Consider the following 60,899-nt stretch of genomic DNA (forward strand, 5'->3'; position numbering starts at 1 on the left):
AGCTGTGTGTTAGAGGCAGGAGGCAGGTTCATCGATGCCCTGTGCTGTGGGGAGATGCTGATGTGCCAGTTCCATGCTAAGGGAGAAGCCATCCTTGATGTCCTGCAGAAACTGCCTTCCTTGAGTCCCTTCAGTGTCTCTGAAGTTTCCCTCTCATGAGGGAATGCTAGGTGATGGTCCCACATCCCTGCAAGGAACTGGCTCACAGCATCTGTGCTGCTCATGGAAAGCTGCACCAGAAGGGACTGTGGAAATCTTCTCAGTCACATGGATTCATCCAGAATTTCAGGCCCATTAGGGGACACACTCATAGTTACAAACTTATATTTGCTTCCCTGCTGGTGCTCCCTTGGTCAGAGCAGGGGCTGGAAAGTGCATGTACTGACTGTCTACCTTTGGGTCTGTGGAGATGACATCTGAGATGCTCTAAGGGCTTTTTGGTCTGTTTCCAAGGGATGAACACTTCTTCCACTTGTGTGCCACGCTGTAGCCAGCTACTTCTCTCCTGCAGGCTGGCCAGCGAGTCACTGCCAGGAGCTTGGGGCATGCCAGGCAGTTCCTAGAAATGCCACTGGAATTTTGAATGTTCCTTTTGGCCCCTTATCACCTTCTAATTCATTGCATCCCTTGAAGAGGAGAAGCCAGACCAGGTTGATACAATCTTTCATTCAGGAAAATCACTTTAAGTTAAACCATGCCTTCACTGTGAGGACCCTCAGTGACCATGGGCCCTTTGCTTGCTGCTGACAGCTCCTTGGTGGCTCTGTCCTACAGCAGGACCAGCACTTTGGGTCTAAGCTGCTGTGGTGGCAGCAGGACTGGATTTGCCACAGCAAGTATCTGGCCATGTTCAGTGTTTCATCCTGGGGTGCCTGAGTCGATCTGTGCCTGAGAATTTGTTTTGTTTATATACCAGCAGTGGAGGAATGAAATTGAAGCATTGGTGGGAGCATTAAGATCATGCCTATCAGTGGTGCTAATCTTCTTTTAAAATGTTGTATGTTTGTGTTGTTCATCAGTAGGGACATCACTGAGCTACATCCTTTGTTATTTCCTGCCTCTGTAGGTTTTCCCAAGAAATCTGTTTCTGTCTGTGCCTATAAAACACAGCATAAAGCCATGGTTTTAAACACAGTGATGAGGGTTGCACAATATTTTTAACCAGGAGAAGCCAATATTTTGGAGTAGTTGCTCCTCAGCAGCATCTACTGCTACACATATTCTACACCAGGACACTTTTTGCCAAAATAAACTCATTTATATGCTAAATGTCCTTAAACTAAGTGCCCTACAGGAATTCTAGCCTTCTGTCCTCCAATTTGCCCCTCTTCTATTTTATTCAATGTCCAAAGCCATTCTTCACAGATGTCATTTTGCTCCCAAGCAATTGCCCTTGTGCTCCAGTTTCTAAGAATAAAAGTGAATTCTGGCAGTGCAACATTTCTGAGAAATCCCCAGTAGTGGAAAAATAGCTGGGGGGGACAACAAAGAGGAAGGAAAACTCAGTCATGAGGAACAACTATAAACAGCAAGAGGGACTGTAGATAGGGAAAAAAATATGTCAGAGATGGTGAAACAGGACTTCTCTACTGTAAGTACATTTATGTTATATTTGGTGGTTTTTTTAAAAAAAAAAAAAAATTGTAAAGGTCTGCTTCAGGTTATTTCCTAGCATCAGACAAGTGGCAGTAAGTAGCACCTGCCCTCAAGGTCAGCTAAAACATTGAAATAACCCAAAGTAAATATGTGTCCAGTCTCTCTGGCACCTGGATGAAACACCCCCTGCCCTGTGGTCTGGTTATCCTGGGAGCTTTCCATCCATTTGTCTTTTTAAGTTCTGCCAGTGGCACAAGGCTGGGAATAGCACAGGGGTGTTTTGGCATTGCAGCCAGGAGACAGGAATCTGTGCCTGCAGGAGGGGGTGGTCACTGCTGTCATCCCCAAAAGGGACCCACACCAATGACCCACCCCTGTCAGTGGGCTGTGGCACCACGTGGTGATGTTAGCTGTCCTTTTGGATGTGTTTGGTGTGAAAAACGGGTGAATGAGGGGCCTTAGATTTCCTGCACTGCCCCATTCAGAGCCCTCGCAGAGCTCTTGGACTCCAGAGCTGCTGCCACGTCTTGAACTGCACCTTTCTGGAGCAGAAGTTCATGGCAGGTCCCTGACCCACTCCTCCAGGTGGGACAAAACCATGACACCGTCAGGGAATGGTGCACAGCAAGGTTTAGAAGTGTTTAGAGTGACAACATTTCCCTGAGTAGCTCCAGCTGAAGTGGTGGGGGCTCTGCCAGTGCTGCTGCTGTGGGCAGGGAGGATGCAGACCCCCAGAGTCCTTCCCTGCTTGCCTCCCACCCTGCCATCCTCAGCCTGACTTTTCCTGTCTTCTGAGCCATCCCTGCTGCCCCACCCCAGTAATCTGCTAAGGCGGTTGGGTAATTAATCATTTCCTAATGAGGGTCAGTACCTGCATCACTGTCCTGCTGCATTCATCCCTCTCCACACTGCTCCTGTCAACTACAGAATACTTTGGGTTTACATGGCAGAAAATCAGGAACCTTCAAAGGCTGCTGGAAATGTCTGTCATGTCCTGGAAGGCACCGATAGTCCACAACAGCCCTGCCATGGCCCACTGCCCCCCAGGGCTGTGGGTCCCTGCCCCAGTGATGCTGTGGGATGCCAGTCACCCCTGCCTGGCCCCACAGATGAGCCCCAGGGAAGGAGCTGGGCTGTGACCATGAAGGTGTGAGTGGAAAAGCAGGCCCCTGCTGCACTGCAGAGCTCAGCTCCTCAGATGGTCGCTGGGTCACAGAACAAAGGACAGAATTTCAGCTTTACCTCCCTTGTTCAGGTAATAGATGTGACCGAGAGCAGGGCAGAGAGCCAAGTAAATAACAAGGCCTCAGTAACAAGAGAAATCCAGCCTGCCTTTCTCTGATTGAAGAAGCCCTGCTGAGATAAATGCTCCAATCCATCTCTTCTCTGTAACAGGAGCTGGAAAGTGGGTCAGATCCTGCTGCTGGCAGTGCCGTATTTGGGGAGGTCTCTGCTAGGAGCTGACAAACGCCTGGAGTGATCAGAAAAAAATTCAACTTTGCTTCTCACAACAGAGCTGACTGAAATCATGGCTTCTGCAGGGAGGAAGATCGTGATGGACAAGCAGGAGAGGTGGGAGGCAGCAGGAGGCAGCACATGTAGAGCCCCACAGCCAGCCCTGGTCTTGCTGGACTCCACTCCAAAGTCACCCTTGTTGGCATTTGTGTCCTCGTGTCACCTTTCACTCCAGTGCATTGCTTGTACCTGCTTGTCTCTTTTTCCCTGAGGTGGTGAACTTTCTCCCTCTTCCCTCCCTAACAAGCAAGACAACGTACAGAAGGGAGAGGTGAGCAAAGTTTAACTGAAATGCCAAATGGGAAAGCTTAGAGGTTTTTAAAACTGTTTGGTTTATATAAGAATTTATTGGAAACTGGCACAAACAAGTGCCTGTCTGCTCTGAGATAGCAGAGCAGATGTGACAGAGTGGAAAACCCTCTTCCCTGCCAAAGTATTTGCTGGAGATTTGATAACAAGGTGCCATTGTACAACAGTGGGGAAAGGTCCAGAGTAGAAAGGAGAAAGAGAAGCAGCCTCCAGGAGGTGCAGGGCTCTGCCTTTGTGGGCTGCAGCTCCTCCAGCAGACACCCTGCCTGCAGACAGCAGGTAGAGCTGGTTAGATTCGGTGGGAAGGCAGCAGTCAGCTCTCCCATGCTGTTTCCTTCTCTGCAAACAGTGACAGACTGTCTCATCCCTTCATTTCTGTTAGAGGCTGAAATCTCCTTCTAGCTTTTCTCTGTACTGCTGGGGAGAACATTAAATTCAGCACTCCAAACGCACATTTATAATCTCTACCAAGATGTGAAACTTAAGTACAAGATCTTCAATTTTTAATATTGGTACTGACAAGCTTTCAGTATTTCCTGTGAATTTCATTCATCCCACTCATAATTCCCACTAGATACTAATACTGTGTGGTTTACAAACATTAATACTTAATGTTTTGCAAACACACTTGGTTTGGAATGCTGGCTATTGAATACAATTTCAAATTGCATCATTTCACTATAAATCTTTAACACATAAAGCAGCCTGTGACCCACCCTTAAAAGTAATGGTCTTATTTGTTTTGGCTCTGAAATGAGAAGCAGCTGGTTTTCTGTAGGAGGATGGAAATGTTTGGGCTGCATTCTCTTGTTCTCAAAACTCACCTGCTGGGTTTTTTTTTTTTTCTACTAAAGAAAATTCAACAAAAATTATTCAGACACAGAAAACACATCAAAGCAATAACTGCCTCTTTACCCTGACGTGGAAATAAGTCTCCCACAATCCCCCCAAAGCAGAGTTCAAATTCAAAATTCATAATCAGTCAAAATGAATCCCTAATTGCATGAAGGATGTATCTGAAGTCACACTTCCTTAAAAAGAAAACAAACTTAAATGGCAATTTATCCTAACACCCTTTACAAAGCTCATATGAGCAGACAGGTTTGATAAAATAAGAGCAATCCTTTAACCATGCCAATGGCATCTCAATTCCTTTCTCCACTCCAAGTTGCTATCAATTGTTATTTCTCATCAGGTTTAAAGAGATACTGGCACCTTGAAGTTCCCTTTAGCTGCCCATATGCTTTTATTCTGCAGTGCTTCCCACAGTGCCGGCCACAGGCTGTGGGTGCTTTCATTCATTGCAGCCAGCCTGAAACCCAGCGCCTGAGGCAGCACAGCCAGGAGCCGCTCTCCTCCTCTCCCCTTTCTCCAACAGAGTTGCTTTTAGCTCATTTATCTGCCTATTGGGGTGATATGTAATCAGAGCAGGAGTCCTGATGGGAAATACAAAGTGATTCTTTCGAGGGGTTGGCTTTGAAAGCCGCTGTGGGCGCTGATGAAGCGAGTATCACAGCTGCCCTTTCATTTGCTTTGCCTTCTGCCCTGAGCCTGGCAGCACCAAACAGGAAAAGCCTCTGGGATGTTCCCTGGCCCATCTTGCTTTAGTGAAATCTGGTAGTATTTGTGTCAGTACAGGCTGACTCCTCCACCCCACTGGCCAGGGGACCTTATATACTTCTATAGCACCACAGAGATCCAAGTCCCCATCCACTGAGTGTGAAAAGGTGGCACCTTTGCTGGAGTCAGAAGCCCCACTCTCAACCAAAATAATGAATGCTTTCATTCATCCATCTCTAATGCCAGCACTGCACAAAGAATGAAAAACAAATTCAAATCTTCATTGGGAAAAGTAGAGCCAGACTCAAAGTCCTAATTAATGATTGAAATTTGGTTTACCCCAGGCCTGCACTCCCCAAAGGACTTAAACTGCCGAGATCGAGAGATGGCTCTTGGAACCACCAAGACAAGGGAAAAAGTCTTGCCACACATCTTCCCACAAAATTCTTTTTAGTTATATTTAGTTTTCCACATCTGCTTGTATGCCCTCCCACATCATCTAATCTAATCATCTAAACCTTTATTATAAAGAGAACAAAAATAATTTATTCCTGAGTTTGGATCCTGAAAATACTTTTTTTCCAAAAAAAGGAGTCCAAGTAAGTGGGTAAGATGGAGATCTCCTGCCATGAAGGTGGATGAAATGCTGCAGAATTCGTCTACACACAAAAACCAGCTAGTGAAAGTGCAAATACAAACTAGAAAGTGGGAGGAATGAAAGCACCTCGTGGGCCAATGCAGGAACACCTACAGCAGAGCAGGGAACTGGAAAAAGACTCCAGCACTAAAGCCCTCATGCTTTGCTGACTGAAATGAACCCATGACCATCTGCTCCACATCAGGACAGGACTAATTGGATGATGCCAATGCCACTGTCTTCCAAGATACACCATTTCTGGGGTTAGTCTCAGAAATCAGTTTGCTTTTCAAAGAAGAAAGGCCCAACCCTTCATTCTGGGTAACAGGCTAGAAACTGATAGCAGGAGGTAAAGAGTCACAGAGAGGCAACAGCTGCTTCACACTCATAAGGCTACACTGAAAATTGAATTATTTGGGTTCTGAGTTAGCACTGGCACAGACTGAGGGAACTGCAAAACCAGGAACAGCATCAGCCCAGAGGGAGCCCCCCCCACACACACCCACTCAGTCTCTGTAGGAAAAGTCATTCTTGAAAATGCAACTATGGAAGCAAAATGTCTGAATTGTGACTAACTCTGGAGCTTGAATTTGACTCTGGAGTGCTTATACCAGCCTCTCATACTCCATGCAAAAATTAGTCAGGAAAAAGATCCTGAGAGCCAAAAATACCCAGTGTAATTCCTTAACTATTTAACTGGTAAAAACAATTGCCTGCCAAATAGAATCCCCAAATTTGCTCTGATTTGTACAAGGCATTAATTCAGGTTTGGCATAAAAGATACTTCTTCATACACCTCCAAAAAGGAGTGGAATCCTAGGAATGAGCACTCCAGTCCAAGACAGTTAGCAGTTCTTGTGACAGCCAGCTAGCACTATGTATGATGTAAAACAAAAACTTCAAATTCCTTTAACTGCTTCATTTAAATAGAAGCATTTGACAATGCCATATGTCAGCGAAATGCTCATTCACAATTCTTTTAGTACAAAATCTTTTTGCCATCAGTTTCCCATTTATTTTTCTCACAAGACAGAAATTAAACAAGTGACTTCACATTATAGAGCTCGTCACTCAGACAAGGATCTGTTTATACTTACATTGATCATTTAAAAAAAAAAAAAAAAGTTTTTACAACATGACATAGCATTGAAGATTCCAGATAAGCTACTCTTAGAGGGGCTGGGTAATGATTCTTTACATGTGATTCCATCCTGGAAGTTTGGAGCAATTTTTATTTTAGTGATTAAAATTTTACTAGTGTGCCTGCATGTACCCACATACTTCAGTACATAAACACCAGGCAGACACAGAAATATCAGCACTGGATAATCTGGTAGAAATCAGGGAAAAAAATGCAAAGTGAAATTTACCTTTCTGCTGCCACTACTAGTATTTGCCTGTCATGTTTTTCCAGAATTCAGGTGACAAACCTGTATATAAACAACCCTGCAAACTCCAGTGGAGGTTACATGGTGAGGAACCACTTCTGTGCTTTGAACACCTGATGAGAACTGGCACTACAGAGGACATGAGAGCAACTTTAGACAAGCAACATACACAGCACATTCACCAAAGATAGTGCAGACAGGTTGTTCAGGTTAGCAACTCTGGCACTGAAAGGAAATGCATTTTGCTCAGAAAGAACAAAAAGGCATAAGCTGTATTTTTTATTTTAAAAAAGATCACAAAAAAAACTCCAGAAAATCTTGAGCAGAATATAGAAATGTCTTTTGTAAACAATTGTCTAAAGTACATATGCTGCAGGAGCCCAACTCAATATTCTCTCACAAGGTAAGTTTTTGGTTTTTTTGACAAGATTTAAGTCACAACAGTCAGTTCTGCCGCATGAAATGAGCTTCTCTGAAGCCTGAGTTGACAGCATGTGACAAAAGCTTGGTATTGTCTCATTTATTACAATAACTTATTTTCAGAAATTACCCTGGAGACTGTTTAATCCCCAGCATTACACATCTGAGCATCTCCACAACCTGAGGAAAATTAAGAAGAGGAGAAAAGGAGTAAGATAAAAATAACCTAAAATAAGAACATTTGCAAATATGGTAAGTTACGGGGGGAAAAAAGAAGTAGTAGAAACACAAGGAATAGAAACACTAGAAAGCAAGGTGCCTTTTTTCTTTCCCCAAATTTATCTTTCTTCAAAGAATGGCAGTTTAGCCCTCCCTAAAGAAAGCTTCATGGAAAAGGGAAATAAATAAAAGTTATAGGAACTCAATTCCCATTCTAGCCTACTTCCTTTGAAATATACATTCTTCCTTATATTTATTTATGCCTATTGCCCTCAGTCATCCAGTCTCTGAAATGCATTTCCATCAAGCTTCTGTCTCTCCAGTCACCAACATTTACAGTGGGGATGATTTTCTGTGGCTTCAACCACTGAACAAAACGCTTCATTTCCAGGTAACTGCTGTGCTCACTGTAAGGAATCCCTGAAATGAAAACAAATCACAGCCATCTGTCAGTCTGCTTAGCTTCCTCCAAGCCTTACAGCTAAGAAAAACTTTAGATAAAAGGGTTTTTTCAATTCCTATTTGGGATCTAAAGTTTATAGCTAAGATGAAACTTAGCCTACACCCCTTTCTCCCGTCCAGTTTTCCCTTCTAGGAAAATTACTTTGCATTAAGTCACGAAGTCATTCATCAGTGCAAACTAAGAAACATCAATGCCCTGGTTAAAGGAATGGTAAGGGATTTAGCTCCACCCACCAATAAGAACTGAGAGGAAGACATACTCTCTCAGAGACAAGTAAAAGACAGAATAAAATCTTAGCTCTGGAACTACACTGCCACCAGCATCTGTCAGGCCAAGATTCCATCCCTGAAGTCTCTACCTGTATCATATGAAAATCTTTATTTGCATGTCAAGGACAGGTGCAAAATATATGCAAAAATCTGCATTTATGGTGTTCTTGTTTACTTATTTCACAGATCTCTCCTGAAAAGATCTGTTCAGTTTTTCAATGAGTTACCAGAAAAAGCAGCAGTTACAAAAATCAGTAGGAGTTTCCAGAATAAAAATACGGAAAGCATCCACACAAAGCTAAATGCACTGAATCTTTGCCACTCATACCATATATAGTGATTTTCCCTCTTGTCTGAGGCTTGATATCCTCCAGAGAAAGGCATGAATCAGAGTAGGTCCACCCCGTAGGTTTGAAAGCCAGAATTTGATCAAAATTCTCAGAAAACCTATTCAAGTGATCTTGCAAGCCCTGTGGGAAAAAAACATAACATATAATTAATCCCATTAAATAGCTAATTAGACTAAAAGGTTGACCATTTCATGATGGAGAGGCTTCAGACTACATTTTATTTTCATGTGCTGGTATTTTTTAATTTTAATGATCATCTACCTTGAAATTATTAATGATAAATATTGACATTTGCAAAACAACTTGTTCCTTAGGATCTCAATTTCTTCATCTGAATTAGGCACATATGAACAGCTATGCATTACAGATTAGAACACATAAGGAATAATCACACCTTCTTATAAGACACAAATCATTCATTTCTGCTTCTAAACTAGAGGTCAGCAGCTGAGTGGAGATAGAAGATGGTGAAATTCTGCTTCAGTGCAAAATTATCTGGTTAATTTGCAGTGCCACAGTGGTCCTGACACCTGCTTATGCCCAGAAGTAACCAAAGTCAATTAACCTACCCCAAAAAACTTACAGCAAGCCAGCATGAGCTGAGTATTGCTCTGAGCACTAAACTATCTTTTACCACCTCTCCAGGACAGGAAGGAAACTACCTCTCATCTTCTCAAAAAAGAAAATTACCTTGAAAAAGTTTCCAAGTATGTACAATCCTATTCCTGGATACACCAAAGTCAGTATTACTTCAAGTTAAAAATAGAAAATCAATTTCATGCGTCCTGTATAAAATCTTACCGGCAAATTCCTAATTTGAAAGCCCTACAAGGTTACAGAACTCAAAATCATAAACTTTATATTAGCAGGAGAGAGAGGAATACAAAATAAGAACAGATTAAAAAGGAGGGTAGAGGGGGATAGATGAGCTGTGATAGAACATTACCCAGCCTGTCAGACACTCGACAACTATAAAACAAGGCAGCAGAAAAGTGCCCTTTAAGAAAAAGTGTTTAACAACATCTTCAGTACACTGTCCAGTAGCAACATACAGAATCCATCAAACCAGGTACATAAAAGAATTTTTAAAAACCCTACCACAGCAGACATTTCATTTAGCAACAGGAATTATGGCTCACTGCTATGACTTTTGATACACTGTGAACGTTCAGTCCTCACTTGATTAAAGCTATAACTGTAGCAGTCTAATTCTCCTTCACACTTCATTTTGGGAGGATTAACATAGATTAAGGTAATTATTCATATATTTGCTCCCCTTGCTCTAATGAAATCTAAATATAGGAATTCAAATGCAATGATCATTATATTAACAATGCTAATCTGCTTTTAAATTTTGTTATCAATCAAGGGTGTAACATTCACACTAAGGATGCAATTTCAATCTTATAAAAAAATTATTTGTGCATTTCAATCACAAGCACTTCTGAAAGTCTCACCTCAATGCCAGTACAAGACCTTGCTGAGTTAAACAACGTGGAAGAGATTCACAGACCCACAGAACTCAGTTCCCTGGAAATCTTCCACTGCATAGTGAAATTAGCCAAAAGCCTCAATTTTTGAGTAACAAAAAACTGTTTGTTGCAAAAGAACCATACATACATTTTTGGAAAAGATGGCCTCCTTCCCCAAAACAAGTGACTACAGCATTTGCTCATAGCAAGTCCATTTTAAATACACATTCCAATTTCTTCGTTTATTGCTTTAGCCAACACTGTTCTAAACCTTCTTCCTTTTGAATGGAAAGTATATTTCACTGCTACACCAACCTCCTTCAATCACCATGACAGCCTGATACTCAGAGTGTCGCTAAAGTCAGCAGCGTACACAAACAGATTCCGTAAGGTAGAAAAAGACTCAAATATCAAATATTTAATTTACCACCAGCCCTAACACCATTTAAACTCATCTGGCTTTTTCAAGAACAGCCATTTGTCAGCACATACAGCAATCCCTGTATTTTACTGAGGTAAAACCAAATACTGCAGTGAAGTACCACATCTCTGGGGTGTTTTTTTTATATTTTCTTAATATAGATCAAATCCAAAAGTAAGATAAATAATCATATGAGCTCATCTTTAAGCATTTAAAATTCTCCACATTTTACTGACAGTACATTCCACCCAGGCACTACTCTAGGAGCAGCCTCATTGGCAGTTTGGCACTCTGGGAGTGTCCCCAGCTTACACGGGCACAACATCACTAATGATGGCACGAGAGCACACTCAACTCCACACCTGAGGGCACAGCCCCAGCACAGAGGGTCCTGCTGTCAGACCAGGACTCTGACCCACTAGATCTTGTGCCTTTCATCTTTCCTGGCCCTTTTCAGGGTCCAGGCATGGCTTTTGTCACACTGTAGATTTGTCCAGAGCCTCCTGATCTCAGAGGTGAGACCCTGCATGACACAACTGCCTCCCTCTGGGAAGCAAAGCTGCCTTTGAGGGTTGAACCACCCCCTGAAAGTCCAGCTGTGTCAGTATCCATGCATGCTGGGACAGGTGACTTAGCAACCCAGAAATCTGCAGAAGGAACTAAAATAAGTTACTGTTTAAGACAACACACCACACTAAAAATAAATCCATACATATTTCCATTACTCATTTTCTGCTCCACCACAGAAAACATCATGGAAAAAAGTTAAAGCATTAAGATACTAAGTTCCATCTCCTGCAGCTCCATCCAAACCATATAGCCTTTTTTACTCCTTTTTAGGTCAACTCTGACCTTGACTAGCCCTGCAGCTAAATACCATCTTGCTCTGAAGGATTTGCTTGAGATGGCACAGCAGGCCTGAAGCAAAACAGGAAAACGAATCCAAGCCTGTAAGGCATAAACAACCACTGATCTTTTACTTTCTTCCAGGTTACCTTTAATCTAGAGCCTGCTGCTTTACCTTACTGCCCTTAAGTATTTTGTAATCTATTTAGAATAACCTAGGAATTAGTCATCTTTCCAAACTACGAAATTCCCCAGAAAAAATGCTCAACAACAAAAACTCAAGTCTCAACCAAATGTACATTTGAAATCAACTCAGATGAAATAATGTTTTAAAATTCACTGGTTTACTTGCTTTTGTGACAAATATTAGAGAACTGGTAGTTAGCCATGCCCATAGGCTGCCTCCAAACAGAGGTTCACAGGCATAAAATCCTTTTAGACTTTTCCTACACTGGACCAGGTAAAAGGCTGAAACAGGAACTCCACGTCACAATATATTAATTGCTAAGAGGACAGATCAGGCAGTCATTACATAAATCTACTTCAAAAAGGCCTGCAAAGAGCAGGTCTTTGAACAAGCCTCACCTTATCTTGTACAAGCACCACATGATGTTTGGAGAAGTTATTAATGTTTAATTGCATTTCATTTTCAATGTATTGCTACACGTCAAAGCTCCAATAAATAAATATGATCTGACAAGAGGTTAAAAAGCACCAAACACAGCACTGGTTGGGAGGAGCCAAGAGAATTCTACTAGCAGGTTCATCAACAGAGTCCATTTTCTGAACTTACCTTAAAATTAATTTGCATCATGGGAAGAACATGAAGCAAAGTACCCTTCCAGTCCACGCTGATGAGGGAATTAACAGCTTCTGACTCCAAGCACTGCAGGGTTTTGTACTTGTCACGGGACATACTTGCTTTTGAGCCCAGAACTTCAGCAATTGCTTTAGGATTCATTAGGAAGAAATCAGATAAAGAAAATTGTAAGAGTTCTTTTTTGGCTTGTTTTGGAGATAGTCCTGATTATTGTACAAGATAATTTTGACTATTAGAAAAGAAATCCATATTCAACAGGATATAGTGTTTTGTATTCTGACATTAAGAGAATCCTAATGGGTACTAAAAACATTTGTCCCCCACATTTTAGCAGCAGAATTTTGTATGACAAATTGAAAACAAAGGAAAGGTATCTTGATAAATTCTAAGTCACATTTCTTTGGTAGAATGTTACTGAGGTGAGCTGGTATTTATTCCAAAGATATCAGAAACATTCCAGTTTTGGAATATGTGATATACAGCCCACACTGAAGACAGACTAGATTTCAGTGAGAGTAGGTCTTGTATTGATGATTTTGAATATACACAAAAGCACAAATGGTACACATCTGCCAGCTCTGAAGCAGACATTTGGGCAATCATGTTGGTTCCTGGTGCTGTAACTGAGTGAAGTGTAGCACACAAGATCTTCATTTAGTCAGAAAAGATAACTAATATAAACTGGAAGGAAAAATTCAAAATAGAAGTCTAAGAATAACATCCCTTTGCTGTTTCTTCACAGCATGAAATTATTAACAACAAAAACGTCATAAAGACCTCATTTATTTAGTTTTTTTAATCACCCTTAGCAATTTTCTCACCACAATCAATTAAAGAGGTTCATACAGTTAGTATCTAAATGGGCCACATGTATATTCAGTGTGGGGGGAAGGCTGTAAACACGGTGGAACACTATTTCTTCCAGACAGTTAAAACTTACTGATTAGAAAACTAAAAAAATAGCAGGAGGATTATTAAATACATTTAATTTCTTTACACAACATCTGAACATTCAGACTAAACCTTTTATATCTTCAATAAAGCCATCTTGTGGCTTCATTATTATATAATTATATATTAAATTAGTTATTTGATCTAATATACTTCTTTTACATACCTAAGAAGACTTTCTCTTTTCCAATGGAGTAAGTGCCACAGACAACTAGAGTTCGTGGGTTTAAAGTCACCGTCTCAAAGGCAATGTTAACAGCAAACTGGATAACCTCTTGTTGTGAAGGAAAAGTGTACTCAGGGCTACAGTATCTGGGGCATGGAAACAAAATATATCACTTTGTTATAAAAGATAAAAGACATCTGAAATTACCATGAAGGCCCTCAAAACTCCATGTACACAGTCAGTGAAAAAGACATTATTCTTCTATATAATTGCAGTCTATTAGAAACACTGAGGTGACCAAATTGTTGCAACAAAAATTTCACTGAGAATACCATTTTCTCTACAACTATTCACTCTGACACTGAATTCTACATTTTCTTCTTCATAAATACCAAATGCTCTTGCAAGCTAGATATCTGTATCACGTCCTGATTATATCCTTACATCTATTTTTTGTCACACACGCAAACCATAATATAAATCATTACTCATTCACAGAAACACATGGAACAGAAATAAAAGTCTGCAGCTGGGCATTAGTCATAATTCACACAAAAACAATTTTAAATACATGAATCAGAGAAAGGTCTAATGAAAATCCCCAAAACTGATTCAGCCTTTTGGCATTCTTTCACCTTTGAATTCCTTCACACCTCTTTTCATAACAGAGTTGAATCCACTGAACATTACTGTTCCATAGACCTCTTGTTTCAGAGCAGAATATTGAATGTATGAGTTTTGACACCCAGAATTTAATACCACTTATAAATAATAATAAAAAAATCTAAACAGTGATCTGAGCAAATATTTCAGCATCTTTTCCACCACCCACTTTCATTCTCTAATGTAACAGCATAACCAATGAACAAATGACACATACATGGATCTTAATAAATATCTGCTTTTATTCAACACTAAATAGAACTAACAAGTGTTACCACAGCAATGTCATTTACACTTTCATTTATTCGGTTTATATAAAGCCTTACTAAACAGAAAAGACTAAGATTAACAGCAAAAAAAAATCCACTTCTAGACAACTTACGTGGTATCAAGGTAAAGAGTGTGAACTTTCTGGCCCATCAGAGCAGGGTAGCGCTCCATGGAAGGGTCTGCTCTGAAGTCCCCTGTGTGCAGAATAACAGCTCCACTTGGCAGGTAGAAAAGGATCATTGTTGCACCTGGACAACTGAAACAAACAAAAAAACCCACAAAAGAACCAATTATGTCAGCTCTCTATATTGATAAACTACTTTAGGAGATAGACTACCCTTCAGTAGTAGAAACATGTGCAGAGTAGCATTTTAAATCATAGCTACGATGCAGACTAATTTAGCTAGAAATTCCTGATTTCTAAAGGAATTCTGCAGGTAAGCCTATGGCCACACACAAGCTTGACTTGTGTTCTCACCTAAGATGGGAAGAAGAAAAAAAACACAAATCAACAGTAAAGCAATCAAACATTAACTGCCTTTTTGGGACACCCCACCTTCTAGGCACAACAAAGATCCTGCCTCAGTTGCAATCTTCCTATTATTTGATTCAAAGGGGAAACAGCATACCAAAGAGAAGCAGCATTCTTGTCCAAGAGAAACAGAATTGTATTGCTGCAGACTCATCTTCCTTCCTGAGGGACTTACTGGAGCATTTTCTTTTAAATTCAGTTTGCAGATTTTAAATGCTGTCCTAAATCCAGAACTCCCTGTTAATAAATACAACTCCCTTACTGGGGACAGTGAACCCATCATGCCGTCTGCAGTTGCTTGCCAAAGTGCTCTGAAGGGCAAGAGCTCAGACTGGAAAACCTGAGTGGGACTATTTAGATATCAGTCATCTGCAAAGGGTAAATGAAATCTCAAAAAAAAAAAGAAAAACTGGCATGAAACACAGTTAACATAACAGAATTAGTGAACTCTTCAAGAAGCTGAACTTGTAGCTGAGTAAGGCTTTTAAATTGAAGCAGAGAATCGGAGGGACAAACAGGAAAAATAAGAAGTATACAAATTACACAAGCAACAAGGCTTCCTTCATTCCTAGAGAGAGCTCTCAGAGGACTTCATGCAGTTTTATCGCTCCAAGCATAAACACATCCTACACTAAGCAATGTTCAAAGCAGTTGTGACACAGTCCTGCATTTCAATATATGTACTGTAGGGAAGGGAGTCTTCCTCTAGACCACAGCCAAAAAAGTACCAAGAGACAGAACAACAAGAGCACAGGACTGAAAGTCAACTGCTACTGAACTTTAAATCCAGCATTACCACATAGTGCCAGTCTAACAGACAAAATCTCACCCTGTAACACAAAATTCAGTATTCAGTCCAGATTTCAACAGCCTTTTCTTCAAAGTTCAATTTTCAGAATGTTACCTAGGTTCTGTCTCTCACATGATCCAAAGTACCACATTTTTCTTTAGCTCAGGATTTCCCCTATCATCAGTTCCAGCTACAGAAACCTAATGTATCTGATAATCAAATCTACTAGGTTCCCAACTAGACACCAAAAACCAGGAAGCATCCAGACCACTACAAAATCATTCAACCTCTCAATAAACATAAAAATTATGGAACTACATGTGGTTAACACAATGTACACAAAACCAACTTAATTAAATTCAAAAAAGCCCGTTTCATTTTTGAAGATAACTCACCTATTTCAAAAGCTAACTACCTGTAAGAAGTTTTCCACAAGAAATGCAGGGATACCTACTGATTGGCATCGAGCAACAACACTTTGATCCCATCGACCACACATTGCGTGTCCATCGGCAGCACATGGACATACTGCTCCTGGACTCGGAGTTTGCTCTTCACCAGATTTCCAGTTACCTGGAACACAGAAAGGATTTAAAACAGGAACAAAATCTAAAAGAAGCAGTGTTTGTTTTAGAAACAAAAGCTCTCAAAGCCAGTCTGGCTTAGAGAGAAACTGTAAGGCCCTGGGTATAATCAAGCCTTTCATCAGGATTTATTTCCCAAAAAGCAAACTGAGAAAAGCTGTCTTTGGATAGCAAACTTTTAAAAGCCTGTCAACAGGCTATGGATTAGAATCAGAAAGGAGGCAAGCAAGGGGGAAGAAGATCTGTTGCAGACTATCAAATCATAAGGAAGAGGTGGGTAAAACCTTCTTTAAACAAGTGAAGAAGCTTCCAGGTAACAGGCCCCCAGATCTTATCATGGAGGACTAAAGTCACTCCAACTGCATGGGCAACACAGGACACAAGCACTCCAGGAAACTTCCAGAATGAATCATAAATAGTTTTTTTTGATGCAAACTCTGGATGTGCTGATTAGGCAAGGTGCCCTACCATGTTACAAGCAAAGAAGAGCTGGTTGGAAATACAACAGCTAATGGCAGTCGTGGCCGTTCAGCAGCCACATTGTACAGGACACAAAGCATCAATCTAAAATAATTCCATTTGCTTGACATGGAAAAGAGATGATTCATGCAGAATCTATTTCAGATGTCCATCACTGGAATGCTTACAGAAAAAACTGAGCCAGATTCCCCATGATGCACACAAAAAAACCCAAAAACCCAGCTACAATGTCAAATTGCAAAACCAGAAATTTCAAATGTATTATTAGGGGAAAAACCACCAGAAAAGGCAAGGACTGCAACAGGTTGCAAGACGACAGTAAAATCTGGCCTATGTTCAGAATTTGACTGACAAAAGACTCCCTGCAGCCTGATCTAACTTTGAAGGTAGACCCACATTGTGCAGGAGACTCTATGTGACCTCTAGAGAGCCTTTCTAAACTTGATTTTTTTTTTTCATGGTAGCTAGTCAGGGAAGTTTTACTAATTCTCTTGATCAGTCAAATAAGGGAAGGTTTTCTCAGAAACAAAATGCACTTTCCCATGTATATATCCACTGACCCAAATAAAGGAACCACTGATCTTCTATTTACTCCCACCAGTACAAAAGTGATTACAGCTGCACATGATGGTATCTAGCAATCTTGAAAAACCTTACCTTATTACAGTAGATGGGAAACCTGAAGTTTTTTGTAAGTCCACAATAGTGGTCAGAGTGAAAATGAGTAAGGAAATAAGCTGTGCAGCCTTCAATTTCTCCATACCGGAAGGCATCAACTGTAAAACCAGTTCCTGCAGCAAAGAGGGAAGAGAAGCCAGTCAGTAAACATGAATAGTTCAGAACCAATTTTTAATCAGATGTTGCTTCTGTTTTCTTTCTTTCTTTCTTCCCAACTAAAAGGTAATAGTTACTCTGCATACAATTGAAGGAGCCATTCACAGATTAACCTGTTTTGTGTACCAGTCAACAGTTGCAAGAAGAGATTTTTCACTTACTAAAATAAAAATTTCACAAAGTGTTCACAAATACTTTCAAAGAACTCCCAAATATGTTGTTCAGCTTCCCTCTTATACAGATGGCAGCTGGTTAAGAAAATAAGACACGTTTATTTGCATTCAACTGGTATTTTTGAAATTTCACATAGATTGAATTCTAATACCAATATCTTAACGCAGAACAGGTAACTGCAACTAAACAGAATAGCGTTTTGCAATCAAACTGCAATTCTTCAATTATTCTAAATTTAATCTTTCTCTTAAAGCATGCCATAACAATTATTAAGCAAGCAACCTGGGGTCTTCAAACCTATCTGCTGAGATGAAACATGGCTGACTTGGCATCATATGCTTTCAGTGTTTGCATAAAGATGTTACATAAAGAGAGATGTATAGAAGACAACCCTTCTCTCTGCAAATGCCTCTTTTTAAATGCAAACAAACTGATTAACAGTCCTTTTCCATTGGGTTATACTTAAAACCACCAAACTGTACACAGAACTAATTCAGCTGGTGGCACTCAAATGTTTTTCATTTTATGTTACACAAATTTCCCAGATCTTCTAGGAGAATTAAAAATAGTTACCCTTAATTGAGGCTAGAAGTTAAAGTCAAAAAAACCATAGCAGTCCGATCTAAGCAAAAAATCCCTAACCAAAAACCCCTCAAGTGTTTCAGAGGTACCAGACTCAAAACTGACTTTAGTGGTGTGAGCATCTGAGGTTTTTTAACATGCTGAACCATTATCCTTTAATTTACCTAATTGCGTGAGGAGACCCTGAGAAATTCTTGGCTGTTTTCTTAACTAAACTCTTCTACTCAGTTTCCTTCATTTTCATAGTTGAAATAATTCATATTTCTAATACTATTCAATTTCCAATGCAAAATTAAATTCAATTGTTTTAACTTAGTGTTAAGGAAATGATTGGTATTGACAGCACTATTTTCAGACACAACTGAAGCAATGCAAAAAAATTAATGTCAGGAATTAGGAGCATGTATTAACCAGATACATCTTCAAAATAATTTAAGCAAGTAGTTATCAAGAGTAAAAACACCAAAGTCCAAAATCAGGACAAGCCACAACACCTTAGCCAAAATAAATTAACTTCTACAAAAAACCAAGTTACCTCTCACCTGGTATTTTCTTGTAGAAGGGGCAGTGTTTTTTACTTGGTTCTTCACCTGTAGCAGGTAATTCTTTAAATTTTTTTCTCCACCTTCTTTGGCCACCAGAAGGTACATCTGCAATGGCTTCATTTTTAGTTGAACTTTCTGTAACTGCTTCTACATCTTCCACAGACCCTTCAGCCTTCCTTTTTTGCTGTCTGGGCCTCCTCCCATTAGGAGATATTGAGGTTGGCATCTGCTTTTTCTCATTCAAACATGGCTCTCCTTTGTGTTCCTCCTTTGCTTTGGGTTTTAACCCAAAGAAAACACCAATGTCCATTTGTTTAAGTTCTTTGGCAGGACTGGATTTAGTGTTCATAGATGCTAATGAAAGAGATGACACTGATTTAGAAGAGATGGGACTGGGAAAGCACACAGCAGCTGTACGAAGATTTCCTTTTTTCTCCACTGCTGTCTGCAAACTCTCCTGGCGAACTGTTTTTTCAATTGTACTGGCAGTCATTTTATCAGCATGAGTTAAAAAGTTACTTGGCGCCCTCAAAACATTACTCTTCTGTGTCAGAAGAGAACCAGCACCTTCTCTGTCTAGCAGTGACGATGTCTCAGTAAAACTCACATATGCAGAATCCAGAGCACGAGCACCAGCATCTTCTGACTCTGTGGTTCCTGCTTTGCCAGCAGAGGAAATAAATTCTGGCTGTTCAGCCTCCTTGTAACTAGAAGCCAAAGAGGACCCACTGGCTACCACCCCTCGCTGATCTAGATGGTTCAGTGTATTTTCTTCCTCACAGAGGGTTTTTTTAGCTATGAAATTTTCTATTTTTGTATGCTCATACTGAGGCTTCCTCTGTAAGAGAGGTCCATCAAATGTTTTAAATGCCACGGAGCTAGAGTCTCCTTCTGAGTTCAGCACTTGGAATAATTTATTCTGTGATACTTTCACTTTCTCCTCCTCTTCCTCTTCACTTTCCTCAAATGTACTTAGTGGAGAGTAAGAAATTTCACAGTCATTGAAGTCCACTCCTGACTGTAGCAGACTTAGCTGACTTGTATTTTTCTCAATACACAGATCTTTTCCTGTTTCACTTTTTTGAGAGGATGCAAAATCAAAAAATTCAAATTTACAATAATTATCTTCCATCTGTTGATGTTTTTCAACACCTGCAAAAAAGGAAGTACTCCCACTAGTTATATTTAGAGACTTCATTTGCGTTGAATTCTGTACCATTGATGCACAGTCATCACTTGGGACATGCTTTATTTCAGTAGAGGGTTTCTCATTCCATGAGGTTTCCTCTGCATAACCTGGGGAATAGCTGGGCTTTGCAGCAGTAGAACATGTCATCTTCATCTCTACAGTGGTTTCTGAAGAGTTCACAAGATACTCCCCTGCCCTGCTTGCTGCAAGTAGAAAATGGCTGTAACGCTTGTAGTGCGATGGAATGGTGGAGGTACACAGTAAACCATCAGGACACTCTATGGAGAGTTAAACAAAGGTTTAATGTTAATACCTTCGCAAGTATTGTTGGCACAGGTAAAATAAAAATCACATGTGACATAACATTTAGGAGCTTTTTCTTATAAGTACAGCTGCTGGAGGACAAAAGGCACAAGGAGAAAGTAATTTTCAAGCTACCAAGGCCTCTTGCTCTGCACTGAGAAATGAGAATGCTTCCAGCCTAAAATCAAACTGCTGCTGCTCAAACAGCACTATGAGCTATGCAGCACACTAACCACAAGAATACTTGACCCTGTTTCAATAATGTACTCTTGTAACCACAGCTTCCTGTTTAGAACTGTCTCATATTCAAGTAACAAGCTCAAGAGAAGTAGCACCAAAAGCAGCCAGTACATTCTGAATTAACCTGAAATTCTATTTCAGATTGTCTGATATTACACACTAAGAATATAATAAAAAAAAAAAGTTGTGTATTCGCCTATATGAAGAAAACATTCAGCATTAAGATACTAGGAAAAAAAATCTATAGCTCTTTCCTAAGCTCTTCCCACTAACAACTTGCCGGCCTAACTTTTCAGGCTTTTAAAGTGAATCCATAAACCCATTAGAAGGATTTTTCACCTGTTAATTATGGGAGTAAGATGGAAATGAGGTGTGAAAACACCTGCCTTAAATTAAAAGCACTGCCAAAATCAGCGTGAAAGGACAAAGGATATTTCACTGTTCTGAAAAAGAAACTCTAGGAAAGTTATCAAAATATAAAAAGGAGAGTGGTTGCATTACCTAAAATAGCTTTTACTCACGTTTCCTGACTGTATGCGTTCTGTTTTACTAAAGTTATTAGGTAAGGACATAAACTGGATACCTGAATCTTTTCAGATATGGTATTTCCCCATGAAACTAGAATTTGGAATGTGTCAATTTTTCCCTCTTGCACAGAGCTCAAATGAAAACAGCTGTCTTATGAAACAGGAATGTTAATCTCTGTTTCTCTATAAAATTTCTAAACCATACTGGCACACAAGCTAACATTTCAAGTAAATTGGCATATTTCAGCTTCCAAATGTCCATACACAACTGAAAAAAATCACATATCAACATGGATACACGCTAATAAAATCTGTATCTACAGAGAAAGAAACTTGATCTCAAAAGTAGCACCCTTGTGCCTGAAGGTTCTTTTCTGACATGGAGTAATTGTAATAGGTTTCATTATCTTAAACATGCACATTCAGTTTGTTCAATGAAATACTAAAACTTGATCAATAGTCGTGAAACTTTCTCAGAGTTTTGAGATTAGATTCTGAAAGGAGATTTTCATGTTAGATTTCCATGTTCTTCACAAAGAAGCAAAAATTTCATACAAAAATAGGACTGATTGACAACATAATAAAGCATGACAGAAGTCATACCAACTACCATTTCAGATTTTGAGCAGAATTTTAAAAAGCCAACTTTGCAGCAACTTTTCTTTTCATGAGAAGTCTGCAAAGTTTCTTTGAGGGCTTTTTTCTTACTCTATTCATACCTTTTTCAATGGGTCCTGGAGTTTCCAAACATTCATAGACATGCCACTGAGGTGTCTGGATCAGTAGCAAAGAGAAAGGCATCTGGCAGCTGGGGCAGAATCCATCATGAACGGGCTTTGCATTTTGTGAGCTCTGTTCTGCCAGGCTACTCGTGCTTCCCTGGGAGTGCACACTACTGTCTTCTTTACATTGATCCACATCCTGACCTGGCCGTGAGCTCTGCTTGGTTTTCTGTGATGTATCAGTTTTTTCTGTGGATTTTTTTTTCCTATTTCTCTTTCTTTTTGGCCTGCCCTTGCCATCACTTATTTCCTGCACAGGAGTAGAGGTGCTCTGTGAATTACCCTGATGCTTTCGCCTCCTAATGGATTTGTACTCCCAAATGTCCTCTTCCAATAAAGCATCATCAGACATGACAACACATTAAATACTCCGCTCTCTTTTAAGCAACAGTTCCCAGACCTGCCTTTCCTCCAGCTAATATATCTTCTCTTCCCTCCACTCTTCACTATCTGAGGAAAATCTCCAGAAGCCCATGTCAAAAAAGCAACACTGGGCCACAAACCAAGCAGCAGTCCCTGATGGGACAGGAGCATGGTGGATCCTATCCCAAAAATAATTTAATGAGCGTCTCTTTGCAGATTTGCAATTTCTCCTGTCACACGGGGTCCGAGTCTGCAAAGCCTTCCAGGGTGAGCCATTTCCTTCAGCTTCCCCCCGGCATCGCAAGCGCCACTCGGCCTCGGCGGGGACAGGAAGATTTTAAAGATTCCTGCCCGAGCAGGAAGATTTTCAAACAAAACGATGAAGAATTCAGCTACGGGATCGTTGTCGAGGTGTCCCGGGATGCTCCTCCGGAGCGTCCCCCAGGAGTGAGGGGGGATGTGATGCTCCTCCAGAGGGTCCCGGTGCTGCTCCACGGTGTGTTCCAGTACCTCCGAGTGTCCGGGATGCTCCCTGGGATGTCCCGGTGCCCCGGAGTGTCCGGGATGTTCACTGGGATGCCCCCGAGTGTCCGGGATGCTCCCTAGGATGTCCCAGTGCTGCCGAATGTCCCGGGATGTTCCCCGGGATGTCCGGATCCCGCCGATTCCGCGGGTGCCGCCTCCTCGCCCGTTTCCCGCAGCGGCCGCGCATTCGCTTCCGCAGATTCGTCACCGCGGCTGTCCCTCAACTTCTCCCCTTCTCCCATTATATGCCCCGCAAAAAGCCCAAATGCCACCGTTTAAATTACCGGAGCTTGTTTTCGACTTTTTCCGGTGCTACTCAATTTTTATATCTTAAAAACGCTAAAGCAGCCGGGCGGGAAGCACGGGCGGTGCTGAATCTGCCGCGCGGGAATCGCCACCGTGGGCTCTCTCTGGGAATGTGCTGCTGTGGATACCAAGGATACGTAAAAACAGCGAATAAGTGAGGAGGTCCAGCTTTAAGACAGACGAGTTATTGCGTGTCTGTGCTTTGTGGGTTTTTTTTCTTTTTCAGTCGCGGTTTTCCGCCCTGGCGGCGCGGGCGGTGCCGAATGTGCGGCGGTGAAGCGCCAGGCCGGTAAACAGCGCCCGGGTGAGGCGATGGCGGCGGGCGGGCTGGCGGGGCTCCTGCCCGCCCAGACACAGCTCGAGTACGCGCTGCTCGACGCTGACACTGCCCAGGAGAAGGAGAACCTGGTCTACCAGTACCTGAAGAAAATGGACAGCCGTGAGCGGGACCTGACGGTGCCCGAGCTCGGCGGAGGTGGGTGGCGCGGCCCGGGCGGGGCCGGGGCTGTCACCGGGAGAGGCGGCGGAGCCCCGGCTCTCCCCATGTGGGCTTTGCCTGGAGGTGCCGCTGCCTGCGGGGACCGGGCAGGGCCGGCCCCGTGAGCTGCTGTTTAAATGGCACTTGTACCTACAGGAAATGCCGCACCTGGAAGCACTAGGAGCGAAGGGCAAGGCAAAAGAGCCCCTTTAAACATTCTCTCCCTGGCTGCCAAAACACGTTGTGTAAAGCCTGTGTTCTAAATCTGCTCCAGTCTGTACTGTATATTCATATCTGTCGCCTCTGGTCATAGTGAGAACCTTGCTAACTCTCCCTGCGGTCTCCTGAGCTCTCTTGGTTTCCCGGAGCATCCTTTAGGATGTTCCCCAGCTCTCTGTCCCCATGACAAGCCGCGCTTGGCAATTTTCATGCCCCTGGTAATACAAATTCTGCTGGAGAGGTCATTTGTCCTCCTGCGGTGGTTTCCCACATTTCCACGTCTCTTCTTGTGCCAAGGGGAAATAACAGGTTAAACCTTGCAAGTCCTGCTCAGGGTCTTTTTAACATTTGAGAGGCTCCCTGCAGCGGGAGCTCACATCATACTGCAAGACAGAGACCTCGGGAGGTGAGCTTCAGGGTTAAAATCACACTTCTCTTAGGAATAAATAATGTTTTTTAACCAGTGGAGCAAAAGGAATGCTCTCTCTGTCTAGATTTGGGGCCCTGAGTTGAATTTTAGCTTTTGCCATTAGTATTGTTTCAGTGTTCTGTCAAGCCTTATTTTCTCCTCTAAAAAGAGCTCAACATCTATGAAAGGTATTTTAGTTCTAGTGAAAGGGGAGAAATGCTGTGAAATATATAAACTACCCTTTTCTTTTGAAAAAGCTGGGAGAATAATGCATATGCTTGAATTATTCTTATTATTCTCATCAAAGCTAAATGAGTATGCATCCATTTATGTTTATAAATATATGGAGATACAGAACAGTCCTCTTCTTAGTGAAACACAAAACAAGCCTCCTGCTGACTTGAGTTGGAATAACTTCTGGAGCCTTAAGAACTTATTTTCTGAAACTGTCAAAGTGAAAGTTCAAAAACTAGTTAGCTTTGCATTTTATCATAACTATCTTTTCCCTCTACAGTTTTCAGAAATGTTCAGAGATAGTACTGGCACACCACATTCTGGGATATTTATTCCTTATCTTGATACCTTTGATGGGATCAGAGGAGGAAAGAATGTTTTCCTGTCTTATGTCAAGTGGTTAAAATAAATGACCATGAGTACTGTTGTGCATATCTGAAAAAGTTGTATTTCTTCCCATGTGACAGAATTGATACCCGTCATTTCAAACTTTGAAAATCACAATCAAAGCTATAAGCACAAGAATATTCTAATGATCTTTGAAATCAGTTCTTTCCAAAACTGTTGGAAAAAATCATTAAAACACTTTTAAACTTTTAGTAGCCTTTATATTTTAAATAATTGATTGTTACCCAAATGGTGGGTCATAATGTAGGTCATATTTTAAAATGTATGATATTTGTTCTAAGGCTTACATGTTCTTTCAATTAAAAAGTGCTTGTGTAAAGATATAAACTGCAATTTCATTTTACAGTGAATCTTATTAATAATGTTTTAATTTACTAATTATGAAGAGTTGCAGAACATACGGATGAGTTGGACAAATAAAAAACTTTTTGTTTGCTTTTCTACTTGCATAAAAAGGGATGTCAAACTCTTTTTTCTTTTTTTAAAGTTAAAAGTACCAGGAGCATTGTGTGGTGTTGGTGCCTTTCCCTACCCTTCCCCTAATTGGCTATCACTGTTCTTTGAATTCCAGATTTGCAATGGTTAAACACTGAAGGTCCTATTTCTCTTCACAAAGACCTTTGTGGAAAAGTTGTGGTGTTGGATTTCTTCACTTACTGCTGCATCAATTGCTTGCACCTGCTGCCTGACCTCCACGCCTTAGAGCACCAGTACTCTGATAAAGGTAAAAGTGCTTTGGCTGGCTTGGAATAGAATTTCCTGGCACTGTTGCAGGCTGAGGAGCTGAGTCACTTTGTTGCTGGTTACTAAACTGCTGGCAGTATTTCAAAGGTGTCTAAAAGTGTCTTCTAATCTTTTAAGTAGCCTAAAAAAGGTGGCTGTGTGTACTTCCATCACATTTTTAAATGGGGTTAAATAAAGTTGTGTCTGTGTAATTACACAAACAGGATATGTGCTTGAAGCCCAAACCTGATGCCTCTATAAATAAGGCAACTTTTTGAAAGTTCAAGATTCAAGAATGTGAGACACAGGCTCAAAATAAATATAAGTAGGTAACTTTCTACCTTTGACTGAAGAACCAGCTCTGAGAAAAATATAGTAAAGGTGGTCAAATGGATATAGACAGGTGGTAGAATAGGATATAGATTTTTTTTTTTTTCATTGGAACTGGAATAACAAAATATGTAAGCTTGATGCAGATTTTTTTTGGTATTGGTATCATGTTGTGTGCCATTAATATCCCTGTATTCTAGAGAGGGAATTATGGTCTTTAAAGTCACATATAAAATGAAATCTGTCTCACTCTGACTGAATACAAATGCATGAAATAAAAATAATTTCTATTTAGAATGAAGTGTCTTTTCATGATGGTCTTTCAGAGATAAGCTGTAGTCTTACACAGAGTCTGTCAGCTACTCATTTATCTGGGATATTTTAATAGACTGAACAGGAAGATGAAGAACAGTGTTAGTTTCAGTCATAAAATATTGTATTAAATGCAATATATATGTAGTAAATAACATTATAATGTTTGATTCTCCATTGCTGTTTCTGATTGGTTTTAATTTTGGTAGTGTTTATTTTCATGTGTTACCTTTTTCACTGGAGAAAGAAATTGCAAAATCTTTGAAATTTGCATAGTGCTTTAGATAGCTTACTTAGTACTTCACTGAAGATTCAAACTAATTTTTCTACCTCAGAAAGCCTAGATGTTTGCTTTGGAGAAATTAGAGATGCAGTGTAATGTTTCAAATAATAGGAACTTTGTCTTATAAGGATAAAAACTTAGTGGCAGTTTTTGTGAGTGGGTCAGTTTTACGTGGAAGGTGAATGGCAAGTGATAAGGGGATTGTTCTGAATCAAGCATGTTGGGAAGAAGGTCTAGATACAGATTTTGGAAGATTATATTGGCATAAAATGAATAATACCTTTAAATGTTAACTATTTTATAGTATACTTGAGTGTAATAAGATAGCTGTCATATCCTTAATCTGTTTTTTAATGCTAAGTTGTTAAATCAGCTGATAACAAAATACTCATTTTAACAACCTCATCCCACAAGCTTTCTCCTAAAAGTGCTTTAATATCTCTATACTGGTGTAGAAGAAGCTGCACCACTCTGAACTAAAGGTCTGCTTGGAGACATATTTTTTCCTTTGACTTGTATTAAACTTTTGTGACAGGAGTAACTACTTTGCTGATGGGTGATAAATTATTTTTGTTTTTTAATTACCTCTGTAAGTTTTCTTTTTTTATTTCAGCTATCCTGTTGAAACTGGAGTGAGAAAAGAGATGTTTGGGGTGAGAGTAGAGGTAAAAAGAAAGAAGAACAGGTGTGTGTAGCATTAATCTTAAACCATTAGGAGGCAGAGGATAGCAGTTGGATTTAGGAAGAGATTAAGGTGCTTGATAGTTCAAACAAAAAGAAAAATACATTGGGTTTTTTCACTGTAGATCTTCCTTTTGGTTCTTTTCTGCTGTTTTAATGTCTTGATTGTCAGCCCTTTCAGGATTATTTAATGTCTTTTCGCTGTGCTACATGTCTAAATCTTAACATTATTGTAATGTATATAAATATATGAGGCAGGAAGGGTAGCGGGTTTTTAAGCCATAGAAAATTCTTCAATACATGGTCTTATATCAGTGTGCATCTTCTTCACCCAAGGTAAACAAGATTTACTAATTACTAGCAGAAAGGGGAGGGGAGAGTTGTCTGCTTGAGAAGGTTGAGAAAGATAAAAGTTTGAAAATAAAACATCTTGCTTGGGTAAAGCATCTGTCTCATAATGCATTTGGATCTCCAGTCTCATTTGAATACTTGAAGGTATATTGCCTACTTTTCCTCAGTTACAAGAATAAACCTTGATCTAGCTGACTGCACATTGTGTACATACATATTCTGTTCATACATGCTTTGATGACTTTTTTTCAATGTGGTTCAAATGCCCTTACATGGAGCATGTTGAAACTTCAGCTGTGTGATCAGCAGACAGTAGAAGTTTACAGCTAACATTATAAGAAGCTAATGATCCTAAATCATTATAAATATTATAGTACATGTCCCATAGTTCTATTGTCTGGAACTTCAGGAGATCTGTTTCAGAATGAAGACTGCTTTCCATAGGATTGAATGTCGCCCAGCATCTTTATCTGATGCACTCTCACTGCTATCTTCAGTGATGCTATTTCTGTGTTTCAAGTGGCATTCAGAAAGTTATTTTAAAGCCCAGTGCATATTCAGTTCATGTTATCAGCAGTCCAGAAATTACTTCTATAAGAGGAAGTACTTTTTAATATTCAGAAATAGCTTGGCATAAATCCAGTGTTGTGCTCTGCTGTAATTCTTCAAACAAAGTGTTTTAAATGGAATGCATATTGTTATTTCTGAGCATAGCATCCATCATTTCCACAGGAGTTTTCCTCATGAGGGAATGTTGTACCTTACTTGTGATGTTTAGGTGTTCACTATAGAATTGTCTTTCTAGCTTTAATGATGTTTTTGAAAGACAGATACAAGCTCTGGCACTGATCCCTTTACAGTTAAAATATTTGACCTGCTGTTTGGTTTTCAGCAGTTAATGGTTGTACAACTTCATCTGTCTGGTACTGCAGTGTTCTGCTCCAACAGGCTGTATCAGTTATCAGACGTTTTAATTGTGAAATTGTTATATTCAAACCTGCCTTGTTTGAAATGACTGTTTGTCATTTTGTCCTAGTTGTCAGTGCTGCCATTTTCATTTGAAATACAGAATACTGTATTGATTTCAGAGGCCTATTCGTAATATCTTTTACTGTTTATCTAGGAGTAGATATGTCTGGAATTTCACAATTGCTGTTAGTTTTGGCTTCTAGTTAACTGTGAAAAAGAATTTTCTAAAACATCATGGTTGTATATAGGAATCAGAAAACAAAGAGGTGTCCTTAGTATCTTAAAAAAACTCCAAACTGTCAGTTGAACAGCAACAACTTACCCACATTTATTTTTAAAGTATTTTCTAGCTTAGTATGTAGAGGTTCAGGAACTGAGAACAATTCATGTCAGCCAGCTGGGGAAGTAAGGGTCCTAAAATTTGGTAATTTTACCTAAGTGTTATTTCTGAGTTTCAGGATTTTCTATACATAACTATTTATATTCTTACTGAGATGTAATTGCTTTCTGTTTGTTCAAGTCCTCTCTCATTCTGGGAAGCAGTCAGTCAGATTATGAGATGACTGGATTTTTCCATTTTTTTAAAAAACTAAATTTATTCATTAATTTATTTGTTTATTATTCACATATATTTCAGTGCACAACTTCCTTTTTTCTTTGCAGATGGTCTGGTTATTGTTGGTGTCCATTCAGCAAAATTCCCAAATGAAAAAGTTCTGGATAACATTAAAAGTGCCATTCTAAGATACAATATCGTCCACCCTGTAGTAAATGATGCGGATGCAACACTGTGGCATGACCTAGAAGTGTCCTGCTGGCCAACTCTGGTCATTCTTGGGCCTCGTGGAAATATGCTGTTTTCTCTTGTCGGAGAGGGACACAGAGAGAAATTGTTTTTATTTACTTCTATAACACTGAAATTCTACAAGGAAAGAGGACAAATCAAAGATAACAGCATCGGAATAAAGCTTTACAGAGACTCCCTTCCACCTTCTCCTCTGCTGTTTCCCGGCAAAGTGACTGTAGACAATTCAGGAGAAAGGTTGGTCATAGCAGACACTGGACATCACAGGATTTTGGTTACTCATAAAAATGGACAAATTTTACACACTATTGGAGGTAAGGATGTATATGTAAGTTTTTTATAGCAATTTCATTTTAGGAGTAGAGTATGTTTGCTGTGCCTCCTGGGCTGATTCTTTTCCTGCAGGACCTGGCAGTTTGTAAGCATTGCCAGAATATTGTTTTGCACTAAAACCACTTTTACTCGATTTGAGGGGATATGGTGTAAGACCATCAGTGGGAGACTGTTAATGCAATGGTTGGAGATGCCTAATTGTTTTTCATTACTTCATTGACTAAAGTTCATGTTTTTATGTGATGTCCAATATGAATTACAAAAATGCATTTTGTATTCCTCTGAAGGAGTTGCAAATGGGTTTAGGTGTAAAGGATGTACATCCACATTAAGCATCAAGGTAGGGAAAAGACCAGACTGTAATGCCTCCCTTTCCAATAGAAGTGAACCTTGAATTGTTTTGGTGGTGTTGTGAGGAGAGGTTTTTCATGCGTGCTTTTTGTTTGGTTATTGAGTTTTTTTAATGGAAGAGCATTCCTGTTCAGGATCTCTGGTTTCAAAACCAGAGAGGAGAATTACTAAGAGCAGTGGCATTCCAGTAAGTACACAGGAACCTGAAAATGCAGTTGCCTTAGTACGTATAAAAAGACCTGTGTTCTTGTCAAAATAGAGATGATAACGTAGAAACAAGCTATGAAAATAGTGAAAATGTTTTAAATTTTGTTACATTTATTGCAAAGTTTATAAAAGTAACATTTCAACTTTAGAAAACTAACATCCATAGTTGCTTTTGTGAAATAAAAATGTACTTTATAATGCAAACAAAGACAGTTTGCACACTCTTTGTATGCTTTACTGTTTCACAAGTGAAATTGTTCTTTTTTTAAACCTATTAAAATGGTCAGTTACATCTTTGTGCAGCAGGTATGTAACTGTTATGACAACCATAACAGACAGATTTAGGAAATGGTTGAATCCTCAAATTATTGAAAACAATGGTTTGTTTATGTCTCAGAATCAGGACCTCTGTGCTGATGTGTCCTGTATTAGTTAGTCTGGAATCAACTAATGCTTGGCCCAGGACAGGGTCCTAAAAATCTCATAAAAATACTCTTCTGTTTAAAAAAAGGAGGAAAAATTCTCTTGCTATTTGAAGTGACACTGCATTGGTTAGACAGGCTATTTATTCAAGTAAATCTGATTTATCGGTAAGGCATTAATGTAAATACCTTTCTCCTATATGGATATACAAACAGAATTTCTTATGACAAATATGAGAGAATTTGGTTTCTGCTTGATATGTGAGAGGAAGTCTCTGCCTACTAGCTGCCCTTTAGTGTTCTGGGACAGTCGTTAAACAGGAATTCAGGAGTGTCCTATGTCCCAGTGGCACCCTCCTTCCTGTGGCATTGTGTGCTATTCCCTTCCCTGGGTATGTGCACCCTCTCACTTATGAGGTGAGCTGCTGGAATCTGACACACCAGTACTTCAATCTGTTGTGTCTGATGAGGTCTAAATTGATTCCTGACAGGAGGTTGTAAAAGTTTTTGTATTTCAGTGACTCAGTTAAATGATTCAGTGGGCAGAAAATAATGTAATGAAGTTGATAATGCGGTAATAAATGTGGGCATGCACAAAGGTTGAAATTGTTATTTGCATCATAAATCATGGTACACACATAACTCATACCTAAAGATCTTCTGCTGCCATACCCTGCTGATGCACTTTAAATGCTACCTCCTTTGAAGTACAGTGCTTACCTTCAAACTGTTATGTTCCTATTTCCTGACTGTTGTATGCAGAAGACTGTCACTCCATCATTCTTAGTGTTTTGTGTAATGAGTTCCATATCATCTTTTTCCTAATTAGTTTTCTTAATGAGAAAATGTTTATAATCAAGTCTTAGTTTCATCTGTGATTACAGCAAAATCTAAATCAATGCAGTGGAGTTGAGCTTTTGAATTTTTTTTCCTGCTGCCTTGCTTTGATGTAGTCAAGAATAAAAAAAACTAATTTTTTGTCTTGCATTGTTGCCGTTGTCTTTTAGTGCAATTTAGAACCCTATTAGGACTCCTCTAGAGCAATTTAGAACCCTAGTGTAAGACCTATCCTTAAAATATGAGCTTAAAAAAGCAGAGAACTTGATGCAGAATGAGTTCAGAATTTAATAGCACCAGGCTATTTTGATTACATAGCACAGTGACTAAAATGAGACTACACCAAATAGTAATAATGTAAAATGTACAAGGTGCTGTGAAAGCAGCTCTTGGAATATGTAATTCTTCTAGAGATTTAAATGTATGCACTTTATTTTTAAGGTGACTTTTTTCAAAAATTTTGACTTTGATATGATTTACTTGTAGGTCCAAACAGTGGAAGGAGAGATGGAAGATTTTCAGAGGCGGCTTTCAACTCACCACAAGGGATCGCTATAAAAAATAATGTTATTTATGTAGCCGATACAGAAAATCACCTAATTAGAAAGGTAAATTTTCCATAATGAAATTCAAAGTTTAATTCTTCAACTGTATTTTACTTATACAGGTGAAAATGTACACCACATGAATTACTTTCCAAATAATGTCAGAAAGGAAATTTGGTCCACAATCTTGTAAAGAAATGCACTTGTGCAGGGTTTTTTTAAGGGCTGCATATGCTTTTGTGCTTCCTTTCATATGCAGATGAGGTGGGCTACTCCTTATAGCATAACAGGGTTTTGGTTTTTTTTTTTTTTCCTAGTCACTCTTACTTTCCTGTTTTGAGAAATATCTATTCTTAGTACTGGAAGCAAAAACTGGTTTTGTTTCACTTCCAGTAGTATCAGATTCTTATCTAAAGTTATTGTAGTGCTGTGGTGCAGTGAATATCCAAACTTCCATTGGCTGTCTGGGCCTCTCAAATTCAGGTAACTGCCCTGATACCAGAATTTGCTGCATGTGTATTCTTTTTGATTAAACACTTGTAAAGTTTTAGCATGTAGGAATTGGATCTTACATTAGGTTAGGTCAAATTTAGGATAATCAGAAGTTTAGTTTGGTGATGCAATGTAATATTGCCTTATTATTCAAAGTGTTGTGTGTATCTCAGAAGATCTTGGACTCGGGTCCTCACCAATATCCCATTTGTGATCAGAGGAGGTGCACCCTTAATGCATCTGAGGTTCCTTTGTACAGATTGTTTTATATGGAGGTGGGAAATGCTTTGACAGTATGTGAGTTTTTAGAGCATATTCTTATATGAGTTTAAAATAAACAAATACATCTATTATTTATCTAGGTATTTATCCAGAAAATTGTGCTGCTTTCTTCTACAGCTGTTGAGCAAATGCTGACAGAGCAGTGTTAATTTTTGTTGTACATGAAATAGAGTTCCACATACATGGTTTTCATGCTGTCTGCTGCTTCCCTACCCCCATACTCCCTGTCCCTCAACAAGCATTGTGGTAAAATTGATTATTCCCCTAAAAACCAAATGCCTGACATTTGTTAGGATTTCTCTGGTTTGGACATCTATCTCAAGTTACCTGCAGTTTTGGTCAAGTTAATTTCGTATGTTCATTTAACGTGTCATTTTGCTTCACTTAGATTGACCTGGAGTTGCAGATGGTGACCACTGTAGCAGGCATTGGGGTACAAGGTGTTGATAAGGAAGGTGGAGCAAAGGGAGAAGAACAGCCCATCAGCTCTCCATGGGATGTGGTCTTTGGAAGTTCAAGTACTGTATCAGTTGAGCTTTAACATCTCATATTTACTTGTATGACTGTTTGCTAAATATTTTCCTGTTTTGGTATTAATCTGAGATAGAAGAAGGAAGGATTTACTGTAAAACTGAGTCTAAACCACAATAGTTTCTATTGCAAATGGTAACTGCAGTTCTGCTTTGGATCCTGAAATGTTACTCGATGGAAGAAAAATTATTTTGTATCAAGTTATGTAGTTACTGGATCCAAACATGGAAGGAAATTACGATTGCTTTTTGTTAGGCCAGTGCTTTACGCCAGGATGACTTAAGAATCAGGTACATTTTACAGGAAGCAAGCATTGCCTGAAAGTTCCTTTCCTTGACTATACAGACATGTCCAACAACTTGTAAATATTTGAGTTTAGGAAATAAAAATAATTTTAGTTGGGGACCTGTTTCTTCTTGTTTAGGCCACACAAAATCATTAGGCTCAAGATCACTATTGAGTCAGTCAGGTAGGAGAGAAATATCTCAGCACAAATCTAGCAAGCATCAGGAGGTAAAATAAATCTTTGTATAATAGGATGCAAGAATCACCTGACGACTTAAGTAGCTTTCTTTCCCAATTCACCTAGCACACACCTGAGCCTGGCAGCCCATAGCTGCCTTGTTTTCAGCTGTTACTGACTGTGAGTTGAAACACAATTTTCTTATGTTTCCATTTCAATCTAATTTAGAAGTTGCAGATGCTAGTTTATTAACAATGACAGAACAATGCTTTGATGTATCATAAACCCCTTAGGTTGGTATCTCAGACATGAAAAATTGACTTCCACTATTGGGATTTCTTTAATCTGCACATGAGCAGGGTGGGGAAGAAGCATGATTTACTTCTAGTATCTTGAAATCAGAGGCACTTTGTGAGTTTAGTAACATTTTACTGGTGTGAAAGCATTAGTTAAAATATTGTGTCAGTTTTGTGGGAGGAAAATACACTGAAATATAAGGAGACATAGAATTACAGAATGGTTTGGGTTGGAGGAGACTTCAAAGACCATTTTTCTTACTCTCCTTCCATGGGCAGGGACATCTTCCACTAGACCAGGTTGCTCAAAGTCTCATACAGCTTGGTCTTGAACAATTCTAGGGATGGGGCATCCACAGCTTTCCTGGGAAACCTGTGCCAATTCCTCACCATCATCACAGTCAAGAATTTCTTACTAATTTCTAATGTAAATCTGCCCTCTGTCAGTTTGAAGCCATTTCCTCTTGTCCTAACACTGCATGCCCTTATGAAAAGTCCCTCTCCAGTTCTCTTTTAGCCCCTTTATGTACTGGAAGATGCTGTGAGGTCTACCCAGAGTTTTCACTTCTCCAGGCTGAACAACTCCAGCTGTCCCAGCCTGTCTCCATAGCAGAGGTGCTGCTCCAGCTCTTGAATTGTCCTTGTGGCCTCCTCTGGCCTTGGTCCAACAGGTTCGTGAAGCTGATTCAGAAATGCTGATAGTGTAGAATCTTCTGGTACAAATACATTGTCAGTATAGACAGAGTACAACCAGCAGCCTTGAGTACTTGAGTGAGCAACTGGGATATGTTTTCAGATTTAACACTTCTATTAACATGTCTTGCACAAAAAAAAGTGCCTTTTTTCAAAGGTCTGCTCAGCAACCCTTACAAGCTGTGTAAACACGGAATCCTACGTGGAAGAGCAAGAAGGAGCACCTGAAAGAGAATCTCACTGGATATGGGCTGCTGCTAATGCAGACATGAGTTTTAGTGAATTCGGTACAATCTGATTTTCCTTTCGTGAACCAGGACTCTTGTGTGACTAGATGGTGTAGTTTTCAAGAGATCTTGAACCAGAAAGCTGATCCCTGTGGGATGTTATTGCAGAGCTGTTTCACAGATCAACAAAGAGGAGACTAATAACTGATCACTGCTTCAGAAACTTGAGCTGTTAACAGAACTATTAAAAGTATCCTATAATTTTAATTTTTCATTCTGCTTTCTTCTGCTTCTGTCAGTAGTTAAATATATGATGATTTTTTTTAGTTTTGAGAGCTCTGCTTGTTAAATGTTAATTGATATAATTGTTATCAACATGAACATAGTATTTACTGAGTTAGTCACCTGTAGAGGATTAGTCATCCGTACTGTTCAACACTGACTGCTGAATTTTAATAAGCATTTGCATAGAAATCAGATCTTCTGAATGCACTTTGTTCAGACTGCTGCAGCCTTTTTTCATATTCAATTAGAACCTATTAGTCAGTTGTCTGCTTAGATTGCCACAAAATATGAAATAAACTGTCAGTTAAGCAGAGATTACATCAATTTAAATTCTTTTTTTTTGAGAGGGTAATAAACCTATTAGATAAACCAAGGGAAAATATACATTACTGCAATAGCAGTAAGTTCTAAAATTCTTCAGAAAACTATAACCAGAGAGAGTTGTAAAAATGTTAACAGGAATCTGTTAACAATCCTGGAGCATGAGGAACCAGGGCTGCAGTGCATGTTTAGCAAGCATTTTGTACTGTCATAAGCTTCAGTGACTTCTTTAAGTTTGTTGCCAGACATCAAATAGGTTCTCATATACATCATCATAGTTTGTCAGCAATGCAGCAGAGTTTGCCAAGGTTGCATTGTTGAGTTGCAAATTGCTGAGTTACAACTTGCTTGAGCTTAATGGGATCTTCTGTTACTCTGCAGTATAGGATAGAGTGCACTTGTGCCTGTCAGAGTGCTTATACCCTGTTGTTAAATGTTCAAACTGTTCTGCCAGTGTCTGTTCAGGCACATGGATGGATGAAGTAATTTATGAGAGTTTCAAAAATTTTTGTTTGCACCCACACAGCAGCATCCCTTTTTTTACATATCCCTATATCTCTCTGTGCAAGTTGCAGGAATTAACATGCACTTCAACAAACATAGGTTCATTATTACAAATTTTAGAAGTTTGACTTTCGTGTTAGCTGGTGTGGCATGTGGGAAATAACACCATACCTTCCCATTTTTCTTAGATCTATGTAGCTTAAACTCTGTGCAGTTTCAGAAGATAGATTTATAGTTGTTTTTTTAAAATATGGATTTTATAATTTTTAAACAAGTGATGCTTCCAGGAGTTTCCTTTCAGTGTTCAAAGCCCTGCTATCCAAAGCATGAAAGGGAGAAAAAGGAAGTTGAAATGTTTAAGCAGGTTATGTACTACACTGGATAGTATTAAACAGCTTATGCTGACCTTTTTCAAAGTCTCAAAGGGCAAAGGTTGCCTCTTAAGAGAAAGATTTTTCCACCATCATTGACATTTCAAGTTTACTCCTATATATGGTTTAGAGTATGTATTGACCAACTGAAAATAAGAAAATCTTTAAAACCTTAATATGTAGGTGGTTGAGAAATGGAAAATACTGAGAAAAACTTTGAGGAGGTGGATATTCTGAGTTAATATTCAGAACTGATTCCATATAGCATTATTTTAAGTGTCCACGTAGTATTTTCCTAAGTAGGCTTTGTTGCTCTGTTCTATACCGATGCTGAAATCTGAGACAGAGAATGAGTGAGTGTGAAACACCATTTAAACAAAATTTGGCACAAATGTCTCCCTTTGAGGTGGGGGAGTTAATGGAGACAAAACAGATGGTAGGATTCAGACAGAGTATTCTTCCTTGTAATCTTTTTTATTTTATGTAGTTGTGGCCACTGAGCTTGTATTTTACCTTCCTGTTAAAATTCTTGAATGAACTCCATGGATTAAATTCTGGCTTTGCTGAGGTTATGCTGAAATTTGCATTGACATAGATTGTGTGGGAAATAGAAGGGGAGGGACAGCAGCTTAAAAATACATTACAAAATTACTGTGTGCTTTTTTAGCTTTCTCTGTTGTGCCCTTCTATTTTTATTTAGTGGGTGTTGAAAGCAAGTGATACTTTAATGCACAGTTGATTTGAGCATGAAATGTTCTTGATAGCTGCATTCTTGCTGGAAGGAGCAAGACAATGACCTGTGCTTGGTGACATAACCGTGTGTTTCACATTCCAAAATCTGGCCTTAAACTGCATGATTGTAATCTATTTATAGAAGCTCCCAAGTACAGTATTGACCATGCTTTCAGTAAACTTGTTGTGAATTTTTACGTCAATTTAAGTATTATGTAGATATGATTTAAATGAAAGTACAGTACCATATCATACTGGTGCAACTTTTATAGCCCTTAAAAGGCAAAAGTATGTAAGATATTTTTCATCCTTCTCTGTGTTTTTGCTAGAGGGTTATTTGGTACCACTGCATTCCAGAGCAAACACTTTTTTTTTTTCCTGTATTACTCATGGTGATTCTTTCATAATGTAAAAAAAAATTAAAAATCGCTTAAGCAGTAGGCTATTAGCACTTCCTGCTTGAGCTCAGGATCATACATGAAGTGTTTATATCTGAACTCTGTATCTTGAAGGGATGCTTTCTTCTACATGTCATTCCTTTTCCTTCTAATCTGGTCTCATTCTGTCATTGAGGCTCTGGCCGTCACTGTCCTGTGGAAGGAATTTTCCTGGGTAATAGCTGAAAATAAAGGAGCTGCTTTTGCTATCATCAGGATTTAATTTGGAACCTTTTTTCTGGACAAAGCAAAGCTAGAATTCTTCCAAAGATCTGCTGCATATGTGATATGACTTCATGATATAGCAATGTGGATTTACTTGGAATGCAAAGGGCCTGCTCATCTCTTTAGCAGTTTCGTATACAAAGTACAAATTCAAACATACCCCGTTTGGCTTTGCCCTTGTACAAGTTTAGTTCCACAGAAATCATGGTTAAAAGACGTCACTGACACAAACCTGCATTGTCTTTCTTTTCTTTTGAACTGGATCCTAAAGTACTTGTAAATAACCATTATTTTTTATTTTAGATTCTTGGAGTTTCAAAGAAGTAACTTCATTAAAGAGAGGGGTGAAGTAAAGTGAAAGAGTTATGATAGGTTTTATTCCTGTGTAAGAACTGTTTTAGGTAAAGAAGTCTTTAGAGAAATAAGAAATTGGGAAGTTACAGGTCAGGATTGCAGTGAAGCAGGACCTTACCCCATCTTACTTTGGGTTTATGAGTATTGCTGAATAGTAATAGTAACAAAATTGATTAGTATTTCACATGTTCATTATAGAAACAGCTTAAGAAATGAGGTACTTATGTCAATATTTTAGTATAATCATGCCTATGACATACAAAGGCTGAAGTCTTGACATAAGGATATAATGGGAGTAGTGACTGAGTATTCAACAGTAATCTTACTCAATTTAGTTTGACAGGCTGCTTTTCTAAGTTGGACTTCTCTATGTTTTGACAAAATGCATAATGATAGTGATTACTTTCTGCAGTAAAAAAGAAGCAGTTGGATTAGCAGAGTTGCCTTCCTAAGAGGTGTCAAAAGAGTTTTGAAGTTCATGACTTGAAATTGCCTTCTGTAAAAACGTATTATATTTTTACATGGAGTGATGGCTCTCATTCTCTTTGCTCCACAGAATATAGTCTGATTCTGTGAATCAAATTTATGTTCACCAATAAAGAAACTTAAAAAACAAATTGAATTTCTAAAGAATAGTTGGTATATCAGTTCTTAATTTCAGATGCAAAACTGCTGAAAATACCCATATTAACGCGTCTTAGGCTTTGTCAGGCATGCTGGGATCAGGAGACACATTTTTTAACTGTTACCATTTGAGGCTGGAAGTGCTTTTGAATATGGAATGCAGGTGTTGGAAGTAGAGGGAGACCATGGTGCTTTTGAATATGGAATGCAGGTGTTGGAAGTAGAGGGAGACCATGGTGCTGAACTACCCTCAAGTGTGTGTATGTGTTTGCTGTGCTTAATTAGGAATGAGTAAAACACATAAACAGACTTGACTCCTTTTGTAGTTACAGTCCAAATTAGTTCTTTCATGTTTGCAAATACTATCTCTTCTGCTTGGGATTTTTTTAAAAAAATATTTACTGCCATTACAGTTAGGAGACCTGAGTTAGAAAACTTGGCAAAGAAATAAAAATTACTTCATTACAGTCATAGTTTCTAGCTCCTTATTACCTCCGTATAAAACCCCCTTGGTATCTAAATCCAAGGATTCCCCTTAATGAGAAGGAAGGTATGTTAACTAAGGAGGAAAATTCCAGAAGCATTTTGTTTCATAAAGGGTCGTGCTGTTTGCATGATGCAACACTATGTGAAAGAGTGCCAGGTAGCAAAACAAAAAAAATAAAAAATTAGAATATTGATTTTTAGTTATCCAGATAGGATGATGTGTACGTGGTAAAGGCTTCACTGATAAAGCATTCCTTTGGAGCTTTGCTGTTTGTGTCTCACTGAAGAACACTGATTCTCTATTCTTCTGTCACATTTGCATTTAATTTGCTGAACTTCTACTGACTGAAGAGCAGGTGAGACATGCATTCACTGTGCATGTGCCTGTCTGTGAACTGCAGAGTGTGGTGTGTAGCCCCTTTTGCTTCTTGAGAATTTGCAGAGGATGAGTGTACCAACAGACTTCTTCCTTGGTTTTTTTTTATTTCTTCAAAGATAAAATTAGTAGACAGGAATAATATTTTCAGACTTCAGTCTATTTAGAAAATGTCAGTGGTGCCAGCCACAAAATGTAACTTTGATTCCCAGGCTTTTAATTCCCAGTCTGGAAGTAAGCATGCAGTCCCAGACAGAGAAGCTGGAAGTGTGGGTAGTCCTGGGAATGGAATCCCTTCAAACAGATACTGCTCCTGACTGGTGCCAAAGTAATTCTGTGCATTCAGATTGACTCACCAGTAATGGTCAGCAGTGTTCTGATTGTTCAAAGATGTGCCTGTGTACAGACAGTACTGTGAATTCTTAACATGCAGATGTAGCAGATGCAGATTCAGGAGCTGCAGCATTGTACAATTACTGAGGCATCATCTAATGGGGAATGTTTGTGCACTCAGAGCTGTAGCTCGCTATTAGTGAATGTTTAAAACACGAGGATATCCCATTTACAAGCCATACCTCGCTTGCATACAGGCACACCAGAGACAAGAAAGCACATACCCTAATAAGGAGAAACTACTCTGCATTTTTAAAACAGCACAAGATGGGTTGGAATGTGGCTCTTAATTGAATAAATGTAAGAGAATTGCTTTGCTCTCTTGTGTTGTTTTATAATAAATTCTTTAGAAATAAATACTTTCCATTCATGGATGATAAGGAGCTGTTATAATGATGACATTACCATAACTTTAGCATTCTGGCTCTTCCTGACCCCCTTCTCCTGTGAGAACTGTGCAAGGATGACAATGGTGATATCCTCAAACTGTTCTATCATGAAAGAAAATATTTTTCTGTCATTTGTATCAGAACATAAAGCATTAAACCATGTGAGGACTATTGTGTGAAAAAATACCTTTGCTATGTAGCATTTGTTTTCATTTTCTGGGGTTGTGTAATTTTTTTTTATTAAAGCTCTGACTGAATTTCACAAAGAGCTTGTGCTGTTTCCATGTTTGCATCCATTCTCTTTTTTCTAGTGGCCATCCAGTAGAAAATATTTGTGTTAAAATTTATGACAGTTAGAGAGCTCTTACCCATTTTCACTGCCTTATTCTCTAGTTGAAGAAGAGATCTTCTATCAATCTTACATATTCAGTAAAATTTGAATTTAATATTGATACTTTTGTCTCATATTTCATACATCTTTCTTGGTGCAGAATTAGAATAAGAAGCCTTTTCAATTTTTCATCATCTGGGTGTCACAGGGGAGTTTCAGTCTGTGGTATCAGGGAATTGGATAGGTGAATGGAACAGATTTTTCAACAGTACTCAGTTCAAGTCTTACTCCTTCATTTAATTGGTGGATAAAGTGAATATTAAATAATTAACAGAACTTTCTGAGATAACTCAGAATGAATTGCATAGCATAGCAAGATAAAAAAGCTCACTTTCTGAATAGACCAGTGATTTTAACAGTTTTCATTCTGGGGTACTTAGAATAGTAACATCTCAAAGTGCAAAATCTGCATAATGGAAATAGAAAATCCTGAAGTTGAGAAGTTACTGTATAGGAAGGAGCAAAGTGATTTCATAATCCATTTTCTCAATTTAAATCTCTTAGAAATGAGCTCTAATCAAAAAGTGATTGGGATAGGGACGTGTTGTTTTCATTTTTTATACTGGAGTGGTTTTGGCATTGTTGGTACTTAGGTAGCATTTCTGGTAATTTATAAAATGTGTGTTTTGCAACTCAATTTTCAAACCTTTTTTTTATCAAGAAAAAGCTTTGAGGAACTTCGCAAGTTTGACTTTCATTTTTGGAGCTCTAGTTTATGTAAAAACATGGAGCCGCAGGGAGTTGCAGAAAAAAGTTACCAGAGTTAATTTGATAACAGTCTTGGGAACTTGTATATTGATCCAAGAAACAGAAAATACTGAAGAAAAGCTCTGTTAAAATCATACTAGTATTGTTCTGAAGAGGGCTCACAGTTTAAAGAAATTAATTCTTGAGAAAGAAGGATTCCACTTTTCCCCTCTTGTAGTGTGTAGTGTAGAAAAGATTTAGGATTAGAAGAATGGCAGGATCTCAGTTGGGGGAGTGGTAGTAATTTAATTTTTTGGACTAACTTGTCAGATTTAAAATGCTTGCAAGCATTTCACGTAACATTGCTTTTAGTTTGAAATGCCAAAATATTTTTTTTTTGAGGGGGTGGGGAGGATGGAATTATCCATTATATTGTGTTCAGGAACAGCTGTGAGATGCACAATGTTTTACAAGTTCATGTGAATAAAAAATTTCTCTGAGCAATTAGAAGATTATTTTTGTCTTGAGTGGCTGATGGTTATTCCAATACTTAATAGATTTATATAGAAAAAAGCATGTTGATGTTGTCTGTAACTACATGGGACAGTGTTAAAAAGATAATACTGTCCTCATTTTAATGCAGTTTTTGAATGTTAACTTTCTGTTCCTTAAGATTTTCAGGAAAGACTAAGATATGTAAATTTCTTTTGTTTTGGGTTGTTGGGAGTTTTTTCATTGTCTTTCACAACCTGTCTTCATGCATTTTTTATTTCTGTACTGTGATTATGTTTAAAGCTATAGACTACAAATATTGTCTTCAATTTCCACTTGTATAATTTTCTTTGTGAAGTATTATCTGGGCAAGCTTTGTGTAGTTATTTATAGATTTGGATTGCTGAATAGTAGTTTTATACTTCAAGTTGAAAAAAAAAATAGCTGCTTGACACATGCTTGAACACTTCTTGATCAGAAGATCACTGTTCCACAGATCTGCATCTTGCATTTGTGACAGCACATTCACATATGCCTATGGAGAACAACTTGGAAACTGGGTGCTTACTTGAGGGGGAAATTCAGAAACGCCCAGCTCACATTTACTGCTTGAATAAACTGCAGTTGATGCTCTCCAGGGCAAGCATCAGTTACCCTTAGCTTAAAACATTATGTCCTTTGTATATAATGTACAATGGTACTACCACAGTTATTTCTTTCAAAACCTGTAAACAACTCCCAGTAGTTTTTTGGAGTATCTAATTTTGTCACTAGTGTAGCAAAAAAAATCAAGATTGCATCCCCCCCAAAGCCATGCTTAGCAAAGATAGGTACTTATTTGTTGGCTAGTGCGAATAAAAAAAACCCATGTGAAGCAGACACAATAAGAAAATGTTGCAAAGAGCAAATCTCACATGAAACATTGTCTTTATCAGATAGGGATATTAAAGCCATGATTTTTAAACCCCTGGGAATAAAATAGCAAGAAAAGAAGAAAAATAGCAAGTAGAAGAAAGACCTTCTCTCTTTCTCTCTCTTGCTCTGTTTTTTTGCTTGTGTTTTATTTTTTTCCCTTGTGGGGAAGATGAGTAGAGGGTGGAGGGGGGGACAGCAGATTGGTTTGATGATTTCTTCATTTTATAAAACATTTCCAAAGTGGTTTTTTTTTTTAATCTGGTTTTCTGTGTCCCTTTCTAAAAGTTTCAGGGACGCAGGAAGATGATGTGTTATGGATAGCAATGGCAGGCATTCACCAGATATGGGCACTGATGTTGGAAGGTGGAAAACTACCAAAGGGAAGGTAAGCAACTGGACTAAGAGAAATGTGAAATTGCTGCTTGTCTTGATAAACAGCTTTCAAATCCCAAAGAGAGAGATAATCCAATTAAACTCAAAATTATTTAGTTTAAAGGTTTATATGCTTAAAAGTCTGCCTCCTTTTCCCACATGTGTTAGATGAAATGAAAGATGCTACTTTAGCTATACAGCTATGACTTTGTAAAGTTCATTCATATAATTGAATGTTACTTTTCCTTGCATTTGCTGAGTTACCTAGTAATGAATCATGTGCTGAGGTGATATAAAAGTTAGCACAAAGGCATTGAGTAATTCCTCACTGCTGCATTCCAGTTTGTTTTATAACCTGTTCTGTAGCTTCTGTTTATGCATCTTGTCTGAGCTGTTTCAAATGTATGATTGAAATTGGGTGCTATTTGCCTTTAGTGACTTAAAGAAAGGAGTCTGCCTGCGCTTTGCTGGGAGTGGGAACGAGGAGAACAGGAACAACGCTTACCCACACAAGGCAGGGTTTGCCCAGCCCTCGGGGCTCTCCCTGGCCCCAGAGGAGCCCTGGAATTGCCTGTTCGTGGCCGACAGCGAGAGCAGCACCGTGCGAACCATCTCGCTCAAGGACGGGGCAGTGAAGCACCTTGTAGGAGGAGAGAGAGACCCATTGGTAATCACCTCAAACTTCCCCACACTGCCCTACTAATATTCCTCAAGCCTGACCTGGAGGAACCACTTTTGGGGTGAGAGGGTAAATCAGTTTCCATGGCCATCAATTTCTTAACTTCACTGCTTGGAATGCAAATGTGTGGCAGTTGTGATGCTCAGGTTGTAGTGCAGACTGTTGCTCCTTAGATAAGAAATCACTTATTCTTAAAATAGCCAATTTGATTCAGCATTGTGTGGTCATTAAATCAGCTGGATTCATATTTATAACTTAGATGTGAGAGTTTCTGTTTCTGTGGTTAGGATCCACGCTTCCAGGTTTCAGTATCCTTGTTTTGAAATTATCTTGATTTTTTTTAAAGTCAGTGAATTTCCATTTAATTGAAATCATTTAAATTCATGTCCACATTGAATAATCAAATCTATTAATTAAATAAAATAATTTTTCAGAATTTGTTTGCTTTTGGTGATGTGGATGGAGCAGGCATAAATGCAAAGCTGCAGCATCCCTTGGGAGTAACATGGGACAAGAAAAGAAAGCTGCTCTATGTGGCAGATTCCTATAATCATAAGGTAAGTGTACAGTAACTTGTTATATACAGATTTGAAAATTTTTATTATTACAAATAATTATTTTAGTAACATAGACAGATTTTGCTTGGTCCTGTTAAACGGAGTAAATTAATTACACAAGTTCCTTTGTGGGTTCTTTTTCCTTCCTTCCTTCCTTCCTTCCTTGGTCCTTCTCTTTACCATTGTTTTGTAGTCACATTCTTCTGTGTTGATATGATGGTCTCTTGGGGAAGGTGAATTTAAAGTGCCAAGTTGCAGTTCAGACTAAAAACTTTCTGTGTACGTTCCCAAAGATGCTGAACTACAATAAAAGAGCTAGAAGGGCTTTTTCAGGAATATTGCATGTTTGATAAAACTGAGAGGACAAAAGGACTTGTTTTTCCCTTAAAAAAGACATCTAAGTTTTGAGAAGTATTATGAGTTACCTCCATGGAGCTCTGGCATAGGAGACATTGTTATGCATGATTATTCTAATGTGATGTTATATAAACATTCATGTCTAGAAGGTTTTTAACTGTACACTGACTACATGCATTGAAAGAGAAGTAATCTGTTTGATTTGAAGAGTAAGGTATATAACAGTAAATGCTTATTGAAATTTTAAGGCAAATGATATTTTGTTTCAGATCTTGAATAAAACATTATAAACTTTTTTGCTGTTCAAAAAAAATAAATCTATTTTTAGAAGAAAAATAATCTAGAAGTTAGCTTGCCAATTCTGTTATTCTCTCACTGTTTGCAAATGTTTCTAGAAAGGCAGCAAACTTTAGAAAAACAAGTCATCCAGCATACTTTTATAGCTGAGAGTTAGGTATCTCCAAAATCATGGAAGGAAACCCTGAATGACGACCAAAGGAAGAAGTGAAGTCCATGAGGGAGTGGGGGAAGATGGGACATGTCACTTGGTAAAGAGTGATAACACAGCGTCTAGGATGCACACCTGGTATCTGAGGTACTCAAAAAAGCAGTGCTGGCTACTGGAAATGTGGGACATAAGATAATAGAGAACATCTAAATCTGGCTGGGTTTTCTCAGAGAAGCTTTCTGTGCCTCTGTTGATCCTAGATTAAGGTTGTGGATCCCAAGATGAAGAACTGTGCTACCCTGGCAGGCACAGGAGAAGCAGGCAATGTTGTTGGTTCCAGCTTTACCCAGTCAGCTTTCAATGAACCAGGAGGTTTGTGTGTTGAAGAAAACGGCTGCCTGATGTATGTTGCAGACACAAATAATCATCAGATTAAAGTGCTGGATTTGGAAACAAAAATTCTTTCCATGGCAAGTAATACTTATTAAACAAGCTGATAGTGGTTTTTCTTGATATAAATTATTATTTCAGGTTTCAGCAAGTGTGATAAAAATGAGACAGCTAACTGTGGGTACAATAGTTGTATCCACAGGATGTTTTGTGATGATCAGGCAAATAAACATTGCCTGTTACCACAGTTGTTGAAAGCCTCAGTCTTCAGAAAGACAACTTTTGCATGGAAAGCAGAAAGTGGCAACCCTCTAGAAAAGGTTAATTAAAATGTACAGCCCAGGTTTTCAGCATGAAAAGCATTTCAAAAGCATGTTCACTTAGTAAAAAAAGGAAGTGAAATCAATTACCAAGCCCTGTAATTAAGCTGTAAGAGATGATTTTGGGAGGTCAGTGACTTAAAGCAAGATATATAAAGGGCTTTCAAGCTGTCAAATCAAAACCACTGTCAAAATTGAGCACAGCTTTATTTGATTGTAAATAAGCAAATCTGTGCTCATGCCCACCTTACAATGCCACTTTATCTTAAAGATTTTTTAAAATATATATATACATATATTTATGACATAATCATCCTAATATCTTCTCATATGTTTCTTGAATTTAATAATACACAGTCTCCATGTGTGTTTAAATGTTCATATCATATAACATGTTGGTGGCTTTTCTGGGAAATTCTCTTCCATTTTACTGTGCAATGTGCATAGTTAAAATCCTGGATTTTATTACTGCAGCATGCAGTTTAACACCAGAACTAAAAGGAAATACATTTACAGTTGATCTAAAGCAAAAATGTAAACCAACTGTAACGATTTTAAATTAAGGGATAGTATAAAGTAGTTGTGGGTTTTATGGCTTTAATAGTAAATATTGCTTTTATTTGGGGGTTTTTTTGTGTTTATATTGGTTTAATCAGGCTTTTTCATTTTAAAAAAACATTTTGTCCTTCCCTTTTTCTATTCCCTTTTTCTGTTTTGTCATAGTATTGTTGCACGCTGTCAGAAAGTTTTAGGCCAATAGCCATATGATGTCACTTTGAAACTGTGATTGTGTTGTGAAAGCCCATTTATTTTCAGTACTAATAAAAATAAATATTTTGTTTTATTTCTACTGATAGTTGCCTATCCTGAAGCCAGAAGCATGTGATGTTCCAGATAACCTGCCTGTGCAAAAGGATAAAATAACAAACCTTCCGCGACTGCCTAAATCTGCACCAAATGTTCAACTTCCTTCACTAACTGTAGCTCCTGGCCAGACAATTCAGTTTTTATTAAAGTTGACTCTTCCTCCAGATTCAAAACTGAATGAAGAAGCCCCCAGTGCCTGGTTTATCACAGCAGAAGGTAAAGTCCCTGGTTAGGATGGGAAGGGTGATATCAGCACATCCTGCAGTGCAAGATATCTCAGTCTGATGAATCAAGATGTCCCTCCCCATCCTGTGTTCCTGTTTGACCTTGTGATCCAGTACATGATTTTTAGAGTTGATGCATTTAACAGCTGGAGTGTAAAGATTCAAAAAAGCCAAACACCTGGTAGACTGTTTTTTGCTTGAATTAATACATGCTGCATTGTTTCATGGCTCAGTGCAATGAGTAAGGTGTGTGTAGTGAACAGGTCATTTTTTAGTTCACATACTCTCAAATATTTAAATAAAGTTTCATTCTAACAGTCAGCCTGAACATTGCTAAATTGCACCAGCCCACCTATAAAACCAACACTGCTGTTTGGAAATGCCATCATTTTACCTATAGTTTAATGAATTTATGGCAGATATCATACCTGGTGTTTTAGATCTCTGATGCTAATGTATAGTACCCATTAATTTGAGAAGTTTTGCTTGTGCATATCAGAATAAATTTTAATATCCTTTAAATAGTGTATAGGAGTAATTGCAGTTCCATTGCATTTAAATAAGATGTACTGTATAGGTACACCTATAGTGCTGAAGCAAAGCCATGGATCTCTCCCTCTTTAAATGACTGATAAAGAATTTGTAAATTACTTCCCTTTTTTTTTTGGTTTTTTTCTCTTCACATCTGGAAAAATCAGGAAGGAAATTTCCCCTAATGTTGCATGTGGAAAGTCCTTGTTGTCCTACAGGTAGAATTAGTGTTTTCTGTAGCTTTCAGACATGGTGTTAAATACCCTAATGATAAAATCTGTTCTTCTTTTGCAGATAACACCTGGTTGCTGCAAGAACAGTGTCTGACAGGAGAAATAAAGGATGTTTCCTGTCAAACTGTCATTCCTTTTCAGTTGCCTGGGAGCTGTGTGTCAGCTGAAGCCACCCTGGCCATCAAAGCGTGCCTCTACTACTGCAGCAAAGGTAGCAGTGCCTGTATGATGGCAGGAGTCTCCTTCAGCCAGCCCTTGCAGGTCACTGGCACAGACCAAGGCAGCTCAACTCAAGTGGAACTGATACACACCTTTCTAACCAACTAACACAAAGCCAGCTGATTTCACACTATTTTGCTATAGGAGCAAAATCCACCATTTCTATAGGAGAAAGTACAAATAGATAAATTCGCTCTGTTTTTTTCTGGAGCTTATGACCATGCTAAGAAATAATATGCTTGGTAAAATGAAGTAGTTTTCCCTACAGTCTAATGGGAAAATTTATCATCACAACCTCATTTCTTTACGTAACAGTAGCAGCAATAACTTTGTAATACTGTAGACTCTTGCCAAGTGTGAACATACTGGATGTCTGCCAGTCTTAAGAAGTGAGCAACAATTTTTAGAGTCCATTTGAAAGAGCTAGTGTTACTTTGTGATGTTACTGTAAGATCTTTGCACTGTAAATGGTGTAATAGTAGATAATTTTGGACTAACATTTCAAAATTCCTTTTATGCCCTTATTACATTTTAATAGAATATCAAAAGGAAGTTTCTTTCTCCTGTCTATAAAAGAAGTATCTTGCTTATTTTTCTTATGCTTCTGAAATGAGACTATTTGGAAAATACATGTTAAACTAGATGCAGCTCTAGTTTTATGGAAGCTGAATATTTTGCTTTAACTCAACATTGACCGCCTTACATGAAGAGCAAAGGTTCATGGGAAATTTTCTGTAAAAGGAAGCATTCAAGATCCTGCAGAAGAATTTCATGGTGATTTTTAACAAAGAATGTGCCTCTTTGCAATGTGTATATGTATATAAAATAACCACCACAACAAAGCTATGCTGGAGCTTTTCTGATACATACCAATTTACATTTTATAGAAAGTGGTAGGTAACAGTTGAATATCTACACTGCAAAAATTAAATGTCAACCATTTCAAACAGGGTGATTCACTCCCATTTTTATGATTTCTCTGCAAAGACTATTCTGAAGACTTCTGTCTTACATATATATAATATTATGAAGAATATTACACTCTTGAAGTCTGATTCAGAGTCTTTTGAAGTCACTGTTAGGCCTTGGATTTGTTATAGTGGCCACTGAACCAGAATTGTATACTTGATAATGGATTATTAAGATTTATGTTTAGAGCTTCTGATCTTTTGCTGGAACACTGGTAACCTAATCTTTGAGTAAGACGCTTTAAAGCTCTCTTGCAAAACTCTGTCCTTGGTGGTTAAGGGTTTTGCAAATAAAATGTCCTCCATTTGCCATAATAAGTAGGGGCAGGGTGATAGTGGTGGTGGAAGTTCATTACTTGAGCTGGAAGAGTTTCCATCATGCTTAAGTGATAATTGGGTTAGGCCCTGTGCTCTGGTCATGATGATCAGTTCTGAAAAGATTTTAAGTTGAAGGATAGTATTGTCACACGTATTAGGAGGTGCAGTAGTGAAATAATTTTTTTATATAGTCTTTTCTAAAACAATTACTCCTGACACCTGTTAGTAAATCCCCGCTGTCAGTTGTTGCTTTTTTTTACTTAAGGGCTGACTGAAATGTTGGTCATGAACCCGAGAGGTTTTTGTTTAAGGAAACCATATGGACTGGTGTGGTTCTTCCTTCCATTGAAATGCCAGTCTAGCTAAAAGTTCTTTGTGGAACCAGAAATGGTTGTTATCTCACCTGTCAGTAGAGCAAGGGCTGAAATGTTATTTTTCTTATGTTTGGTTTTCAAGCAACTTTTCTAATTTACTGTTTCAGCCCCTTTGTGTAAGCCTCTCAATTCTCACATGCCATTTTGAAGACTGAAAAAGCTTTGCTACTTTGTTCACAGATGGCAAATGCTGTTGGAAGGATGAAGATAAAGAAACTAATTTGGGCATTTATTATTTTTTACACTTTAGTAAAATTCAGTCTTTCACAATTTTTTGTTTGTCTGTTTACCTTTGGATAGTAGCTAGGAAACCTTCAATCAGCTTCTAGACAGCCTGCAGATTTTCTGTTGCTCTCTGAAAAAAACAAGCATTAGATACAGAAGTTCAGAATAACGAACCGAACTGTCACAGTCACCTTGAATGTGTAATTCATCAGATGGATCTTTTTGTCCCATCATAAAATGGTTTGTGTTGGAAGGGGACTGAAACCATTTTGTTCCAACCCCCTGCTGTGGACAGGGACACCTTCCACTAGAGCAGGTTATTCAGAGCTGCACCCAGCCTGATTGTGAACACTTTCAGGGATCTGGCATCCCCAGCTTCTCTGGGCAGCCTGTGCCAGTGTCTGAGCACCCTCACAGTAAAGAAATTCTTCCCTATATCCAATCTGTATATGCCTTTTTTCAGTTTGAAGCCATTCCCCTGGTCCTATCCCTATATGCCTTTGTTAAAAGTCTCTGTCCAGCCCTTGTAGCTCCTTCAGGTCCTGGAAGATGTTAGAAGGTCTCTCCAGGCTGAACAACCCCAACTCAAACTTTCAGCTAGAATGACATTATATTTTTCTATTTCATTTGGATCAGGTCATCAAATTCTGCCTATATTCCAATATTTAAAGAAAAAAATCAAAAATCTGTTTTTTTACTGACACTTTCAATTAATGTATTGCTGTAGGGGAAAGACTGTATTCCTCACTTTATTTAACTATAGTGTATAATGTTTAACTACAATATTGTAGTTACATTTTCTATCTAAATGTTCTCTCCTTGCTCAGTCTCTGTGTTCAGTGTGATTGGCCTTTAATCCTATAGTCTAACATAAAGTTTGTTTGTCCAAGAAATACAGATGCACATTCCCAGAGTCACTACTTCTGTTTTACTTGGAGTGTACAGATATTTGAATGTTCTGTGATTGGAAAAGCACAGATTTTTTTTTTTTTTAGAGCTTACAATATTTAGGGATACTATTTCCATTTCTTCCTCCGGGGTTTACAAGCTGCTCTTACAGTAAAGCAACAAGTGCCATAAATTTCACCAGACAGGCAAACTGAATAGGATGTACAAACTACAAGAAATTAATTTAAATACCAGAAAGTATCTTCCAAATATGATGCAGAAAAATAGGAAATGTTATTATTCTATAAAAAAAATCAGATATATTGATGACAGCTACCTCTTTGTATGGGAACTAAGTTTTTTGATGTTCCCTGATACAAATATTCTAAGCAGATTGGAATGGCTTAGCACTCCCAGATTTGTGTCCCACATTAAAAGTTTGCAATTCAAGGCCTTTTCCAAACAACTTTGTACTGGCTTTAACAGGTTTTGCAGCAGACCTTAATGAAGCATTAAAAGACTATAGCAAGTCTCTAAAGAGTAGTGGTCATGGTTGATTTGTAAAATGGAAACAAGTTCAGTGGCATTTAAAGTTTTTTAGTTGTAGTGTTTGCATTTCTGGGACAGCTTTTGGTTTTGAATGGATGTATTAATAGTTCCATGAGATGTTTTTAATAATTTTATTCAATTGCAGTATAATATTTTTTATTAGACTAGAAAAAAGATAATGTGGTTTCAAAGAGGGAGGATAGTTTGTTTTAATAGCTCTTTCATGTTGTTTGAATCCAGTAATATTTTTCTGTAGTTTGCTCCCTTCTGTTGAAGGAAGGGTAGGGATGATGACTGTGTGAACCTATTGATGGGCACATATTTTATGCATATATTTTTAGTTGATTTCTTTTTGTGTTAGATTATTACATAATTTTTAGCTTTTCTATTAGATGCAGTTCTTCAGTTTGTGTTTGGCCTCTCCTATCTTCCACCTGTAGAGCATTATGTTGGTATAATGCTGTGGTAGTGTGGTACCAAGCAAGTACAGACCAGGTGAGTAAACATGAGGAAATAGTTTTATAGCATCAGGTAAATGCCTTATCTGCTTATCCTGAGAAAAGGTGCATATGGCTTCCAGTATATTGTATATATTCTTAAAGCACTGATTTTATTTCAGTAGGAAAATATTGTAATTGAAACCATGGGTAAAACTGTTTTGTTGAGAGAACATCAAGAAAAAATTATTCCTTTCCTCTTGCTCAGAAGAGGGGGATGATGAAAATGAAGAGACTTTCCTTCTTATGTAGGGCTATGTCCTTTCATTCCTTTAATTATTGACTATTTATTTTAGCAAAGATAGAGGTATTATTGACCACAAATTGTCTTGAATTTTTGTTTCCTAAAAAAGTTTTCTATGTACGTGGAAGCTTTAAACGTCTGACTTTGTAGAGTTATGAGTGATAGATTTTGTTTTAAATAGTTTTAGTTTAGCAGACAATAGCAGAGATTTATGTACAGTCTTAAGATGTACATAATCACTGGTATTCATTGACTTACCTCAAGGACACGTTGAGGCTACACTCCCACAGAAGTGTGAACTCAAAATTAAATTTTCTTTGTTGTAGAATGTGTGAGATGTGCTGTGACACATTGTGTTCTCCAGGCTGCAGTTGTGCTACCTAAGGAGAATTTTCCACACACAGCAGCTCATCAGTCACCCCCAGAAATTCTCGACTGAAATCTGCCAGGTCACTTGCTCATATAATCAGTTAATATTACTGATTTATGTTAGCCAACATTTAGTATTCAGAATTTATCACTACAATTTTTATTGAAGTTGGTTTGTCAGGGATTAGAGGAGCTTCTCTGTCCCAAGCAAACGAAGTATAGGAATGGTGACAATGGAGGTAATTTTTGAAAATGTGAGACCTGGCTATTTTTTAATTAAATCACAACATCTGGTTTTGCATTCAACAAGAGATCATTAATTTAGAAACAATATTCTAGTATTTTACATTCCATTATGTTCATGTAACCAAATCTGACTACTGTCTTCCATTAGAAGCAGCTGATCTATATTTTATAGTTTTGGTACTTTTATAGATAAAGTCACTACTCTCATTTAGGGTTAGGATTCATTCCTGTTCAGGACTCATCACACCTATGATTGAGTTTCCAAGTTTATCTTAATTTCTTTGTCATATAATTGTGGGGGATTTTAGCTGGGTTTTTTGGTCTGTCCTTTCCTCCTGTAGTTTCTACAGTGAACATATGCAGCCCATATCTTGCTACAGTGGAGGGATCCAAGCAGAAATAATTCCCTCCACCAGCTCCTTGCCCCTTCCCTGCTTCAGGGATGGGGATGTAAACAGCAAGTAATTCTAGATAGCATTAGAGTAAGATGATGTCCTCAGGTCTGCTTCATCAAGCTTTGCACTCATGCAGCTACTGTCAGGAGTTTTACCTCTGGCCCTGTCTACTGAGGTCCTGAAGTTATTGGTAGCTGTCTCAGAGCATCCCATCAAACTTGAGTAGCCTGTGCAGGAATTTTGATGGCTCTTGGTTTCAGGAAACTTTGATGCTAGAGATTAAATACTTTAGCTGCTATAGGTTAAATATTTTAGCTGTTATGTAATTTGCTGTCTTGTTGCAGGTTGTTTAATTATTGTCAGGTAATGCACTTCTGCTGCAGATGAGAAGCTGGAAGCTTGGGTGTGAGTTGAGGAATGTTTGTGTAGCTATAATTAAATATTGCTTCATTTACCTCTTTGGTGGTCCTTTGCTTTCAAGCATACCAGGGAATTCTGTCCAATCGCAGGCTCTAGGGCTAACCAAAGAATTGCAAATATTTTGTAAGTCTTGCCTAGTTCCTTTGAAACATTGACAATTTTGAGCTAAAGAAATCCTATTTGAAGAAAACCTGTTCATACATCTGCCTTAACTTAATGCTCTGTACTCAGCATGCCTCAGGAGATATTCCACAGTGTATTCTTTCCCATTTTGACTACGGATTGAGAAATTCAACCCATCTGGCCATTGTCAGACTTCATAGAAAGCAAAACAGCAATTCCCAATTTGATTTTAAATCCATTGGAAAAAAAAAAAAAAAAAGCCTATTTTCCAAGCTTTTGATTAAACTGAAATACCAGGTTTATACATTCAAGGAATCTGTCCTGAGAGTTGCTTGAATCAGATGTCCAAATCAGGTTTCCAGATTTTAAAAATTAATTGATATTAAAGTGGGGAAACAAATTGCTAAATATTTTATCTATTGAATATTTAACTTTAGAAGAGTCCATTTTCACTTTTAAAATAGCATTAGAACAACTAAAACGTTCTCCTCTCTGTCATTACCATTAATGTAGCATTAATCATTGTATCATTAAACCTGTGATGGATCTATGTGATTTTTGTAAGAAAATCAATAAAGAAAAAGAAGGTAGTGGTTGAACAGTGGCTGGGTGAAATCCAGGTGCTCCAAGATTAGTGGCAAATATCTTTAGGGCCAGGAGTTTGGCCAATGTGACAGAAATTCTGTGTTTTTATTACATCTTGATGGCTGAAGAAAAAAATCAGTGCCTTTTGTAACAATACTTGAAAGTGTTTCTTTACAGAAATACTGGAGTACTGATTGAAATAAGTTATTTAACCTTCATGGTTTGCAAGCTTCAGAAGGATTTAATTCTACTAATTCTGAAACTGTGAAGAGTTTTCCTTCTCCATCATGTTATTGAATTAATTTGAAAGTAAGGTGCTTATTTGTCAAACTCCATTTCTTACAAAATACTTCAGAACAGGTTATTTCTCAATCTTGTGAGCTTACTTGTGAAGCTATTGTTACCTCTTTTGTACGCTCCAGAACAAATGTGGTAGGGAGACTTCAAACAGCTTGCTGGAATTGTGATTTGAGCGAGATGGAAGGCGAAACATGCACTGATCTAAAGGGGCAGAGGTGATGCCTCTTGGTATTTGAGGGGTGGAGAGTTGGTCTTTGCTTTGGAGTTGTTTTCATCTGTTCTACAGATCAGCAAAGATGCTTTACACAGCAGAAGGTTGTGTGTAGGGGGGCAGTCAAGAAGGGTCAGGTTATCTCACTGAAAACCTGTAACTTATTTAGGTTCTGCTGCTGGGGTATCTGAAAAGCCCAGCAGTACAATGCTAGTGAGGAAATTCACATTTGAGCACTTAACACCTCAGTAAATGTCTCCAGGTGGTTTAAGGGGAAAGACAGGAGTTTTATTTTCTTCCTTGAGAATTTTAGTGGTGTTTTTTAGGCATTGGAAAATTTTGTCTGTTCTTTGAGACACTAAACCTTTGTTTCTTCATTACATTTGATGCAAAGCCTTTCACATATCTGAATTTTTAAAAATGTGGTTTACATTTGTTGTTACAAAATATGAGAAGAATTAAAATGAAAGCATCTACAGGTTGAGTAAATTCTTCGCTGTTCTTAACAACATTCATAGATGATGATCCTTTTTAAATAAAGGGTAAATGTCCTGTAATATTATGAGAACAAATAAATACACTGTAGAAGAAATGTCAGCCTTGGCTATCAAACCAACAGATAAACAGTGATTAAAGAATGTACGCTTTCTCCCGTGCAGCCTCTTTCTCCTTGTAAAGCTTTTTCATGGAAAAATAAACATTAAAAAGATTTCATGTTTTCTTTCAAGGCTGGCTTTTTCTGTCAATCTTTGTGTGAACATAGATCTAGAAGTTATGAAATGTGTCTGCTGTGAGGGGTTGCAGCTTGAATAAAACACTTGAGTTAAGAAGTGCTGTTTGTTTCCCACTCCCTTTGCCACAGGCTCTGCAGCCGTGCGTGTCAGTCGGCCCTTCAGTGACCAAGGGTCTGTAAAACAGTGTGAGTCGTGCGGGCTCCCCCCTCCAGGGCTCTGGGAACAAGAGATCTGCTTTTATTTTCATTTCTGCACATAAAAGACATTAGAAATGGTGCATTGCATGAGTCACAGGCTGCCTGATTGTAGCCTTCAGTTTATTGCAGAAATCCCAGAGCAAATTTAGCTACAGGAAGAGATCCCTCTGCATGGAGCTCCACCTGAAGCAATGTTTGTTACTGTGGTTAGACTGCCACACTTTACAGCATGTGGGGTGCCTGTTTAATTATAATTATGATTGAACTGTATTTTAGCAGCAGTGTCTAAAAATAATTGTTTTACTCAGATATATTTCTTTGCAGTTTTGACCAAGAACCTGTGGGTACAGGATAAAAATGCAAGTTGTCATGTGCTCCAATACAACTGGAGATGGACACCAGCGTGCCTACAGAGATGATCTCTTATTTGTGCTGTTTTTATTTTTATTGATATGATGATTTTTCATTTATGAAAGCATTGTATGATAAAAATTCTGGAATATCTACTGTAGATCAGCCTCATAAATTGTAGTGTAACTATGTTGAATTTGTGTCATTTCCACCACCCCACTAAAGATTATTCATCTATTCAAATATTTAAAATATTTATACACACTACTTATAAAGCTCAGCTAACTTTCTTTGATTTCCATGCAGATGCAATATATTCAGCTTAGCCTGATGCAGCAAGTCTGGATTTGACAGATGCTCAAATTCAATTGTAATTTCTCTGTTTTACTAAAAAGTTCATCAAAAGCTTCTGCCAAGCTAAACTCAGCTGGTTTAGGCCAGGTCACACAATCTCTCAGCATCTTGGAGGGTGTTTGCCACAGATCACAAAGCTGAACCTTGACTGGATTTCAGTTGTCACCTCTGAAATGACACCTTTACCCCCAACTTCTAAATGTTCTTAAAACAGAAATCATGTGTGAGCACAGACCTGTACATGCTACATGCAAGCAAGGCTGGGATGTTTTTGTGTCTAATGGCATTTGTGGGACTGAGCTGGGCTGGTGCATTTTGCCAGAACCCCGGGAGGCACTGCCTGCTGCAGAGTTCTGTGGTCACAAAGTCACTGCTCTGGGAAACTATTAATTAGTTTGTTTCTAAAAGCAAGGCAAAGGAGCCTTTCATGTTAAAATCACTAACAGGACCAGGATATTTTCTTTTTATTGCAAGGGATTGTGCAATCTTCTGCCAAGAGCAATTTATGCAGAGATCGGGTAAATGGGGCTTTAAATGGCTCCTCTCCCTGCCCTGTCCTTCCCATCTGAAGTAGTTTCCTGTGGCTGTTCAAACTCATGGCTCTCCTGCCTCATCTGATTTTTATCTTTTCTGCCTGTCACCCTGGTATTTTGTGCACACAATCCCACCAGGAACTGAAAGCAATACCTGATGGCTATTTTACATGCCAGTGCGGGTAGCAAAGTTCCACCCTTGCTGTAGCTGGGATTTCTAGAGCGGGTTTGTGCTCCTTTGCCCTCTGCTTTAAGCACAGAAATCAAAGCAGAGGTGAGGATTTCAGTCTTTGCGTGTAAGGAGTAGCTTGCTGAAGTGTTGCTACAGCAGCACATACTGTTTCTTTTTTTGGAAAAACATTAGCAAGTTATAACCCTTAGTTAAATCTCTCCATAATTTTACTATCTCAGACATTCCCTCAACAGAGTATATGGGAATGCCAGTGCTCAGGGCTCCTAGCTCAAGCTGTCAACTCTGGGTATATTTTCCAAATACTGATCAAAGCTGTTGTATTAAGCAGTAATTAGATATTAATGAAGATTTTGTTTCACTAAAACCAATTACTTAGTCAGACTTACCCTTGTGCTGCATAACTTTTGAAATCCATTCACCATGGAGTTGCAACATTATTTTTTAAGCTATCATTGCAATTACTGTCCTTGAGAACTAAGTAGTTGTTCTAACACCATCTTTATTTTCTAACACCAAGGCAGCACATCAGGTTTAATATCTATTTTAGACAGCAGGGCTTGGGTGAGCACATCGCTGCTGTAGTGAAGTGAACCCCGTGTCTGAGATGACAGCACCTGAAGTGTGATGTGTTCTAATCAGGGCAAAGCAGAGTCAGCAGTTTAATGATGTTTTTATTGATACAATGATTTATCACTGGTGAAAGCATTGATGTGTGTCAGCAGCAAGCGTAAGCAGTCATTTCATCAAGGTCTATGCCTCTTCCCCCTGCTTGTGCGCACTGACACACTTGACTGAAGCTGTGATGTTTCCCAAGTTATCTGGAGTTGATACTGAGACACAAAGATCACCAGCAATGAGAGATGTAACATTTTTTTGCAGAATCTTAATACATTCAGCAAGTGGAACCACAGGAGGAAATATAACATTGAAATGCACCGAGCAGTGGTGCATCAATGCCTAAGTGGCAGTTAAATCCAAAGGAAACTTGCTGGGGGCTACTGAGAAAACCATCATTTAAATTTTTCTTTCCTTTATACAGTTGAGTGGAGATGGATTTAATTTGCATTTTTGCCATGCTCTTAGCAGTGGAAGTGCTATAAAGTGCTGTTGATATCATAGACTCAAATCAGACGTGCATGTGGCAGAACTTCTGAGAGCTTATGAGGAAGATGCAGAGGGTGTAATGGAGTCTCTAGCAGACAGTGACAGAAATTTGCCTCACAAATTCACTGCTAAGTGTAAAATGAAACATTTTCATAATCACTGGATTAGTTATGAATTTAAACTAGCAGGGGATTAAAATTCTTATTTACTTGAGGCTGCTGAACAGAATGATTCTCTTCACAAGAGGCTTAGATTACATGGAAGTACATAAAATAGAAAAAAAATACAGAACTTAGCCAAGAGAAGTGAAATAGGATAGACGGTATATTTTATATAGAAGTGTGTCTTTTTTCCCAATATATAGCAAGCTTGCTGATTTTTAAAAACTACTTTTGTTTAAATGTTAGTGGATGGAGGTCTCAGGAGCTTTGAGACTCATTTCTGGTCTATGTGAGTTCATCAGCTGTAATCACAAGATTGTATGTTTTTCTTACACACTTGGTACAGGGCCTTTCCTGCTTTCACACACAGTGGTGGCCTGATGACCCTGACACCCTCTGGGACTCTGCATATCACAGCTTTTTCCTCAACAGTATAAGAGAGACTAACTACCTTGTTACAGGCCCCTGACAGCAGCGTGTAGCTGTTTTCCAAGAACAGCCTAGCTCAGCTGAATGTGTCAGACTGACTGTTTTCCATCTTCTCCTATCCTGCAGAAAGATCATGGACTACCTTGTACAGTGACAAGCAAAAAATTACCAGGATTTGATCCATGCTCAACTTCTCACAGTCTCATAGGAAAGCTCTATTTACAATTAAAGTGCTCCTGAGAAAGAAATAATCAGCTGTTTGCAAAAAATCCCAACAAGTTAACCTAGAAAACCTGTGTGTTTTAAACTCAGAAATGTTTGCAGTCAATCAAAGAAATTTTCAGAGGGAGGAATCAAGTTATCCCAAAGCAATCCTGACTTGCCCCCTTAACAGTGTGAGAGCCATGGTGAGCAATGATGGGTCCTGGTGGAAGGTGTCCCTGCCCATAGCAGGGGGGCTGGAATGAGATAATCTTTAAAGTCTCTTCCAACCCAAGTCAATTCTATGATTCTATAATCCCATACTTTCTGGTTGTTGTTTGAACTTTGTTTGAGGATTTTTGGTTTTGTCAGCTAAGGAAATTAGTGAGGGAAATCCACCAGAATTATGTTCCAGCTCAGCACTTCAATAGCACATCTCAGCATTAAAGCCTACTGAGCTCTCCTCAGTTTGGGAAGAGACTCAATTCACTGCAAAGTTTGACTCTATGATACAAACCACATGAAGGCTGAACCCTCAGGTGGAATAAATTTTCCTGCTTCTAACTGGGCAGTGGAGTTTATGCATTTCTCTCAGGCAGCAAATAGATGCATTTATCCCTGCATTGGTGTGCTCCTCTCATTAATTTCTGCTGAGATTTTTCTTAATGACCATCACATGACCCTTTTAACTCTCCATTCATCTCTGTAATTAGTTCTCCCAAGGCTTGCAGCCCAGTAACTAACTGCTTGTGGCTCCTTTCTCTCGAAAGAAAAGCAATTTAGTTTCTCTTGTATTTGAAAAAATTACTACTGCGTACATCCCTTTCCCTTTTCTTTTTACTCTCATGAGATGTGTTATTTGCAAGAGGTTCTGCTTCCTCTATTTCACCTCTATACCACATCCCACTAATGTGGCTGTCTCAATGCTGACCACTGAATTTGCTCTCAGCAAGGTTTCTAATTATCCATTGCTAACCATCTTCAGTCTTCTTGGCCTGCCAGTTGCCTTCAATGCACACAAACAGACTTTTAGTTCGGAAATTTTCATTTTGTTTGCCTCTGTACTTCCCTTTATTCCAACTCTGCATACTTTGGACACTGCTCCTTCAACATGTCCTTAGTTGAATAGTCCTCTTTCCCATCTCCAGTTTTTGGGGAAAACTCCTGTGGACTGCTACCCTTCTTTCCTTGCTCCCTTTGCATATTTTGTCTCTTTATTGGATGGAACAAAGTTCCTCAACCACCTGTGCTGAGGAGTCAGAGTCCTCCCTCTCTCTCCCAGAGTGGTCTCCTTCTACTAAAGAGGTCTCACCATTTATCTTCCTTCTACTTTATCAAATGTAATATACCTGAAATCTCCTAATCATCTGTCTATTACTCCTTCATGTTACTCCTTCCCTTTTGCAAGCAATCTTTTCCTTGATTACAATTAATCTGGTTACAGATTATTTATTATTCAGATTACAGACAAGCCTTCATTCAGCATTCATTCAGTTTAAACAGCTCACTGGATCCTTGCATTTGGGCAGTATCTGAATGGTTGCAGATTTTTTTTCCCCACCTTTTCTCTGCTCTCTCTAATCTGAGCACTCCTTTGAGGTTTTCTACCTGATATCTCAGTTTCTACAGTACACCATGTTACAGGATCTTGGCCTGCTCTTACCTGTCCCAAATGTGACTCTGTCAGGTGTTGATTTCATAGTCCAAAGGCTGGTGACTGAAACATGACTTTATAGAATCCAGGTGCTGGCTCTCCCTGCTTGCTGCTATCAGTCACAT

The 60,899-nt window shown here is 38.6% G+C and overlaps 2 protein-coding genes across 7 annotated transcripts; one reads left to right on the forward strand and one right to left on the reverse strand.

Annotated features, from left to right (window-relative positions):
* Positions 1-7,258: 7,258 nt before the first annotated feature.
* Positions 7,259-22,632, reverse strand: DCLRE1A (DNA cross-link repair 1A). 6 transcript variants are annotated; one of them, XM_014250577.2, is made up of 9 exons: positions 21,835-22,632; positions 18,854-20,323; positions 17,379-17,512; positions 16,112-16,230; positions 14,448-14,591; positions 13,403-13,548; positions 12,259-12,413; positions 8,705-8,846; positions 7,259-8,064 (listed from the first exon to the last, which is right to left on the reverse strand). In XM_014250577.2, the coding sequence occupies exons 1-9, from the start codon at positions 22,247-22,249 to the stop codon at positions 7,898-7,900; spliced, it is 2,892 nt and encodes a 963-aa protein (XP_014106052.2). In that variant the 5' UTR covers positions 22,250-22,632; the 3' UTR covers positions 7,259-7,897. The 6 variants fall into 6 exon arrangements, with proteins under 6 accessions (XP_014106052.2, XP_087915510.1, XP_087915507.1 ...); XM_088059384.1 differs by lacking the exon at positions 21,835-22,632 and adding an exon at positions 20,713-20,852; XM_088059381.1 differs by lacking the exon at positions 21,835-22,632 and adding an exon at positions 20,598-20,844.
* A 693-nt stretch (positions 22,633-23,325) lies between these two features.
* On the forward strand, positions 23,326-55,588 carry NHLRC2 (NHL repeat containing 2). Its single transcript, XM_005520757.3, has 11 exons — positions 23,326-23,566; positions 25,411-25,563; positions 29,152-29,607; positions 31,930-32,051; positions 33,151-33,280; positions 43,240-43,339; positions 43,762-43,993; positions 44,440-44,562; positions 45,628-45,837; positions 46,935-47,160; positions 47,994-55,588. Exons 1-11 carry the CDS (start codon positions 23,404-23,406, stop codon positions 48,257-48,259), a joined length of 2,181 nt encoding a protein of 726 aa, XP_005520814.2. The 5' UTR covers positions 23,326-23,403; the 3' UTR covers positions 48,260-55,588.
* Positions 55,589-60,899: the final 5,311 nt, after the last annotated feature.

The sequence above is a fragment of the Pseudopodoces humilis genome, chromosome 9 (assembly GCF_049639895.1).
Source record: "Pseudopodoces humilis isolate 2021_Gansu_Grassland_sample_001 chromosome 9, ASM4963989v1, whole genome shotgun sequence".
Classification (NCBI taxonomy): Eukaryota; Metazoa; Chordata; class Aves; order Passeriformes; family Paridae; genus Pseudopodoces; species Pseudopodoces humilis.

Coding starts and splice junctions, on each gene's coding strand:
- NHLRC2 (XM_005520757.3), top strand. CDS start 23,404: ATGGCGGCGGGCGGGCTGGCGGGGCTCCTGCCCGCCCAGACACAGCTC. Junction 43,994..44,439: donor GAGGAGAGAGAGACCCATTG/GTAATCACCTCA, acceptor ATAATTTTTCAG/AATTTGTTTGCTTTTGGTGA. Junction 44,563..45,627: donor CAGATTCCTATAATCATAAG/GTAAGTGTACAG, acceptor TGTTGATCCTAG/ATTAAGGTTGTGGATCCCAA.
- DCLRE1A (XM_014250577.2), bottom strand. CDS start 22,249: ATGTCTGATGATGCTTTATTGGAAGAGGACATTTGGGAGTACAAATCC. Junction 20,324..21,834: donor TCCAGGACCCATTGAAAAAG/GTATGAATAGAG, acceptor AACTCTCCATAG/AGTGTCCTGATGGTTTACTG. Junction 12,414..13,402: donor AAAAGAGAAAGTCTTCTTAG/GTATGTAAAAGA, acceptor TGAATCCTAAAG/CAATTGCTGAAGTTCTGGGC.